Below are 70,753 nucleotides of genomic sequence, written 5' to 3'. Positions count from 1 at the left end.
TTCTCTTCTGGTACAGCTGACCATGGCACACTGCTGTCAATCTTTTCTCATCTATCAGGCTCAACTATTCCAAGCGAGCTTTGATCCATTCATCATCATCAATTCCGGCTTCAGTGACAATTCGGAGGGACGGAATTTCGACCTCCGCTGGTATCACGGCCTCAGTTCCATACACCAACAAATAAGGAGTTGTGCCTATAGAAGTCCGGACGGTAGTGCGGTAACCCAACAAAGCAAAGGGTAATTTCTCGTGCCATTGTCTGGACCCTTCCACCATTTTTCGTAGTATCTTCTTGATATTCTTATTGGCTGCTTCGACTGCTCCATTTGCCTTAGGACGATATGGGGTGGAATTGCGGTGTGTAATCTTGAATTGTTGGCATACCTCTCTCATCAGGCTGCTATTAAGATTCGCACCGTTATCCGTGATGATCACTTTTGGGATCCTAAATCTGAAGATGATATGGGAGTGAACAAAGTCCACCACTACCTTCTTGGTTACTAATTTGAAGGTTTTAGCCTCAACCCATTTGGTGAAGTAATCAATGGTCACTAGAATGAACCTATGACCGTTGGACGCTGCTGGCTCGATGGGCCCAATGACATCCATGCCCCATGCTACAAACGGCCAGGGTGCTGACATCGTATGTAACTCTGTTGGCGGAGAATGAATCAAATCTCCATGTATCTGGCACTGATGGCATTTCCTTACGAAAGTGATACAGTCGTGTTCCATGGTTAGCCAATAACATCCTGTTCGAAGGATCTTTCTTGCCAATACATATCCGTTCATGTGCGGCCCACAAACTCCGGCATGTACTTCCGCCATAACCGTCGTTGCCTGCCCGGCATCTATGCATCTCAACAATCCCAAATCCGGGGTTCTTTTGTACAATACTCCTCCACTGAGGAAGAAACCATTCGACAAACGCCGAAGGGCTCTTTTTTGGTCTCCAGAGGCATGTTCTGGATATATCCCCATCCTGAGGTATTCCTTGATATCATGAAACCAGGGTTCGCCATCCGCTTCTTCTTCTATGGTATTGCAGTAGGCGTGCTGATCACGGACTTGGATATGCAGAGGATCAACATACATTTTGTCAGGGTGGTGCAGCATTGATGCTAAGGTGGCTAAGGCATCCGCAACCTCATTGTGAACTCTCGGGATGTGTTTGAACTTTACTGATCGAAATTGCTTGCTCAGATCATGCAAGCATTGTCGGTATGGTATGAGCTTTAGATCTCGTGTTTCCCATTCACCCTAAATTTGATGTACCAAGAGGTCCGAGTCTCCCAAGACCAAGACGTCTTGGACATCCATGTCAGCAGCCAAGCGCAGACCCAGAATGCAAGCCTCATATTCGGCCATATTGTTGGTGCAATAGAAGCGCAGTTGAGCCGTAACAGGATAATGCCGTCCTGTTTCAGAAATGAGTACTGCTCCTATTCCAACCCCTTTTGCGTTTGCAGCTCCATCGAAGAAAAGCTTCCAACCCGGTTCCTCAGGTAATTCCAACTCATTCGTATGCATCACCTCTTCGTCAGGAAAATACGTTCTTAAGGGCTCGTATTTTTCATCAACAGGATTCTCTGCCAAATGGTCTGCCAGTGCCTGGGCTTTCATGGCCGTCCTTGTTACGTAGATGATATCAAACTCTGTGAGCAGAATTTGCCATTTTGCCAACCTTCCCGTGGGCATAGGTTTCTGAAAGATATACTTCAATGGGTCCAAGCGGGATATGAGATAAGTAGTATATGAAGACAGGTAGTGCTTCAACTTCTGAGCTACCCAAGTTAGGGCGCAGCACATTTTCTCGAGTTGAATGTACTTGACCTCATGCACTGTGAATTTCTTGCTAAGATAGTAGATGGCCTGCTCCTTCCTCCCTGTGTCATCATGTTGCCCCAGTACACAACCAAATGAATTTTCTAAGACCGTCAGGTAAAGGATTAGGGGTTTCCCGGGCTTAGGCGGGACCAATACGGGTGGATTAGACAGATACCCTTTGATTTGGTCGAAGGCCTCCTGACACTCTGCTGTCCAACCTACTGCAGCATCCTTTCTTAGTAGCCGAAATATGGGCTCACAAGTTGCTGTGAGTTGAGCGATGAACCGGCTGATGTAATTGAGTCTACCCAGCAAACTCATTACCTCTGTTTTGTTCCTTGGTGGTGGCAAATCTCGGATGGATTCAATTTTGGATGGGTCTAACTCAATCCCCCGTCGACTGACAATGAATCCCAGCAACTTTCCTGATGGGACCCCGAATGCGCATTTGGCCGGGTTAAGCTTGATATCATACCTCCGGAGTCTTTGGAAAAATATCCTTAGGTCTGCTACATGGTCCTCCTGACGCCAAGATTTGATGATCACGTCATCGACGTACACCTCTATTTCTTTGTGCATCATGTCATGAAACACAGCAGTCATTGCTCGCATGTACGTTGCCCCGGCGTTCTTTAACCCGAACGGCATTACCCGATAGCAGTAGGTTCCCCATGGCGTAATGAACACTGTCTTCTCAGCATCCTCTTCGTCCATTAGGATCTGATGATAACCCGTATAACAATCCACAAAGGATCCGATCTCGCGCCCAGCGCAATTGTCGATCAGGATATGAATGTTAGGTAGCGGAAAATTGTCCTTGGGACTTGATTTGTTGAGGTTGCGGTGGTCGACGCACACCCTGATTTTTCCATCCTTCTTTGGGACAGGTACCACATTGGCCAACCACTCGGGATACCGAGTGACCCGAATGACCTTCGATTGCAACTGCTTGATCACTTCTTCTTTGATCTTTACACTCATTTCTGTTTTGAATTTTCTTAGTTTTTGCTTGACCGGAGGGTATGCCGGGTCAGTGGGTAATTTGTGAACCAATAGATTGGTGCTTAATCCAGGCATATCATCATATGACCATGCAAAAACATCTTTAAATTCCATGAGGGTTTTGATCAATTCTTCTCTGACATTCGGCTCAATGTGGATGATAATTTTGGTCTCTTGGACGTTGTCAGCGTCTCCTAGATTCACAGCCTCAGTGTCATTTAGGTTAGGCTTGGGTTTCTCTTCAAATTGGCACAGTTCCCGGTTTATCTCTTCGAAGGCTTCTCCTTCATCACATTCAGATTCATCATTGCAAACGACCTTTTGCATCATTGAGTCAGATTCAGATTGATTTATTAGACTAGGTCGAAGATCCGCTGTGCATGCCATGTCATTAGAACCAGTAAAAAGAGAACTGTTCAGAAAGAAAAAGAACAAGACAAAAAATTAAAATGGGATAAAAGAAAAGAACTTTATTAAATTTGCGGGATAAAAAGGGTTCACACTTTTACAAAACGAAAGTAAAAATTGGGATTACACCCTTGAATAATCCGATCAAACAAACAAACAAACAAAACATTAATCAAAGCCTACTACCAAGACTCCCCTCGGACAGGAAGAGGAGTAACCGTCCAATTGTTGGTCTTGGCCTCAGGCCCCACAAATCGTATCTCTGCTCTGCTGGAACCTTCTCCAGCTTCCACCATACTGACATCCGTGAATAGCCTCTCAAAACTCTGATTCAGGTCTTCATTTATACCGATCAAAGGTCCTCGAATCTTTGGGATCGCTGACCCCTTGGCACTTGCTTTAACAAAAGACCTTGAGAGGCGTGGCACTGGTTTAGGCAGAGACCAGACTCTCTTCTTCATTTTTCGCGCTTGCTTCCTGTCTGCTGTGGTTGGTTTGAACCCCAACCCGAAAGTTTCCAGATTCTTAGGAAGGGAGACAGGTTGGACTATCCCTTGAAGTTCAACTCCCAGGCCTTTTCCCGGCACAAACCCATTACCCAGCATTTCTGATACCATCATGACTGTTGCGGCAGCCACCCTGGGGTGCGGGATGATTTCTCCTTCAGAAATTTTGTTGGCCGACCCTGTATCGAGAATCTGGTAGACCCAGGGACCCTTGTCATCAGTGGTCTCTATGAAAGGCACAATGGTTCCGCCCATGGTGCATGTTGTATCCTCGCCGTGCAACACGACCTCTTGTCTTTCCCACTCGAACTTCACTGTCTGATGTAGGGTGGAAGGCACCGCTTTAGCTGCATGAATCCAGGGTCGTCCTAACAGCAAGTTGTAAGATACCGTGGCGTCCAATACCTGGAATTCCATGGTAAACAGGACCGGACCAATGGTCAGCTCAAGTACAACATCCCCCACAGTGGCTGTTCCGTTTCCGTCAAACCCCCGGACACAGATGCTATTCTCCCGGATTCTTCCACGGTCAATCTTTAACTGGTCCAGGGTGGATAATGGACAAATATTGGCGCTTGAGCCGTTATCCACCAATACTCGAGTTACCACCGAGTCTTCACATTTGACAGCTAGGTATAGAGCTTTGTTATGCTTCGTACCTTCCACCGGCAGGTCATCATCTGAGAATGTTACCCTGTTCACCTCGAAAATCTTGCTGGCAATGGTTTCCAGGTGGTTTACAGAAATCTCACTGGGTACATGGGCCTCGTTCAATATCTTTAACAGGGCCCGACGATGTTCCTCGGAATGGAGGAGTAATGACAATAGTGAGATCTGGGCAGGTGTTTTCCTCAGCTGCTCAACCACAGAATAGTCTTGTACTTTCATCTTCCTCAGGAATTCTTCAGCCTCTTCTTCTGACACTGGCTTCTTGGTTGCCACTGGGTTGGTTTTTCTTAACTCCACCGGAGCAAAACATCGACCTGATCGAGTCAGCCCTTGCGCTTCACAACTGACTTCTTCCACCTGTTTTCCTTGGTACGTCACCACTGCCTTTTCATATTTCCAAGGCACAGCCCTACTGTCAATCATCGGCAGTTGGACCACAGGCTTTATGGTCACCCGTTCTCTACATACCCCTTTCAACACGACTGCCGGTGTGGGCAGGATCCCTGGTATTACCAACTTACTTGGCTCGGGTTTGCTTGCTATGACGGACGGGCTCTTCCCCAATATCACTACCGGCTTGACGCCTTCTCCCTGCGACTGTACACTCGTTCCTCCACTGGTTAAGACTTCTTTCGGGGCGGCTTGGATCATCATCACTGTTTGTGAGGGTTTTCTTAATTCTCCTCCCTCACACACCAACTCAATCATGTGAGTTTCGTGGTGCGCTGGCAGTGGGTTTTGGTTGATGTTAGGAGCCTCGGGTGTCTGGACCTCGATCTTATTGGTGTCAATAAGATCCTGTATGGTATGCCTTAACTTCCAGCACTTCTCGGTATCGTGCCCGAGCATCCCTGAACAGTATTCACAACTGATTGAACGATCTAAATTCTGAGGCGGGGGATTTGGTTCCCGAGTATGGACAGGACTAACCAAACCCAATTGCCGCAGCTTGTGGAACACAGCGGTGTAGGTTTCTCCCAGTTCGGTGAAGGTTCTTTGCTTCCGCAACCTGTCATTCCTGGCATCTGGATTTCCCCGGAAACCTGCCCCTGAAGGATTTCTATATGCCCTTGGTGGAGGGTAGGTGTTTTGTGGCGGTGCATATATGTTCTGGGGAGCCGGTGCGCGCCATTGTGGGCGAATCGGAGGCTGAGTGTATACCTGGGCTTGGTGTACGGAACAATGTGGTTCTCGAGGTGGATAGAAATTTTGTGGTGGGTTGTATGGGTAGTTTGACCTGTGAGGCCTGGGTTGGTTGTAGTGCGGCCTGCCAGCCCTAGACCAACTGCTTGCCTCGATCGTGGCAACCTCCTCTTTCTTTCTTCTTAGCGCACCTCCTGTGCCGCTTTGAATAGCCTGGGTTGTGGCCTTAAGTGCCGAATAGTTTAAGATCTTGTCCGACCTCAAACCTTCTTCTATCATGACCCCTATTTTGACCACCTCGTTGAAAGATTTTCCAACCGTTGTCACCAAGTGACCAAAGTAGGTTGGATCCAATGTCTGCAAAAAGTAGTCTACCATCTCTCCCTCTCTCATGGGAGGATCGACCCTAGCTGCTTGTTCTCTCCAGCGGAACCCGAACTCGCGAAAACTTTCCCCGGGTTTCTTCCCAGTTCGCAATAACGTGAGACGGTCAGGGACTATCTCCAGATTGTATTGGAAATGACCTGCAAAAGCCTGTGCTAGATCATCCCACGTGTACCACCTGCTGAAATCCTGCCTGGTATACCATTCCAGTGCAGATCCGCTCAGACTTTGGCCGAAATAAGCTATCAAAAGCTCATCCTTGCCTCCTGCCCCTCTCATTTTGCTACAGAATCCCCGCAAATGTGCCATGGGATCACCATGCCCTTCATATAAATCAAACTTGGGCATCTTGAACCCAGCCGGGAGTTGGACATCTGGGAAAGGGCACAGATCTTTGTATGCCACGCTGACTTGATTGCCCAGCCCGTGCAAGTTCCTGAAGGATTGCTCCAGGCTTTTGAACTTTCTCAACACTTCATCCTGTTCAGGGGCCTTAACCGGCTTCTCAACCTCTGCCGGTACTTCCAAATGGGGATTGTAAGCCTGTGGTTCTGGTGCGTGGAATGTAGGCTCGGGGGGATAGTATTGGGTGTCGTGAGCCTGAAACAATGGCTCACTAGTCGTTCGCTGCAAAGGGGCTGATGTAGGTCCCACAAAAATGGGAATGTTGGGTGTTGGGAGAGGTTGATGGGGTGGTGGAGCTTGGGAATCATGAGGGCTTCTTTCTTGATGATAGAGGGGATTTGGGCGGCTTGTGGAAGGGCCAGAGTGAGGGTACTCCGGCATGTGTCCCAGTGTCTCAGGGCTCTTTTGTGTTTTGGCCAGGGCTAGCTGCATTGCATGCATCTCTAGTCCCATCCTTTCAATCTTTTCCATTGCCTCTTTTAGCAACTGGCTCATCGGCCTTTCTTCCTCATTACTATTCTCTGAAGTAGTCATGCTTGTTGCTACCGGTCCTTTGGATCTGGTTTGGTATGAATGTGTTGCCAGAATTCTTTAACAACTAACTGTCTGGTATCAGACAACAACAAACTTTGTTAGTGTTAGAGCTTAACAGATTTGATCATAACACATAGAGGATGCAATGCACCTAGGCAGTTAACCGTTTCTACATGTTTTGCTTCAAACCACATGCGTCATCCCGGTTTGTTCATTCGTCTCTTCTTAAAGTATTTTGTGAAACCCCGCGTTTTATTTTATTTACATTTTCTTTTCTTTATTTATTAAAAGCGGTCGAATCTTATGGGGATTGCCTACGTATCACGTCCCCGCGTGAATCAGACCAGGCGTAGTTCTGCCTCAAAGTAAAGACACATAGAAATTCTTCCGGAGTCACTTAATTTCATTATCAAAATTTGCTATTACACATTGCTTCAAACAAAATAGCAACAGTACAGACTCCACGGTTCTTTGACCCTATTTGATTGAAGGAAAAGTGGAAAATAACATATGGGAAAACATCAAAGCTCAACTAAAACAAGACTCGACCAGAGGTTAATTTTCCAACTTAGGGACCCACGAGGCGTCGTTCGGCCTTTTCGCGGTTCTAGGTGCGAGATCCCTTTCGAGCTGCTCCAACTCGTGCATGGTCTGTTTGACATAACCCATCACTGCTGGGAGAACGGTAACGCAGGTCATGTTTTCACACCGCCGACACCTTCTGATGATGGCATGGGCAATGGCCCTGATCTTGTCTCTGGCTTGTTTCCTCTCTATGAGTAGGTGTCTTATCTGATCACTGCACGTCTTGAATACCTGTGAGTCCTGTATATGCTGATCCCTTAGCTGCCGCACTTCTTCCTTCATTTGGGTCAACAAGTCGTAACAGTATCTACTCTCCGATTGGAAATCCCCGGCCTGCTTAACTGCTTTAAACTCAAGTGTAGCCATCTCCCTCTTTATTTTGGCCACAGTCTTCTCGTGGTCACGTTTCAATTGGTTCAAACATCGGCGGTGCTTATCTACTCTTGTTCCCCACCGTGCCTTGAACTCTGTCATGACCTTTTCGGATTCTTCTAACCTGTCTCGCCATTCCGTGATCTCTCTTTTCAAACCCTTTATCAACCGCTGGTCTGATCGACTTCTGGGATGCTCATCAAGATACAATCTCAATTTTTGGACTTGGGCCTTAAGCTCTTCATTCTCTTGGATCAATCTATTCTTTTCGCTTCGATCCGCCGCGATTTGTACGCTGTTATCGAATTTCAGACTGTCCATTTGTAGCTTCAAATCGCCAATCTCTGCCCGATAACCCTTCTCTTTTGCTAACCAGTTCCATTGTCCTTGGGATGATTCTACGAAATCTTTGAGATGCGGCCTCTTAGCCGGTCTTTCGTAGGACAGGCTACCTCTAAACCAAGCGTGATATCCCGGGGCGACTTCCCCTTTTGCCGTATCAATCACACAAGTGTCTGCTGTTAGATGTTGGCATTCACTCCAGATTTGGCGAACTTCTTCTTCAGGGAAACGACCGTTCGGACTGATTTCAATCACTTGGGTACTCAAATCTTCATCTTTCGGTACCACTTGGTACCTCCCAAGTTGCCTCAAAACCCGATACGGTGCATAGGGTTGGATACTTTTCAGTCCCATCAACAGAAAGTGAGGCCGGGTTGCCGGCATGTATATGATTTCCTCGATAGGTGACCATCCGAGTGTCCATTGGATGTGGCTGTCAGTGAGAGTTCGGAGAAATGAGGTCCATGATGTGACTCCCTCAGGTAAATTGAGCCCTTTGATTCTCGTGTAGAATTCTCCAATACAAGTTTTCTCTGGCGAACCATAACCCAAAAGTGAGGAGCGATGGCATAAATGATCGGTCATCCACATTTGCAACAGTAGGTTACATCCTTCGAAAAAGTCGCCCCTGGCTCGACAAGCGGTGAGAGCCCGGAAAATGTCAGCCATAATCATAGGCGCCAGAGTACTTTTATCTTGGGTAAGCAAAGTATTGACGACCCCGGTTATCCTTAGATCAATGTTTCCATCTTTCCTAGGGAACACTATAAGACCCAGAAAGGCTGTCATAAAAGCCACTAGCCTGTGTTCGTCCCACTTTTGTCGGTTGCCTCTACTGCATAATTTGAAATCCGGCTTATTGAACCCGCCCACTTGGCCGTATCTAGCATATATGAGGTGGAGACTGCAGAATCCTTTGGCAAGATCTGGATGGTGGAACGTCCGAGGTATTTTTAGGAAATCCAGAAACCTGTGTACCGTGATAGCTCTAGGTGCAATCAAGTATTTGAACCTAAAAGGGGCTTCATCAATCCCGATGTACCCTGCTATTTCTTCCAACGTCGGGGTGAGCTCGAAGTCCGAAAAATGGAACACGTTGTGTGCGGAATCCCAACAAGTGACCAATGATCTGATGATATCACCCCGAGGCTGAACGTTTAGTAGGTCCGGGAGACCTTTCAGATATTTCCTTACTTTGTCTTGCCCTTCTTTGCCTAAGTCGTTCCACCATAACCGCAACTCAAACGGGATCTTGGTCATTACTGAAAAAGGTTCGTTTTGTACCGTGCTCATCCTGCACATTTATTAGGGTGATTATGCCAAGTGAAAAAAAAAAACTTTATTTAGACGTATACTTTTTATAAAACCTTATGAAAACCCCTTTTTTTTCTTTTTTTTTTTATATATAAAAAGTATATAAAAGCAGAACGACGACCCCCTTTTTTTTCTCTTCCTTTTCTATTTTCCCTTTGCATTCAATAAAACAAAACTAATAAGACATTTTCTTTTCATTTTCTCAAAATTTCGGCAGAGTTTTGACGGTATTTTGGCATTGGCTTTTTTTTCAAAAATAAACAATTAACTCCTTAACCGCTATTCCTTCCCCTTTTTTTCATAATTTTCCAAATATTCAAACACCGGTCAGCATGCGGGCATGAGACAAATAAATGCACGAAAAACGATAGGATGCATCAGAATGGTCTTTTCATATCAGGTCGCTAGTCCTAGACGGACCCAACCCCTGTGTTGAGTCCCCTAAGTCATATGCAACATGATGCAAATAAGCGTTCCTACTAGGGATCCGGCATGAAGTCACGTTATTCTATGTTCAAAACCTGGGTCAGTGTTCTAGACAGTGTACCCGAGCGGACAACTCGAGCCGAGGAGGGGCAACTTACCGGGAACCAAAAGGCCGTCCAGCTTCGTAACTTATCCGTCCTCTTTCTTATTTCGGGTATTGACACTAACAGAATAGGGAGTCTCGACCAGCGAGCTTCTCCCCGGAGGTAAGAAGAGAAGGGTTTCGGCACAGTTTATATACAGTCCAAATAATATCAAAGCGGTAACAGCAGCATTTAGCACATTAGGCTCAAACATGTAAAAAATCAGATAAAACCAAATATAACAATTTATCTAAGCTCGAATTTCTAACCCTGAACCAGTGGTTCTGGGTCTGATCCCCAGCAGAGTCGCCAGAGCTGTCACACCTCCTTTTTCTGCACCCACAAGGGCGCAAGGGAGTTTTTCCAATTAAAGGACAATCGAAACGGGATTTATTTATTTATTTCAGAGTCGCCACTTGGGAGATTTAGGGTGTCCCAAGTCACCAATTTTAATCCCGAAGCGAGGAAAATAATGACTCCATATTACAGTCTGCGTACCAGAAATCCGGATAAGGAATTCTGTTAACCCGGGAGAAGGTGTTAGGCATTCCCGAGTTCCGTGGTTCTAGCACGGTTGCTCAACTGTTATATTCGGCTTGATTATCTGATTTTATACAAGTGTGAACTTATGTGCAAAATTTAACTTTTAAACCGCTTTTGTCATTTATTGTTATTTTATCAAGAATTGCAACGTCGTGAAAACATATCTCGAACCACGTTACATCAATGCACCCATGGTTGTTGACATATTTCGACTCGGTTGAGATTTAGATTTGGGTCACATAAATGTGCACCCGAATTAAGGAGAATAAATTATTAAGACGTGCCTAAAGCAACTAGCGTATTGTGGTTTTGGGTAAGGCCGAAAAATTCGCTAAATGGCCTTTCCCGAATTCTGAGTGTTTTAATGTATATACAGTTAGAGGGCCCCGCAACTGTGTATATTTTTATTTGACGAGGCTCGTCTCGTTCTTCTTTTAAAAGGAATTCGCGGCGTCATGGATATGCCTCTCGGATCACGTCACAATCAATGTACCCGTGATTAGAAATACATTTCGAATCCGTCGAGATTTGGATTTGGGTCACATAAATGTGCACCCGAGTTTAAGAAGGTAAGGTTTATTAAAGCGTATCCTAAAGAGACTATCGTGTTGTTATTTTAGGAGGGTTGTGAGATTTGCTAAGCAACCCGTCCTGGAAACTAAATGCTTCAATAATATACATTTAACAAGGGCCCCGCATCTGCGCGTTTCTGTTCGTCGAAGCTCATCTCGTCTTTGTTTTAACAGGATATCCTATAGCAACTACGTTTCTTGTCGCGTTTGTCTCTACTAGTTGAGGTTAAAAGTGACCTTATTCAATTACATGCTTGCAGGTTATTATAACGGAATCCCGAGTGCCTTTGCAGAATAAGAAAACATGACCATGCCCATGGGCAGCTAATCGAGCACCGTGGGCCCAAACCCAGCCCACACGGTATTGGCTGGACCTGGGCCAATGCCTTTCTGATGAAAGGCTGCTGGGTTCGTTTGATTCGGGCTCGACCTTCGTGAGGTTGAGAAGTGCAGCCTTGCGCCGTTTATTTTAAAGCAATGGTTTGTCAATTATAAGGAGACAATTTATCAAAAGGACATGAAATTAACTAACATGGATAGTTCTATGTTTTAAGGACATGCCAACCATAAAAACCTAAGATACAACCTACTGCATTTGAGACCCTTTTATCTATCAACCTACATATACAAACTAGCATTCAATCACCACATATTGCCACCTATTGGGCACACAGGCTACCTTCAGTATTTAAACAAGGATGCAAACTATTACATATTACATGAATATTTAATGTAACCATCTATGTATAAAGACATTCTTCAGGACTTTCACTTATATTCATGCTCAAATTTCCCAATTACATTTGACAGTGCATTGGTTGTGTACCTGGTATAGAAGACAAAGAAGAAAGGAATGATCAGCTGGGCAGTATGCAGTAAACACAGCAACAGCAGATACACAGCAACAACACAGCAACAAAATCAACCAACAAAGATGAAGCTCCCGAGTAGTCGAGCAACAAACAACAATCCCAGAAACAGAGTATGAACCAGCAGAGACAGCAGAGTATTCAATGTAAACACCCCAGCAATTCAACAACCACAAACAGCTCAAACAGGCCACTAACAGTAATTGGCCAAGACAGCTAAACCAACATAAACTCTTATGTAATTTTCAGAGAGTGTTTGGTTACAATATTCCGAGACTTTATGTTTCTTGTTTTTCTTTTCTGAAGACTAAGAAATGTCCAGCCCTTTTTCAGTTCTCAAATGGCCTATTTATAAGCCAAATGACTCAGTGCAGCTAGGCTGCCCTCATGCTGCAACGTGCAGCCTGCCCATACTCTTTAAAGCCCATGCCTAAGCATCTTTTGGTGTCAGCCCCCTTTATTCCCCACGCCTGGTTTTGTTTAATCAGGAGTTATGGGTATCATTTTATTATTCAATTTAAGCCTCATACCCTTGTGTCTTGTTCCCCATTGGTATTAGTTTAATCCCAAATTAGTACCCCATTTGTCAGCTCACTTAAACTAATTACTTCTGTTCTTTTTAACACCCCAGAATACCCCTGTCAACCTTGATTATTACTGCCCCTGCCTATTGCAGCATCAGGGCATTTTTTGAACTGATGAAAGTTCGAACTCAAGACTGCCTGGGCTGAACCTTTTCAGTCAGTTTTACAGTGCAAACAAACCATTCCAAACAATGCTGGGGCATACAGTCAGTGACAAAGCTCAATTAGTCATGCGACATTATTAGCTCATTCGATTTATTAGTTATAGAAAGCTAACCGACGATATTTATCGAGTCGACTATACTAATTATAACAGGTAATAATCAATCGCTCACATAAACAATATGTTTAGGGACCTAAAGGGCATCAGACAATTTTTGTTCAATTACTGGGGCCTATATGAGTTAACTTATCTGACGATTAAACTAATCGACGATCATGTTTATCACAGAGTACATTCAGAATACACACATAGAAAATCAACCGACCAAAGAAAGGGTCTTTAAAGAGATGAAAGAAATCCGAATGAAAAATAACAAAAATAACAAACAAACCCAACGAAACATGCTGACCACTTAATTAAAACTAACACAAAAGAAAGGAAAACGTACCGAAAATGTTTAAATCAAACAGACCCAAATCTGATTCATCTTCGAACTTTTGAGGCCGAACAAACTTTAATCAGGGTGTTCTCACATGAGAACACCTTGATTAAGGTCTATTAGACCTCAAACCCTTGTCAAAACTGGCCGGGTTCCCCAGGTGCATGTGTTTCAAGTTCTGGATTTCCAGATCTGGATTTTTAGGAGTTGTGGGTAGATTCGGACCAAACCAAGCTTGGTTTGGTCACGAGGAAGGTCGGGGGAATGTCTGGTATGAAGATGGGGTGGTTTGGCATAGGTCCGGGTTCGACTCAAATATTTAAACGAAGATTCGAGACGAAGGAAGGTGATTCGAGGCAAGAGGGTAACAGATCCATGTTCAGGAGAGTGAGGGGGTCTTAGGGTGTTCAGGAGGTGGTCACCGGCGTTCGTGCCGCCGGCTTTAATGGCGAGGGAGACGAGGGCGGCTAGGGTTTCTAATGGGAGGTCCGGGTTCGACTTGGGGACGAAGGGGTGGGGTGTTGGTATAGGGGGCGTGGGTATAAGGGAAGGTTTATATATGGTGTATGGGATTGGATCTGAGCCGTTAGATCAGATGATCTCAACGGCTTGGATCTGATGCTGAGAAATGAGACGGGGTTGTTTGGTAGTTAAACGGGGTCGTTTGGTTTAAGTGAGGGGTTGGGTCAGGCTGGTTATTTGGGTCGGGTTTGAACATGGGTCGCTGAAAGAGGTCCTGAACCGTTGGATCGGCTGGGACGGACGGCTCAGATTGATTTGCCTGAAACGACGTCGTTTCAGGAGGTGCCTGGGCAGGCCTGGTCTGGACCGGGTCAGATCGTTGGTTTGGGCTTGTTTTTGTCTTATTTTTTTGGCCCAAATTGATTTCAACTTTCTTTTGTTTTCCAATTTAAAGAAAAATAAAAAATAAAAATAACTAATAAAACAAAATGAAATTAAAACAAATAACAATATGGCATTTCAACATAATTATCATACCAAGTAAGTTAAATCACAACCTAAAACGGACGATGCACATATATTTATATTTTTGAATTTTCTTTTAACGCCACATATATTTTTTGTATTTTTGTTTGATAATGACTAGATGTAAAATGGACAGACTCACAAACGACTAACAAAACATGTCATGGAAAGACCGAAAAATTGTACAGCGAAGCCTTTTGCCACTATTTTTATTTTCTTTTGGAGCGATTGTCTGTGAAGTAAAAATCACGTGCTTACAGCGGGTAAAGAGAGTGGACATTCAGCCCGTGTGTGGCGATGTCCCTTGGGATTCCCAGCATATCTAAATGGGAAAAGGAAAACAAATTGGCATTGTTAGTTAAGAACTCATGGAACTTACCTGGTTCTGAGAGGTTCTGTCAGATATAAGCTTTTTTGTGCTGTCGGTGTTGTCCAATTGAACGGGGTCGATGTCTTCTACGGTTGCCTTGCAGGCTTCTACGACATCTAGGTCTTTGATGGCCTCTATTTGTATATCGGGTTTGGTTCCTGATATGGATGATTGCTATGCTTCCGCACTTGCCCCCTTTAGTTGTTGGGTGTGTGTGCAATCTTGGGCGATTCTGTAGCATTCTTGGGCAGTGCGTTGCTCGCCCCGAAGGCTGAATACTCCCTATGGGGTAGGAAATTTGATTACTTGATAGAAACTTGACGGGACGGCTCGCATGGTGTGTATCCATGGATGCCTTATGATAGCGTTGTAGGTTGTTTCCTGGTTCATGACGTGAAACGTAATTTCCAGAGTGACTCCTCTTGCCAGAATGGACAGCACTATCTCTCTAGAGGTTCATTCCACTGCATTATTAAAACCCGTTACTATTATGCAATGTGGTACTATCTTATCCTCAAGTCTCATCTGTATGAAGACTTGTGGGTGAATAGTACACGCGCTGCTTCCGTCATCCACCATTATTCTTTTTACATCAGTATCTACAATATGTAAAGTTATAACCAAAGCATCATAGTGAGGGAAAGACAAACCGTTGGTATCTGATTTATCAAAGATAATACTATCTTCGAGGTCATCATACCATTCATGAGCGACTGTCCGCTTGAGTTTGTGTATGGTGGTGAATTTCACATGGTTGATTACCGTATCATCGTCGCTGCCAATTATCATTTGTATGGTGCGAGCTGGTGAAGGTGGTTTTGGGGGTCCTTGAGGTTGATCGCATCCACGAGCGAAGTTAACCCGTCCTCGATCGCTCAACAGTTCTTTTAGGTGTCCCTGGTTTAGCATGCTTACCACTTCTTGTCGCAGACCTATGCAGTCTTCGGTCTTATGTCCCCTTTCCTGGTGGAATTCACATAGAACGTTCGATCTCCGGGTGTTTGGATCCGACTTCATCTTTTGCGGCCACTGTACCTTTGTGTCGAGCTTTTCTAGTGCATACACTATTTCTGAAGGAGAAACGCAAAAGTTATGAGCAGATAACAGTGGAGGCATACCTCTTTCATTTCGGTATGGCACAGTGTGTCGAGGCGTGACGTCTGCATGTCGTGGAGGAGGTGAGATGGATGTCCGGATGTAGGTCTGATGCCTTTCTCGATTGAAACGGGATAGTTGATCCCTTCGACCATCATTACAGTGATCTCTCCTTGTTTCGGTTTGGACCGATGTTAGCCGTTAGATCAGACCATTTAGGTCGTCCTCGTCTGCCCTTACTTCGGCACAATGTGCATTATGGATTTCGTCCCACATGGTGGGAGGGGGGTACTTCATGAGTCTACTTATCAGTTTCTTAGTTGCTTTCGACCTGTTTCTATTTAACCCATTTTGGAAGGTTGCTACCGCTATCCCTTCTGATACGTTCGGTAGGCTCATTCTTACCCTATTGAATCGGGATAGGAAATCGCGAAGTCCTTCGCCTATTGTCTGCCTAACGGCGAAGATGTCATTTACTCTGGCTTCTGCCTTTTTCGGTCCCACATAATTGGTGACGAATATATATGCCATTTCTTCGAACGATGATATTGACCGTGCCGGTAGTTAGGAATACCACGTCAGTGCTCCCCCTATTAGGGTTTCGCCGAACATTTTCAGCAGCACCGATGACACTTGTTCTTTTGATAGATCGTTGCCTTTCACTGCCGTAATATGTGATCTTCCGGGTCCGTGGTGCCATCACATATTTTCAAGTATGGCGGCATTTTGAAGGTTTTTGGAATAGAGTGGGGAGCTGCCCCTTCACTGTATGGTTGCTCGACGAATCAATCTGCGTCACGTTTTGGTAGCAACTTTGGAGCGCCCGGTATTTTATCGACCCTTTCCTGATGCTCCTTCATCTGATCACGGAGTGTTTTGTTCTCGTTTTTCATTTCTTCCATTTTCTTTAAGATGGCTGCAAGTGCATTGTTACATGCATCAAGGACAGTATGAGTGTTACCTGTGCGTGGAGTTTTTGGCTCATCAGCGACAATTGCGGTTTATGCGTATATTGTGCCCCCGATATCCCTTTGAACGGGTTTGTCGAGTATGCTGCTCAAGGTGTTTGTCAACCACTCTTCTAATAACCTTTTCACAGCCGGTGGTGCTTTTCCTGCTGCGGATGTTGAGGTTTCCCTCTAGCGCGAGACAGTCAAGCTTTCGTGCGGGGGGGGGGAGAGGGGGAGGGAGCACCTCCGTCAGGTGTAGCGTTTGGCATTGCGTTTTCATTGTCTTCCCTACCGGCTTCGTTGGTGGAATCCAGAAGGTTGTTCATGACACCTACTATTGCCTTTAATCTTGCTTCCCCCTTTCCTGCCATTGTTGGTCTTTGCGAGGCTAAGAAGAGGTGATTATCCCTTTCAAGGATCTAGATGAAACTAAATCTCAGCTATAGAAATCCCCACAGACGGCGCCAAATTGTTTGACTCAAAAGATATTGGAACCTTTTTTGAATAAATCAATTAAAGAAAATGAAGGGGTAAATCTTAGCTAAGTATAATAAAGTCTAGAACCAAAGGTATAAAAGATGAACACAATGGATAATATTTCTTGATCTTGCGAAGATGAGTGATCGAACATTAATGATGCTAATCGTTATGCAGAAAAGTATTACAATTATTGTTCTTAGCTAAAAAAGTCAAAAGCCCTCTTTACAAGGTTATTTTTCCGCTATATATAAGGGACGAACCCCTTCTAAACCCTAAAAGACATATCATAGGGAATATTCGAAAGAATATTCCTAATGCCCCCTGTTGGGCCTACACTACTATAAAAGTCATACAGTCTTTGTTCGCTTGTTTGTCGTCATCCATAGGATGTCGAGCTACGAAGATCTCGTCGTTTGTCGTATTCGTCAATGGTCGTGGTCGTCCAAATTTGGACCCATACAAACTCCACTTCTATAGACTACTTGGAAAGAAGATAATGCAATTTATGATCAAAGAATTATGGTAGTATCAATCAATGAACTTATTTTCATAAACACTTTTAGTAATTTGGAGGTGGCAATTTGGGGGAGAAATTTAAAATAGCCAGATTTACAAGTGGTTATTTAAAAATAGCTACAATTTCAAAAGTAATCGAAATTTAGCCACTTTTCATGTGAAGATAAATCTGAACGAATACACTATTCAAAATACGAAAAATACTCCAGCATAATATACTGGAATTCCAGTATAATATACTGGAGTACCAACATAAGTATATTATACTGGAGTTCCAACGTAATATACTTAATATACTGGAGTTCTAGTATAATATACTGGAGTTCCAGTATAATATACCGGTCCAGCATAATATGCTGGAAATTCATACACAAGTGTTCCAATCTCCAGAATATTATGCTAGAACATTCCGCGTGTTGGAGTTCCAGCATAATATGCTGGAAATTCATACACAGGTGCACCAATCTCCAGTATATTGTGCTGGAACTTTCCGTGTTGCAGCGAAATAGTGGCTATTTTTCAATAACTTTGCAAATGCCGGATATTTTTCAATGACCAATCCGAAAACTGGCTAGCCTGTGCTATTTTTATGCAATTTGAGTTCAAATCTATTTGACCCGCCCAAAGTTGGGCTGGTTATTGACCCCCTATTTGTTGAACTCAGATCATCTTGATCCAACACATTTCAACCCATCAAAAGTTGGGCTAATTTTTGGCCCAAATTGATCCATAGTAACTTTACTAAATTATCTTTAAAATATTTTTTTTGTTTGATATGCTATATATGACCATAACAAAAGAAAAAAAAGTCTTATTTGATAATTAAATAATTCATAAAAAAATCATACACATTAATTAAAGTTTGGTAAAAGTTGGGCGTGTTGATCTATGACTCAAATTTTAGCCCAACTTGATCCAACCCATCTCAACACAAGCTACTTTTGACCCACTCATTTATTGACTTAACCCATTTTGACATGTCCAAAATCAACCCAACCCAGCTCATTTGACACATCTACTGAGTTATGTTAACAGAATGAGAATGGAGCCTCGAACTCCAGTTCCAGTTTTAATAGGGACTAGGGGTGAGCCCACTTCCAGAGCGACATCCATTTGTAGGTAAGTAATCCAAAGGATTTAACGCAAATGCTACCAAACTATCTCCAAGATTCTCAACTCTGAAATGCACAACAAGAAACTGTCAGAGAAAACAGTAAATCTTTAGAAACATTATTCATGCCCCGGTAGTCCTGGCTACCAGAGGGGCGGAGCCACAGTATAGTTTATATATATATATATATATAGGTTTGGCTTAACCCAGTATTTTTGGTCCAAACCTTATATTCATTTTAAGAAATCTATTGAATATGTATAAAAGTAAGTGCTCATAGCCAAAGGGAACCAGAAAAACAAATAGCTCTTACATTATCACAGCTTAAGCTTGCATTTAAATGGTTGGACAAGCTAAGGAGTACCTTAAGAGCTCAGACGCAAAAACAGTGTGGTTGAGAAAGTTGATCGACTGAAGCAAAAAATCTACACTTGTTTACCGCTTTACGTGGATTCAGCCATTCAATGATAATGGATGTGTTCTTCATATTCTATTTAGATAAACATTATGCAATAAGCTATATATTTAAAGGTGGTCAATTAGCTGATGTTAGTAATTCTATATGCAATTATTTCATGTATTTAAAAAAGAATAGTGGCTATAGTAAATTAATGAGGACTTACCTGCATTGCTCATTATATTGTCTAATCTTTTTGGTAGCCATATACTCGAGACCGGGTTAAGATTTGAATGCCACTATTGGCGGGGGTTTAAGCTGGAGGGCGAGGGCACATGCAAAATTTTCCGAGGATACAACTACGAGTAATCTAGCATGTGCCCTGCTTCTCCAGCTTAAATAACCCGTCACCTGTAAATCGTTATTTCGACTAATCCGCCAGATACCTGCTGCGTTCTTCAGTTAAACATTAGGCCTTTGACCAAGGAATGTGGATGATCAAGCAAACTTTGATGTCTTTAATTAGCTTTTAGTAAGCTTGAATAAAAAAATTTTACTGGAAAGAGTACATGTTGCTTGTATATATATATATATAACACTAAGCTGTTCGAAAAAATGAATTGCACCAAGAATACTTGGTAGTACTTTTCAGGTTAGATTGGTAGTTGATCTTGTGTTTTTTTCTTTACAAATTATTTGTTCTGTTTTCTAATACAGTAAAAGCCAAGCAATAAAAACCAATTTTGCTTTGGCGACTGTTGAAGTTTGGCAGCCAAAAAGGAAATGCATAAAACCGGACGTCTACTATTTAAGGGAAGAAGGAGATATTCTACCAAATGCAACCTAAATATATAAAGACAGGCCACCCACCCTTATGGCCTATTAATTAAAACTTCAAAACTTAAAAAAACTTAGGTATAGGAAAAACATTCACCAATTCCTAAGGCTTTATTCAGTTAATTACTTTCAGCTCAAATTAATTAGGTCTGCCAATTTGCTTATTAAATTGAAAGAATGAAACTAAATAACTATTAAGACTAAAAGAAACGATTTCCTTGTAACAAAGTGCATGTTAGTTAACTACATCTACATGTTAGACATGACCCAAAAATTAGACATTCATGCCCCTCCATGCCCTCGTAGGGTGCTTTGTCGTGATAGATCATGACATATGTTTTTTTGTCTTTATTTGACCTCAAGAATGGACTGGATTGAAATGATTTTCCTGTTGAAGTCTGAGGCAGTCTTTGCCTTCTTACACGCGATACAAAAATGTGAAGTCAGATTTGAAAATGTCTCTTCCTTCACAAAATTTATCGTGCCATTCTCATAGTTTTGACTTGTCCGTCAAAGTGTAAATGTTCTTTTGAAGTTTCATGTTATGTCAGTGCTAGCGCCTACGGCAGCACCTTTGGAGCCGCTCCATTCACAGAAAACAAAGACATTACTATTATTTGTTGCATAACTTAGTTTTGCTGACCAAATAGAATAACGCAAAAGTTTAATTTATGGTTGAACTTTTGAACATCTATCATTTTTGCTGCATAATTTAGCTTTGCTGACCAAATAGATTAAAACAAAAGATTTATGGTTGAATGGTTGAGCATATATTACTAGTTGTTGCACAACTTAGCTATGCTGACCAAATAGAATAAAACAGCAGTTTTATGGTTGAATTATTGATCATCTATTGAGTTTTATGTCCTCACAGATTTCCATGTGTATGGGTCCAAATTTGACCAACCACGACGAGTACGACGATTGAGGGGGTCTCCTTGAATCGATGTCCTGAGGATGACGACCTTAAGACAAACAAGAGAGTGGACGACCCTTGTAATAATGTAGGCTCATTAGGGGACATTAGGAATATTCCTTGTAATTTGTCTTTTATTATTTAGAAGAGTCTCGCTCTTTATATATATAAAGGACAATAACCTTGTAAGAGGGGGGGGGGGGGGAAGTAGATGATCAAAGTCTTGTGATCCGTCTTCTCTTTATCTGTCATTCTTTCTAGAGATTATTATTCTCAGCTAAGATTTACCCATTCATCTTTGATTGATTTATTTAAAAAAATTTCAATATCTTTTGAGTTAAACACCATGGATACAATAGAATTCTAGATTAGATCCACCAAAGTACCCTAGGTACCAAATGGTCTCTTGAAAAGTACTTTTAATATATCAGAACTAAATGTCTTAAAGATTTTTTAGCTTTTGTACGTAGAGTATGTTTAATTTTGGTAAAATTTATTTAAATTAACTAAAATTTGAAATTGTTAAGCGGATACAATGCATAGACTTTTTTGCTGCTTCATACGTTGGTCCGGTGGAAGCAGGGGCCGACTTAGCTCATAATGTATGAGTACACGCAATAACTTTTACTCATATTCTGTATTTGTATTAAAAAATTATTAAATATATGTATAAATATTTAATTATAAACTCAATTATTTTTGTATATTAACTTGAAATCTCTATAAAAGTTTATAAATTTTAAATCTTAAATCCGCCGCCAATCATTGGCCTTGGAAAATTATTGTTGGAGGGGGTTTGTAGAGAGGAGGAAAATTAGAGGAAGGGAATAGACGAGAAACTTGTGGGAAAATGGAAATGTTTTCGATCACCTAAGAAGAACTTTCTTCTTTTCAGTTCCTTTTCCTTTTCTTTTAATGATTAGTTAGACATGTCTCTTCTTTTTAAGAAAACGTTTATTTTTAGTTGTTCCTAAAACTAATAATCGATAATATATATATATATTTTGTATATATATTTTATATACTTTTTGACTAACAAATACAATTAATATCGGCGGACACCTAATTTTATGTACATGCGACATTGTAACAATAATAATAATAACAACTACCCAGTAAAATCTCACAAAGTGGGGTCTGGGGAGGGTAATGCGTACGCAGACCTTACCCCTACCCCGATAGGACATAGAGGCTGTTTCCGATAGACCCTCACCTCAGAAAGACGGAAAACAGAAAAACAAGAAAAGACAATTCATTAGTAACTCCAGTAGAAACCGTAATAGTAACAAAAGCATAACAACCAAAAGATAAATAACATGCAATAACAGTAACCAGTAACTAAGGCTCGGGGCTAAGATAAACAACAAGGATAGTGTGGATTCAACATAAACTACAAGCCATCTAAGATCAACTCTAATCCAACCTCGCTTCACCCCCGATATGACGTAAGGAAAGCTCTATTATACCCTAACCTACAACCCTAATGCTTGACCTCCAGAACTTCCTATCGAGGGTCATGTCCTCGAAAATCTGCAGTCGTACCATGTCCTGATCATCTTTCTCCGCTACTTCTTAGGCCTCCCTCTACCTCTTCTCATACTTACCACGGTCAACCACTCACACCTCATCACCGGAGTATCAAGGCATTTCTTCAGCACGTCGATAATTTGTTTTTTTTTGTTGGTGTGTGTCCCGGTTAATGCTGTATTTTGTCCCGGGCCCGGGCCTTAGTGGGCCTAACGGGCCGGGCCTCGCGGTCCCGGGCTTCGTGGTCCCGGGCTCTGGCGGTCCCGGTCTTCGTGGGCCTAATGGGTGGAACCGGCCCGTGACGGGCCTAAGCCCACATGGTCCTGTGCTTAACGGGCCGGGCTCGTGGGCTTCGCGGGCCTAGCGGGCTTTTTTTTTTTTTTTTTTAAGACAATTTCTTGTAGTATCATGGCTATATTAATATGTAGTATATATGTATATCTAATTATTAAAGTGCTTGACGAAAAAGAAAATAACAAAACAATAGTAAAACACTAAATTGTCATGCATAAATATCACTTCTTGAAGTATATTATATTGTATCTTATGTATATATATTCTCTTATATATTTTCTTTTAGTATATGTATTGTATCTTATGTATATATATTCGCATAATAATATATTTTCTTGTAGTATATATATTGTATATTATGTATATATTGTAGCATAATATATTTTCTTGTAGTATATTATATTGTATCTTATGTATATATATTCTCTTATATATTTTCTTGTAGTATATATATTGTATCTTATGTATATATATTCGCATAATATATTTTCTTGTAGTATATATATTGTATCTTATGTATATATTGTAGCATAATATATTTTCTTGTAGTATATTATATTGTATCTTATGTATATATATTCTCTTATATATTTTCTTGTAGTATATATATTGTATCTTATGTATATATTGTAGCTTATAAATATATTTTCTTGTAGTATATATATTGTATATTATGTATATATTGTAGCATAATATATTTGCTTGTAGTATATTATATTGTATCTTATGTATATATATTCTCTTATATATTTGCTTGTAGTATATTATATTGTATCTTATGTATATATATTCTCTTATATATTTTCTTGTAGTATATATATTGTATCTTATGTATATATTGTAGCTTATAAATATATTTTCTTGTAGTATATATATTGTATATGATGTATATATTGTAGCATAATATATTTTCTTGTAGTATATTATATTGTATCTTATGTATATATATTCTCTTATATATTTTCTTGTAGTATATATATTGTATATTATGTATATATTGTAGCATAATATATTTTCTTGTAGTATATTATATTGTATCTTATGTATATATATTCTCTTATATATTTTCTTGTAGTATATATATTGTATCTTATGTATATATTGTATCTTATAAATATATTTTCTTGTAGTATATATATTGTATATTATGTATATATTGTAGCATATAAATAATTCTAAGTATAGACAAAGAAATATTGCGAAAAGAAGCTCATGGGTAGAAGCAATAAATTTTATTACCAAAAAATGACATATCTTTCTTAGTCATCCTTCCCCCAATGGAATGAGCACAACAAGGTACTAATACCACCATTAGAAGGAAAAAAACTAAGGAAGATGTGCCAAAATACAAGTTACATATTATTCTATGTATTATCTCTAACAAATCTCATAAATCCTTCAAGGTTCGGAGGAGGTTGCGTTGGTGGTGGTGGAAAAGAAGCTTGTTCATCACCACTTCCGGGCGAAGCCGAATCCTCCGTAAGTTCCGCTATCATTTCTTCATAAGCTTCATCTATCGCCGGTTGTGCTTCTGCAATTCCAAAGTTTCTTCTTTCCGAGCGGATCCAATCTCTAAACAATACTGATTTTTCCAAGCTATCCCTCATAGACGCTCTATGATCACCTATTTGCAGTCTTGCTTGACTGAAAGCGCTCTCTGATGCAACAGTTGAAGCTTGAATTGATAAAATATCCTGAGCCATCCTTGCAAGAACAGGAAAATGTTTTTCCCTTGCCTTCCACCATTCCAAAAGATCAAAAGAGCCGTCTGGATTCTCCTTTTCAAGTCCCTGAGACAAATAAACTTGAAGCTCATTTAGATGTGAAGTTTCATCATAATTTTCACCTTGAGACCCCCTGAACTCCGTCCAAGATTTAAGAGCTTTTAAGCCCGCAACTCTTTTAGAGGATTGTGAGCTAGACGAAGTAGGGGTTGGAATAGTTGGCCTAGCATGCTCTAAGGCAAGTTGATAAGCATTATAAACTGTTTGAGCGTTAATCTTAATTGAAGCTTTTGCATCTGCAAGTGTCGCAATTTCCTCATTTGAAAGATCTAAAGCCTTATAAATATTTGAATACCAAAAATGAGGACCTCCCAATTTCATTGTAGGATTTAGCATTGCAGCAAGACCATAAATAGGAGGGATAGGAAAAAAATATTTTTTAAACTTTTGTTTCATTTCATTTATAGCAAGTTCATAAATATCCCCACCCTCACTAAATTCAACAAACAAATCAGATAGTGCTGCAATATAAACTAAACAGTTTGAAATAGTAGGATAATATTGCCCAGAAAATGCATTTGTTGCAATTTGAAAATGTTCTAAAAAATCTAAAAGAATTTTAACATTAGTCCAATCTTGAGTGGTAAGCATTTCATCATCATCTTCACCACCTACCCGAGAATTAAACGTTGCATTAATTGGGTTTCTATATTCATATGCTACTACTAAACTTTCGTACATACAATTCCATCTAGTCGGGCAAGGTTTAGGAACCTTTCTTTCTCTAAGGCCATATTCATCACATTTTTTAAAATACTCTCTAAGTCTACTTCTACGGTTTGAATAAAAAAGCCAATTAAGAGTCATTCTAACCTTTTCAATTTCTATGTTTAATATTCGCATACCATCACCGACAATTAAATGATAAATATGACAAATACATCTAACATGGAAAATATTAGTAAATGCAGGATTTAGTGTTGTTGTAAGCATGCCTATAGCACTGGTGTTACTAGAAGCATTATCCATTGAAATTGTCATTATTTTATCGCTAAAGCAAAAATATCTACAAATATCTGCAACGGTGTTAGCTATAAATTTACCTGTGTGACGCGAATTAATTATTCTATATGCAATTATGCGTTTTTGCATTATCCATTCTTCATTTATCCAATGACTTGTAACAGTTAGGTAATCACAATCATTACCATTTCTACCAATATCAGTAGTAATAGAAATCCGATTAGGTATATGAGTAAATAAATAACGCAAATATTGTTCATATTCATGTTTGAATTTATAAATATCACTCTTAACTGTTGAGAGATATTGAGAGATATTGATGAATTGGTGAATAAAAATGAAAGAATGAGGGGGTATTTATAGTTGAGAAATGGGGAAAAGTGTAATTATATAAAGTTTGGGGTTAAAATAAAGTTTGGGGGCCAAATGGCCATTTTTTAACTTAAAAAACGGTCATATTTTCAGCCCAAACGGCTAGATTTTAAATATGGCCGTTTGTTTTTTTCTTTTTTTTTTTTTGAAAAATAGCCGTTGGGCCCGCCAGGCCCGCCGCAGGCCCGCCTGCCGGTCCCGGGCTAAACGGTCCCGGGCTCGTGGGCTCAACCATGAAGACCAGCCCGTGACGGGCTCAGGAGGCCCACCAAGACCGGCCCACCCAGGACCGGCCCACCAGGGCCACCAAGCCCGTTAGGCCGGTCCGGTCCGGTTCAGGCCCGGCCCACCGAGCAGCATTAGTCCCGGTTGGTAAATCGTTTATGGACTTAACGAATAACGAATTGGTTATGTCAAATGTGAATACGCCGTCATCCTTACCCCCAGACATAGGGCCCACTACACGTCTGTCTCCCAATCAAAATCGAACAACTCAGCACAGCTTATGTCAAATGTAGAAACGCCGTTTACATTTATCCACCCCCTCCCCCCATCTCTGCGAAATCTTTTCTCCCATCCCACTTATTACAGCTATATTGAACGACAGTACTATATACTGTTCATTTCTCTGAAAAATTCGAGAATTACAGAACTAGCGATTTAAATTCTTAACAAATTTATCAAAACAAGCGGATCGGGAACTGCAATTTAAGGGGTCACGCACGCATATGATCGATCGGTAATCTCGATCTATGCTGTTAATGCAACTTGTTTGCCTGATTTTGTGTTTATTCAATTTAATTTATTTATTTTACATTAGAAATTGAATGTCGTAGGTTTGAAATGTTAGGGTTAGCTCCTCTTAATTTATAGAATTTGACTTCTATTGTTAAGTTGTACGTAGTTGGTGTTTTACTTTATTCGATACTCCTAGAAAGCAAACATTTGCATTGACAAAGTAAATGCATTGTCATCCGTGGGAGTGTGTTTGACATAGATGATCCTATTAGAAATTAAGACGGCAAAAAGTTCAACTCTCACCTTTTGTGTTCGCTTGTAGTTATATGCTTGCGGAAGAAAAATGGTGAAGTTGACTCTGATTGCTCGTGTGACTGATGGCCTTCCGTTAGCGGAGGGCCTGGATGACAGTCGTGATGTTCCAGATGCAGATTTCTACAAACAGCAGGTGAAGGCCTTATTCAAGAACCTGTCAATGCGCCAAAATGACGCTTCAAGGATGTCTATTGAAACTGGACCTTATATCTTCCAGTATCCTTTTATTCATGTACTTTCCGATGTACATTATGATGTGTTTTGATTTCACTCTCGAAGCACAAGAGAATTCGGCAACTTCCTGTCTGAGCTTGACAAGTTATTTCTTGTGATAGGGTTTTGCGAGGGGAGGGGGTGGTATTCGTTAGAGACTTTTAATGAATATTTAACATTTTTAATAATCATTCTGCTCCTTGTCGGTACTGGTTATTGTGGGGATTTCAATTTGAAAACCTTACCAAGTCACAATACCAATTAGAAGGAAAATTCTAGTAGTTGATGGAATGTTCAGCATTCATAGTCCTTAACTTCTTTTTTCGGTTGCAATTTAACAGACAAGGAGTTTTCTGAATTTTTTCCCGAAATGATCAGTGTGGCTGGCTTAGTGCTTTTGATGAATGAGATTTTGCCTTGGATGTGTAGGAGCTGTTAAATACTCTTGGTCCCATTTTGCACATTCATTCTTTTGGTCTGGTTAATAGTTTTTCCACCTGATAAGATTTCACAGCTAAAACATTGTATTTTTAGTTTTTTCCTGGATTTATGAGTAGCATCAATTTCATCATTAACATGACTGACTGAATATGAAATCTAAAGGATGTTTTGGCATCTTAATCATTAACGTAATCCTGAGTATATGTGATCTTTTGGAGTAACTATTGTTGCCTTTACTACTTCTTTAGTCATGTGTACTTTCTGAACTACCTGTAATATTTGATCTACTGTCTCTTATGCTCCCTATTGAATGAGTCCCTTCCATGTATCTAGTATTCTCTTAACCCATGTTCTCAGTTATATCATTGAAGGACATGTTTGTTATCTGACAATGTGTGATCGCTCTTATCCCAAGAAACTTGCCTTTCAATATCTGGAGGACCTTAAGAATGAGTTTGAGCGTATAAATGGGAGTCAAATTGAAACTGCTGCTAGACCATATGCTTTTATTAAATTTGGTAAGAAATTATTTTCTTTTTACGCTTTTGCATTCGAACTATATTTCGTTGACACGGATTTTCTAATACTTGCATTATGTGATTTTTTACCTGTTGTAAAAAGATACATTCATACAGAAGACGAAGAAACTGTACCAGGATACTAGAACTCAACGCAATATTTCTAAGTTGAATGATGAGCTTTACGAAGTTCATCAGATAATGACTCGAAATGTACAAGAAGTTCTTGGTGTTGGTGAAAAGTTGGATCGTAAGTTTCTTATTCTAACATTTTCCTGATCTTCAGTACCTTATATTAACATTAGCTCGTTGTTCTGGATTTCTTCAATTTGATAATCTCAAAAGCATTGTGCTGTTAATTTGTTTTTTTCAGTTTATTATATAAGCAATACCAATCAGTTGATATCAACATTGAGTTTGTGTCATTACACTTGCATTATTTCTGGTGTTTGTAAGGAGTATTTCTAGTCTGGTTAGAGACTTGTATGTCCATGTATGATAAGTGTGAGAATTAGAGAATCTATTCTTTCAACTTAATTTGTCTTAATTTTTTTAAATTGTTATTGGAATGAAATGAACCTGAACAGAGGAGAGCGGATACAAAAGATTCTTATACTAATTCGCGAGTAGGACATAGTTGGTTGATATTGTTATCCTAATTTACCAGTTAATGATGGACTTTTTTGTTTAATTTCACATAGTAACCTCTATAAATTTTAAAATATGGATGCCTCCTAGAATTACCTGCCAGAACTTCAAGTGTCTATTTGGTAGTGTATCATCACAACTCTAAGACACAGTTTATATGTCTTGATGTGACTAATGCAATGTTTGGTTAGCGGTATTAAATAATACATGCATTACGTTTTATAAGAATCTATGTATTAACATATGGGGGATATATGAATACGTGTATTAGCAGTGTAGGGATTAAATTGTTTAAAGACAAAACTGCCCTTTTAAAGTAAATAATCCATGTATAACAGTCTCCTCATTCTTAATCACTGCATAACAATCCTTCTTTATTAATCCCGCATAAATAATCCAGCGTTATAATCCCCGTAAAACTAGTATGTGAACAAAATGACCCCTTAAGTTATAATTGTGTAGGCTGCAGGTTATATGCTTTATTGAAGACAGAAAATAACAATTTTTGGTTATAGTGTTGTGCTAATTTAATATGAAGTAAGAATGGTTCTGAACTTGTTCGATGAGATTTTATTATGGAATCAATAAGTCCATGCTAAAGAAAAGTGGGTTTTGGCTATACTTTTGAGAAAAATTATGATGGTTTTGGTGTAAAAGTAGTGGACCCAAATCCAACTTTGTGCAAATAGAATTAAGAGTTGCATCAGTTCTGACAATATTTGTTTTTTTCTAGATCCGAAAGGCACATGGCATTAGTCAGTTGTAGGATTTGTAGCTTTGACATTGATCAGACACTTATGATGATGTTTGGTTTTTTTTATCTACTTGGTTCTCCCTCTATTTTCACCCTTCCCATGTTCATTGTCCTATTCACTATAAACTTTATGATCGTAGTAGGTGACTAGCTTGTCTATGTATCAATTTTTGCAGAGGTTAGTCAGATGTCTAGTCGCTTGACATCTGAATCCCGGATATATGCTGATAAAGCGAAAGATTTGAATCGTCAGGTTAGTTTCATTGGCTTCACTAGATGATGACCTCATAATTTTGTTTGAAAGTTGAACTTTCACTTTTAGCTAGTAGGAACAGTAAGGCTGTACAATGATCTGAAAGAACATAAAGCTCGGTGTTCATTTTTTGGGTTCCCTTAGAATGCACTAGTCATGCTGCATTTGCAATGTTTCAGAAAGAATTAAATGCAGATAGAAGCTAAACATATGTTCATTAGTATTTTCAGCAATGTCATGTATGAAAACCTTGTTGAAGTTTATGGGGCTTGACTTGTGCAGTTGTTAGTATGAATGAATTTTCTCTTGCTGATCACACAGCTTGGCTTAAGAATGTGAACAATAGTCTTTTGCATGATATATCACCCGTGAAAATCACTCCATTCTAGCTCTACTTGCACTAGGATTAGTTGTTGGCTGGACTAGTTTTGCCTTAGACTGGTTCAATCAGCAAGTACTCTTCAGTTTATCATATATGGTTTCTCTTTCTGGCTCTCCATTAGGTACCTTGTTATCAGATACACGCAAAGATGAGCAACCTATGTAACTGATGGTTATCGGCTCACTTTTTCTCTTTATGCATGTGCATCTGGTTCTTTGACATTGCTCTAATTACTGATTCATTTCTTGACGTCTTTAGGCTTTGATTCGGAAATGGGCACCCGTTGCTATTGTCCTTGGAGTTGTCATTCTCCTCTTCTGGGTTAGAACAAAGATTTGGTGATGTTGCCATAAAGATGCAGATCAGTGATGAAGATACTTTTGATATGCCCCTTCTGTCACCCAGATGACCACCTGAGAGTTCAGTTGTCCAGCACGTGTAGTGCGTGCTTTCCAGCTGTGGTTGCCGGTCGAGCCATGCCAGTTTTTTAGTGTAAAAGAGAGGAAATGAAGCGTGACTATGTTGCTAAATTTTCAGAAATGATATCAATTTTCATTCTATTTGACATATGGTCCTTTTCTTGGGTCTTGTTAGTTAACTTCAGCACTTCCGTTGAGGTTATTTGTAGTTCCAGAGATGAAAGGTCACGACTTCTAGAATTTAAAGCAAAATACAAAGGAATTTTTACACCCTATAGAAAACTTTAGTACCCTATTTATTTTAAATAAATATCATTTTAAAATATTACATCCTATAGATACCTTTTATACTTTATAGTCAAATATCTAATTATAGTTACATCCTACATTTAAGGCACCATATATGCTAAATATTATTTTTCTCTCTCCTTTTTAGTCTTTTCTCTCACATAATCACAGTAAATATGACTAACCACGTTCTCTCTCTTTTTGCATACACTTTACTCTTTCTCCCTCAACCCACGATTCATACCTCTCCTCCCACCCAAATTCTCTAGTTCTCCTCCATTATCACTTCATTACAATCGCCTAGGGTAAGTTTAATTCGTTGATTTTGATAGATGAAGAGCAATTGGTTCAACTGTAGCGGCTCGATTCTGCTTGGCAGTGGTCGTTGAAGTAGGGTTCATAGCTTTTGCGTAATTCATGGCTTCATTTGTGGGATTTGAGGGTTGGGGATTGTTTGTAGTTGTTGTAGGAGGTTGGGCAGATGTGTTAAGGGGCTGACCAGCCGGAATTAATGGCTGGCCGCCGGCCGGCCAAGCCATCAGGCTGCTTCTCTCTCTAGATCGCCCAAATCGCCTATTTGTATTTAGTTGTATTCGAATGTATTTCAGTTGTATTCACATGTATTCAGTAGCATTAATTTTATATATTTTAGATGTATTAAAAAGTTATGTGTATTCTCTTGTATTCAGTTTTAATCAGTTGTATTTAACTATTTTATTCAGCAGAAGTTAGTTGTATTTTGTTACATTCAAGAGTTTTATTCAGCTGTATTCAGTTGTATTTTGTTGTATTCAAGTGTTTTATTCAGATGAATTAAGTTGTATTTTGTTGTATTCAACTGTATACAGTTCTATTTAACTGTATTATTCATATGTATTTCTCTTTATTCAGCTATAATCTTTATTATGTATCTTTCAAATACAGATTAATGAGGGATCGTTTTAGTTCGTTGAGTTAAATTAGGAGAATATCATGTGATTTGATTTCCTTAGTTCGTGGAGTTAAATTAGGAGAATATCATGTGATTTGATTTCCTTAGTTCGTGGAGTTAAATTAGGAGAATATCATGTGATTTGATTTCCTTCCGTTTTTAACCAGTTTAACCTTCTGTATTTAACGTTAATGCCGCTTGAATACAGCTAAATACATGTCAAACTTAGCTGGAATTCCAGTTTTTACGCCTATTTTTTTGGTTGTATTAATGAATACAACAGCTTAAATACATAAAATACATTGTATAAAAACATAAAATGTATCTATAACACGTAATATAGCAAATGGTATAAATGGCTAATTAGACTTAAAAGATGGTGCTTTATGAAAAATTCCCAAAGATATAATTAAATCCCTTAATTGAAGGCACTAATAATGGATTGGGAGACTTTTAAGATGAAATGTATATATTTTGTAAACAAAACTTGTGTAGGTCTGTTAATTTACTAAACATGAACATTTCGGGTAATAAAGTTTCCAATAGTGTATAGGAATGAAAAAATTGGGATTTGGGATTTGAGATTTTGCCAAAATATAAGCTAAATCTATGGCCAAACATGTGTTTGCCAAATAAAACCCAAGTTTATTTTGGCAAAATCTATTGCCAAACGGGTGCTTAGAGTTGTATCTGGACATGAATAGAATTTTGGGTTGTTTTTTGAATATTTGTGAGCAATCTGAGTGAAAATTTTGAAAAACAACTTTTTGGAGTTTTTCAAATTTTCAAAAAATTCAAAAATTCACTTTCACGTGAAAATTAAAAATTTTATGGCCAAACACTGATTTCAAAAATAAAAATCTTTCGAAAAAAAGTAAAAAATTCTTATGTCCAAACGGGCTCTTATAATCTCCAATCCAAAAATGCAAGAAGAGTGAATAAAGGAAGTCGGGCAACATTTGTGAAAATAATCGGGATACTTATAGTAGGCGTTTGGACATAAAATTGTAATGTTTGAAAAAATGTAATATTTGAATTTAAGTTGAAAAATAATATTTGAAATTTGAAATTATGTTTGGATATGCATTTCACTTTTTAACAAAATGTTGCAGTTTTATGAGTGGGGAAACAAAAATTTATAAATTTTTTGAAAAAGTGGTTGGTTTTTGAAAAACTCATTTTCGAATTTTTTAAAAAACTTACAAAATTTCATGGACAAACACGTTTTTGAAAAATATTTTCGAAAAAAGAAAGAAAGAATATCTATAGACAAATTGGTCCTTAATTTCAGGATAAAATATAAAATATAAAGATGGCCTTCACCGAATCTTTCTCCCAAACTCCTATGAGAAAGTCAAGGTTAAAACTACAAATAAAAGATTATCAAATTTGTTTTATTCACATATTCTATACTATTATATATGGTATATATTATTTCTTAATCCTATTAAAGTAAATCAGCTGAATAATCTTGTCGTTATTACCCGTATTATAATCGTCACATTATAATTTAAGTATAATTTGTTTACAAACAAACTTTTTTTAACCTATTATTATGTAACAATTAGGTACAAAAAGTCTTGAGCCACTTGACAGTTCTGAATTTCCCACTCAATTTACCATCAACCAAAATGTTTTTTGAATCTTGAAAATTCTCCCAATGTTCACTACACTCCCCAATTAACAGAGAATTGTTGGGCAAATCAAGGAACATTCAACTGATGTGCAGGTATTATAAGGAAATAATACAAGGATTTAATTATTGGAAAGTATAAAAAATCATATACAAACATTGATAATACCTCTGCACAAAGAAGATTATTACAAAGCAAGATGTGACATTATTGTTGAGTTGGGGCAGTCCATTTATTTAAGGTAGAGAGGATGGAAACTACATCCGACTAAGGAAACTTTCATTTTCTGTCTTAACATGGCTTCTGGTTATGTCATTCACATTGCAGCAGCCAGCAAGAGCCATTGTCTGCTCAAGTTCATTCTTCAGCATTTCAATAACTTGCTTTACACCAGACTCACCCTTACAACAGCTTTTGCACCAAGTGCTAAGGCCTTGAATATGTCTGTTCCTCGCCTAATTCCTCCATCAAAGAACACTGGAACTTTATCTTGAACAGCATGGACCACCTGAAACCATTGGAAATTAAGGAGGAACATATGGAATATACATATACATTGAAAGATTTTGGTTCGATTTTGGTGGAGACATTCGGATTAAAGAGGAACTTTGTGTAGCAAGACATCAATCATGTAAGGAAGGAAATCACCTCTTCAAGAACAGAAATAGTAGCTGGAGTATAATCTAGTTGCCGAGCTCCATGATTTGAGACAATAATTCCTGCAACTCCTGCTTCAATTGCTGCGAAAAAATAGTATAAGAAAAATCTTTAGAAAAAAAAATCAAAGTTTATATATGTTAAAACATATTGAAACTTTTCCTATCATCTAAAAAGAAATGCAAAAGAAGCTTGCTAGAAGATATACTTTGACAAGTATGTATAAGTTAAAACGATATCTCAAATATTCAGTTCCATGGAAACTTATATGGAATTTAGAGAAACAAGTACATTGACATATGGAGGCAATAGAGTTTCTATTGACTTCAGCTAAGGTTTATGATAGATGTTATACCATCTTCACTAGTGAGAATGCCCTTTATCAGAATTGGCAACTTGGTAACTGATTTTAACCATGCTATATCCTGCAAAGTTTTGGAGAGTGTGAGGATTACTGAATAATATGGTGAATCATATATTGTATTAAACTGTGAGAACTCTGATCATTCTCAAAAGTATTTTGTGGCTCAGCTATTTTACATATTTTAACATGCATTGACATCCTCAGCAAAATTTGCATTCAAGGACCAAGACTATGTTTCATTGTATAATCTTCAAATGTGGGTTAAGTAACAATATATTTAACTTTTAAATCTTGTACCTTCCAGCAAAACGAAGGGTCAAGAGTTTCTTCAGCGTATGCTTCAGTTGTGGAGCCTTTGGCCCGCAGAATTTTATTTTTTAATTAGCAAGCATAGTCTATAATGTTTGCAAGTAGATACATCGATGGCGAATTATGGAATTTCCGCGTAGTAAACTAATAAAAGAGAACACTAATGCATATAGTAGGAGGAACCAACTAATTGTGACATTGGAGTCCTGCAAAATAAGCTTGTTCTTCAAGGAGTTTCAAGTTCGAGCCGTAGAAGCAACCACTAATGCTTGCATTAGGTTATTAGGTTGTCTACATCATACCCCTTTGGCTGCGGCCCTTCCCCGGACCCTGCGTGAACGCGGGATGCCTTGTGCACCGGGCTACCCATGTTTCAGCTTACATGTAATTTGTCTAATAATTGGTTTTAGCAAAAAACCAGAAATTAACGGTTTAACTTACAGAAACAACTTCAGTTGATACAAGACCTTCAAAGTTCCCGAACCGAGGTGCAACCATCCTGCAATTCTGACTCTTAGTAAGATTAACACAAAATCATATAATTCTGAATGATGAAACCGATAAACTATGAAAAGGATTTTAGCTAGACTTCAATGACAAACAAAACATTATACACATTACTTATTCTTTATATCAGCCTCCTTTTTTCCAAGCCTTGGAGTATCGGCAGTGAGAATTATAGCCCTGAATCCGTTGCTCTCAGCTTTCCTTACCACAAGTTCTATTATATCTCTCTTGAAAGCCTATTGACAAAAGAATAAATTACCTATCTATTGCAGAACACAAAACCAAGTGAAGATATATGAAGATCATGAGAGATAGGAATAATGAGTTACGGAAGTTTGAAGGAAGCGAACAGCATTGCAGCTTGAAGCAACCTCCTCCACTGTGCATGTAGACGTAAATGCCAATCCCTATACCCAGAGAATTCAGAATCCACACACCAGAATTCGAAGCTGATGTTTTTATCTTAAGGAAAATATTACCATGATTACATTACATGCTGCTGCACCTCTAGCTGTTGCAACTTCTCCTGTCATAGATACAACAGCTTTATGGAACAAGAGCGACATGGTACGTTCAGCTAACAGACTTAAGGTTAAAATGATTTTTATTCAAACCTTCAGAATGTGCCAATTGATGTGAGGAAGTTGGAGCAACTATAATGGGAGCCGACGTCTTGTTACCAAGTATAACAGTTGACATGTCTATTTTGCTCACATCAACAAGCATTCTTGGCCGAATACTGATTTTTATGAAAAGTTAGTCCTAGAAATCTGTCAGTTGCCAACTGAAGAGCAGGAATTACAAACTTACGTGATTCTATGAAATGCTTCTGTATTTTCTTTTAGTGTATATTGATCCTCAGTTCCTCCTGCAAAGAAGTCATAGTACATCTTTGGAAGAGCTTGCCTAGCTAGCTCTTCAAATTCATTGACATTAACTGGTTTAACTGCCATTTAGCCAGCATACACGAGCAATCGTATGTTAAATATTCTCTCATTGTAGAATTTTGGTCTTCTTTTAAGAGCAGAACTCGAGGTGTTGAAGCAACAAAATTTAGTACCTGTAGGATACAGAGAAGAGTACACACTCTCCAGTATCTCTCCTTGCTGTAATTGAACTTAGAGATAGCCTTTTGAATTGCTGTGTGCAGCTTTTAAATGATCAGAGGATTATCTGTTTCCATTTCCATGCAATAGTCAAAACTCAAAAGTGTGGGGGTCCGGAGGTGAAGGAAATAGGCATGTGTCTATACACTAATCATTTGGCTGCAAATGATTCTTGGCAGGTGAAAGGCACCAGGTCAAAGAAATGAAAGAAGGGAACATAACTACTGAGAAAGAAGGGGGAGAACTTGTGGTGTAAATCATCTCCGTATTGGTGCAATGTAATTACGCTTTTATGATTCTAGCTGTAGCTTGATGGTAATGAAGATTTCAATGTGTGAATTGATTGCAATGTTGACTTTTTAAAATGCAATCCAGGTGAAGACTTTATCAAGGAGGTTTTGATGATTTGGCCCTTCTATATTTTTGGAGGTGAAGCCTTATGAGCTTATTTTCAGAAGGTTCTATAAAACATTGCGATACTTTTAGGTCGTTTGGTTGGGAAACAAGTTATCCCACGATTAATTATTCTGGGATTAGTTATCCCGGGATTATTATCCCACCCTTCCATAGGGATAAAAATAACACTACAATCCCCGGATAACTAATCCCGAGATTAGTTATACCCCGATTTTATCCCAACCAGATGTAGGATAAACTCATCTCAAATTTTATTCCGCGATTAATTATCCCTTATTGCTCGTACCAAACGAGCCTATGGATCAACCACGGTCATTTGAGAGACTCATTCATGTTATTTGCTTTGGTTGATCCATCTGCTATTAGAGTCTATGAACCAATCAAGGCCATTTGAGGAACTCAAACCTGTTATTGCCTTGGATGATTCATCTACTCTGAGTCTATTGATCAACGAAGACCGTTTGAGGGACTATTCCTGTTATTTGCTTTAGCATATCCATGTACTCTCATTCCTGTTATTTGCTTTAGTTATTTCTTGTTAACACATTAATAAATCATTAGTTTCTTGTTTACATAATATTAAATCACTGATCTACTGGAAAATCCTTTGTTAAATGATTGATTTCTTCATCCAAAAACGTCTTAGATCCCTCTGAAAACGTGGCCTTGAATTAGCTCATGAAAAAAAGGAACTCTAATTATTTTTGTTTTTGTAGTTATTCTCTTACAGATCATGCCGAGGGTCTATCGGAAGCAGCCTCTCTATGAGGTAGGGATAAGGTCTGCGTACATACTACCTTCCCCAGACTCCATTTATGGGATCAAACTGAGTTTGTTGTTGTTGCTGTTCTCTTACAGATCATAGTCATCATATCTTCTGGGTGTAATCTGTAAAATTTCAGTGGCTTCTAAAATCTTGCTGAATAAAATTTTCAGGTAAAAAAATAACAAGTACAAGTAACTAAAAAACCCAATTCTCATACAGACAATACATAATCTTTTAATTTCCACTTTCAAGTTTTATCCTACAATGGTGACAAGGAAAGCATAGCATCTGAAAGTGGATTAGTTGTACGAGAATGCTAAGCAAAAGGGAGCATCTCATATCGATCAGTTGGCCTATATCTGCTTCGGAAATCGAAGTTAGAGTCCAACAAGCTAAGTAGGTCCGCGGAAATATGACCGCTTATTATAGGACATAGGTTACTAATCAATGCTACTTAAATAGAGTTACCTGATTCTATAAATAGTTTTTTACATCGAAGAACTTAAACTCATTTAAGAAATAGAGGATGGAAACTACATCCTACAAAGGAACCTTTCTTTCTCTGTCTTAACATGGCTTCTGGTTATGTCATTCACATTGCAGCAGCCAGCAAGCGCCATGGTCTGCTCAAGTTCATTCTTCAGCATTTCAATGACTTGCTTTACCCCAGACTCTCCCTTAGTGGCCAGTCCATAGACAATCGGTCGACCAATCTGCACGAATATGAATTAGGTTAAATTTATACTGGTAGTGTAATCTTATTTACACTGTCTGTGTATATAAGTTAAATCCACTTATTCAAATCATTAAGTTTACCAGAACAGCTTTTGCGCCAAGTGCTAACGCCTTGAATATGTCTGTTCCTCGCCTAATTCCTCCATCAAGAAGAACTGGAACTTTGCCTTGAACAGCATTGACCACCTAAAACCATTGAAAATTAAGAAGGAATATATAGAAGCCAATATATATACATTAAAGGATTTTGATTCGCTTTTGATGGAGACATTTGGATTAAAGAGGAGATTTCAAATCCATAAATCTTAAATTTTTTAAGAATTCAAATAACTTATTTCAACTTTCAGTTGAAAAGAATTCAAATGAGCTTTGTGTGGCAAGACATCAATCATGTAAGGAAGGAAATCGCCTCTTCAAGAACAGAAATAGTAGCTGGAGTATAATCTAGTTGCCGAGCTCCATGGTTAGAGACAATAATTCCTGCAACTCCTGCTTCAACTGCTTTTATTGCTGCAAAAGATAGTATAAGAAAAATCTTAGGAAGAAATGCTCACTCAGTGAGACTTGGTAGGAAAATTTGAAGCTTTCTATGCAAACAGCTAAGGTTGGGTGATAAAAATTATACCATCTTCACCAGTGAGAACGCCCTTAATCAGAATTGGCAACTTGGTAACTGATTTTAACCACACTATATCCTGCAAAATTTTTGGAGAATGTGCGTGTTTAAGAACATAGTGGATCATATTTGTGTTGAACTCGGAAAACAATACTTTGTAGCTCAGCAATTTTACAAATTTTAACATATGTTGGCATCAAGAGTTTTCGAGCCGTGGAATCAGCCACTAATGCTAGCATCAGGGTAGGCTGCCTACATAACACCCCTTGGGATGCGGCCCTTCCTGGACCCTGCATGAACGAAGGATGCTTCATGCACCGGGTTGCCCTTTTTTTGGCATCAATACTTTGAGTTCATGGATCAAGACTGTATTTCATCGTATCTTCTAATGTGGTATTAAGGAACAGATATATGTAACTTTTAAATCTTGTACCTTCCAGCAAAGCGAAGGATCAAGAGTTCCTGCAGCGTATGCTTCAAGATTTGAGCCCTTGTCCTGCAGAAATTTGTTAGTGGATTAATAAGCACAGTCTACACTAGTTTCAAAGTTGATATCTAAGTAATTGCTTTTGGTAAAAAGCTATTATATATGGTTTAACTTACAGAAACTACTTCAGTTGTTATAAGACCTTCAAAGTTCCTCAACCGAGGTGAAATCATCCTGCAATTCTGACTCTTAGTTGATCAACACAGGACCCAAAATTTATAAAATTTCTTAAAGTACTAAAATGATGGAACCGACATCTTCTAGATAAGATGAACAATGAAAAGAATTCAGTAAAAAGGATATACAACTTACTTATTCTTTATATCAGCCTCCCTTCTGCCAAGCCTTGGAGTATCAGCAGTGAGAATTATAGCCCTGAATCCATTGCTCTCAGCTTTGTGTACCATAAGTTCGGTTATATCTCTCCTTTTGTAAACCTATCAACAAGGAAAAAATTCGCAATCTGTTAACAAAACACAAAAATCAGTAATGATATATGATCATGAGAGACAGGAATAATAATTTACATATGTTTGGAAGAAGCGAACAGCGTTGCAGCTTGAAGCAACCTCCTCAATGGTGCATGTGGCCGTAAATGACAATCCCTATGAATCAAGAGAACTCAATATTCACACACCGTGAATTCGGAATGGATATGCTATTTTGGAAAACTATTACCATGATAACATTACATGCTGCAGCACCTCTAGCTGTTGCAACTTCCCCTGGCATAAATACAACAGCTTTATGGAATAAGACCTACATACATAGTACATTCAGCTAACAACATACTAGGTAGTTATAATTGATAAGGAAAATGGTTAAAAATACTCCTCGACTGCACGAAATATCTTAATTTTATACATTGGGAACATTCGCACTTGCCATTAGCAGTTTCATATTTGCCCTTGACCCTAATATAGCTCCAATTTGAGCTTCACTAAAGTCAAGGGCAAATAGGAGACTAATTCGCTAATGGTAAGGTATGAATGGAAGTAAAATATATAACAGATGGTAAATTAAAATATTTCACATAGTAGAGGGATAAATCTTTTTCCCTAATTAATTTTATCCAAACCTTCAGGATGTGCCAATTGATGTGAGGAAGTTGGGGCAACCATAATGGGAGCCGACGTCTTGTGACCGAGTATAACAGTTGATATGTCTATTCTGCTCACATCAACAAGTATTCTTGGCCTAATACTGAGTTTCTGAAAAGGTTAGTGCTACAATCTCCGTTGCCAAATCACGAGCAAAAATTATACTAACTTACGTGATTCTACGAAATGCTTCTATATTTTCATTTAGTGTATACTGATCTTCAGCTCCTCCAGCAAAGAAGTCATAGTACATCTTTGGAAGAGCTTGCTTAGCTAGCTCTTGAAATTCATTCACATTAACTGCTTCACCTGCCATTTTAGCCTGCACACACCAGCATTCCTATGTCAAATATCTCTAATTTGAGACACTAAAAACAAGACATATTGATTAAACAGAACTTGAGGTTTTGAAGTAAAAGCATACAGTACCTGTAGGATACAGAGAAGAGTTCACAGCTCAAATTTGCTAATGGCTGTAGTTGAACTTAAAGATAGCCTTCTTGAATTGCGCTGCGTGCACAACAGCACAAGCCACTTGGATAACTTTTTTTAACACTTGTAAATGATTAGCTCTGTGCTTTGGAAGTTTCTGTTTGTCTTTTTAATATTATAGTAGTAAGTATTTTGATCTAGCATCAACAGGGTAACACTTGATATGATATGATGTCCGTGCCACAAGTGGAGCTACTTTTGTCGATTTCATGTGATTGCCTAAGAATTGTAAAAATCAAAAGAAGAAAACGGACAGAAAAGAAAAGACAAAAGAAGTGAAGAAAAAGAAACAGAGAGATAAAGGGGAAAATGAAAGGTGAAAGGGACAGGACAAGGAAAAGATCAAGAAGGGTGAGAACGAAAGGGAGAACTTGAGTAAATCGCGTGATTGATACAGTTTTCTTTTCTTGTGCAGATATCAAATTCTAGCAATAAACTTGACGGTAATGAAGATTTCAGCATATGAATTAATTGGAGTTTGGAATGCTGAGTTTAAATGCATCCCAGGTCATATAGGATATAAGACAAGAACAGGAGATAAAAGTCCTTAGTTAAAAAAACCAAAACCTCGTCGAAACCCATCAATAAACTCAACATCTGAGAAATTACGGGCTCTTTCGAAATTGTTTGTAGTCAAAACATGTAAACCCGTCTATATCTTTTACCTTTTTTCTCTCTTCTTCTCTTTCCTTATTTTTCTGATGCACTATACTAATCGGTTCGCTGGGTCAAAGAAACCATAAAAGAATGGAGAAAAGGAGATAAAGAAATTATGAAAACAAAAGTCTTTCAGGTGCAAATACATTATAACCGAGAAAATTACCACCGTATAAAGAGGAACTCATGCCACAAAATTAGAATTTGTGTACATATAAAATTCAGAGAGCGAAAGACGAGCTAAATTTTATTTGACAAAAAATGAAGAGGACAAATAAACAAAGTGACAAGAGGAAAAACTAAATCCATGTTCTTATTCACAAAAGCAAAGACAAGTCTAACACGACAAGGAAGCAAACATAAGATGAACAGAGAAATAAAAACTCCTAACTGAATTTATAGCCTCATGTGCTTAGTTCTAAGCAAATTCCATGATCATGTCATTGCTAAAGCTCCTAATCACTTCTGGTATTTTCATTACAACCACTTTCTCCCTCCCCCTTTCTCCTCTTTCTTCCTCCTCCTTTCTCGGATCTATCTGCTCTATTGGAGCAACGGACGTCGACGACAAAGTAGCAGCTTCCCGCTGAGCATCCAGTATTCTCCTAAGCCTCTCTTCACCAACACCAAATGCAACTGCAAATTGAGGTCCTCTCATGCTTTCTAGTATTGAATTCTCACCTACCAAGAACTGTGGACAGAAATCCAAAACGTACAGATGAACTTGGGTCCATTTCATATTGGATGAATTTCGAATACCAAATTGTCTAAATTAAAAGAGACCGAAAAAATCCCAAAGCTTATGTCATAGGCTTCTAAAACTTATTTACAACTTTCATACATTATTTATACTCAGTTATATACAACTACAATATCATACAACTTAAACACAATTTTTATACAATATGTCTTTTGTATATTTTATATCTGATTTATACATAGTAAAAACAAGTTTCATACAACTAATTATATATTATACAACTTATTTACAACTTTCACACATTATTTCTACCCAGTTAAATACAACTACAATAACATACAACTTTTTTACAAATTTTATACAAAATATATACAAAATTTATACAATATATCTTTTGTATATTTTGTATCTGATTTATACATACTAAAAAACACATTTCATACAACTAATTATATATTATACTGCAACTTATCTACAACTTATTTATAACTTATCTACAATTTTCATACATTATTTCTAACTAAGAGGTTGTGAGTTCGAGTCTCCCTAAAAGCAAGGTGGGAAGTTCTTGGAGGGAATGATGGCGAGGGTCTATTTGGAAACAGTCTCTCTACCCCAGGTTAGGGGTAAGGTCTGCATACACACTACTCTCCCCAGACCGCACTAAGTGGGATTATACTGGGTTGTTGTTGTTGCATTTCTACTCAGTTATATACAACTACAATATCATACAATATCATACAACTTAAATATAATTTTAATACAATGTTGTTCAACTTTCATACAATAGTTAAATAAATAAAAGAAAAATATATAAACAACATAATACAATTTTTCTACAATTTCGTAAATATAATGTATATCATGTCTTCTTCTTCTTCTTCTTCTTCTTCTTCTTCTTCTTCTTCGACGAGTTTCAATCTGAAATTCAGCCAAAATCAAGTCTAACCTTCACCGAAACACTCTCAAAATTGAGATATAAACTCCAAATTATATTCCCAATTGTTTGCAACAATACCCAATCCAAATAAATAATGATTTTTCAAAACCCAAATTCGAATTCAAAGCTTTAAAGCTTTTTAATGGTTGTCAATGATGAAATTGCTGCTCTTTTTCCTTTGCTTTACATTACTGAAATTAGGGATTGAGAGATAGAGAGAGACGTAAAGAGAATTCCCAATTCTTTGCAACAACATCCAATTCAAACAAATAATTTTTTTGGGGTAAATTCTCTAAGAAAACACTCAAATCAAATGTAAGAATATCGACTCTTTTGCCCCTTCTAGGGCTGTTCTTTGAAGCTATTTTCTTCTTCATTGAAAATCAAGCAAAGTACAAATGTTAATGGAGGTGATTTTTTGAAGAAGAGAGTAAAAATTAAGAATGCTTATGGAAGAAGAGAGGAAATATGCGTTAATTGAGGGATTCTGAATTTTGTGAAGAGAAAATTGTGTGTGAGTGTAAGATACGTGGGGGAGGGGGTGGGATATGAAGAGAGAAACGTGGGGGAGTAGAAGATACGTTAGAATGTACATAAATGGTAATTGTGTATATAAAATGTAATTATAGTAAAACTTGAGTAGGGAGGGTAATATAATTTCATATAGTGTATAAGAATGTAACAATGTCAATCCGAAAACCAGTTCAATAGTTAGTTTTGGGCCAAATCCCTAATAATATAAATTTAGGAAATATGTTTTGAAAACGTATGTCCAAACACATTTTCATCTCCAAATCAAATTTCACCCAAATCAGATTTTTCAAAACAAATTTAAAAATTTATGGTCAAACCCTAACTAATTTTCAAATACCATTTTTACTTGGAAAAAAAATCAACTTTATTTTTGTAACTTTACAATTCTTATGTCCAAACGCCCACTAATACTACTAAATGATTGGATCGCTCCTAGAATATTTCTAAAAGATTAACAATAACAATTTGTGTCTGGAAAAAAATAGTTTCTCTAAACGGAAAAGGGTTCAAAATGCCCCTAAACTATTGAAAAAGGTTTAAAAATACCCTTTATCTACCCTTTATCTACCTATTGGGCTAAAATAATTATTCTTTTTGTAAAACTTAAAAAAAAAATTGCAAAATATTTTCATTTTTTAAACTAATGCACCAATAGTCCACTAATTTAGTAAGGTCTTCTTTTTTTATTTTTTTTAAATTTTTACAAAAACAATTCAGTTTTTACATAATTTTTATTTCATTTTTCAGTTTTTTATAGCATTTTTTTTGTAAAAACTAAAAAAAATTGTAAAAATAGAAAAAAATGTTTTTAATAAAATATATTTTTCATTATTTTAAAGAAAAAACATTTCCTTTTTAAAAAAAAACTAAAAAAATATATTTTTCAAAAACGAAAATATTTTATTAAAAACATTTTTTTTTGTTTTTACAAAATTTGTTTTTTAGTTTTTACAAAAAATGCTTTAAGAAAACTGGAAAAAAATATTTTTTTGTAAAAACTGAATTATTTTTTGTAAAGACTGGAAAAGAAGAAGAAGAAGAAGATTTTACTAAATTAATGTACTACTGGTGCATTAGTTTAAAATATAAAAATATTTTGTAAATAATTTTTTTAAATTTTATAAAAAAAATAATAATTATTTTTAATTCAGCTCCGTGCATTTTGAACCCTTTTCGTCCAAAGTGAAAAGCGTTAAAATTTAAGCTTTTGAAAAGGCTACTTGTGAGTTTAAGTAAGTTTTAACAGCAGGAAGAAGCAGTGGAGAATTGCCTAAATCTTCTCTGTATCGTCCAGGTACTAAAATTGTTTCTTACCATCTTCCATTTTCCTGTTTGAATTAGTTGGAAAGGTCTCTTTTTAAAATTAAAATTAAAAAATGGAGCTTTACTGCAGTATTTTGATATGTCTGATAGTTGAACTCGTCTGATCACATGATGTGATTTCTGAATCTGAATTATTACATGCTTTAGTTCCTAAGCTCTAATATGTATTTAAGGCCTAAAACCACTGTTACAAAGGATTCGTTCTTTACCTAAACACACTTGAGTGATTAAATCGTATACATACAAACATTTCAATTTTAAATAGGAATCTATTACGCCCTCAGTTCCATATTATACAACCCTTTTTTTCTTTTTAATCTGTTTCCATAAACGGCATATTTCTATATTTGGGAAGTCCTTAACTTTAAACTTTCGCATAACATATTTAAGATCACAAGTTGTAAAATTACTTTTGAGATGTGCCACAAGTCTTTCTTTTTCTCTTAAACTCATGTCAAATACCGCCATATAAAATGAAATAAGGGAATACATCCTAAGACAGCAAATGCTCTGGCCCAGGCGAAGCCAGGATTTTCCTCTAAGGGTGTTCAAACTTGAAAAAGTAAAAACAATTCTCAACAAAGGGTGTTCAATATATGTTTTGTACCTCTAAAACCTGATATTTTATCTATATACACAGTATAATTTTCCGACATAGGGTGGTCAATAAGTGTGGCTTCGCCCCTGCTCTGGCCTCACTATGTAATAGTTCAATGGGTAGAGATTTTACCACCCACCTAGTCCTGGTTATTTGGAGAACAAATAGTTGACAATTTCTCGAGTCTCTTTTAATATGAAGTAGACAGAAGATCAAAGTTCTAGAATGAAGGAATGTAAGATATGAACGCTTGTGTAAGCAGGCTAAAATGGCAGAACCAGTTAATGTGAACGAATTCCAAGTGCTTGCTAGGCAGGCCCTTCCGAAGATGTACTATAACTACTATACTGGAGGAGCTGAGGACCAGCACACCCTAAGAGAAAATGTAGAAGCATTTCGTAGAATCACGTAAGTTTGTAATTTCTTGCTCTATAGTTGTTAACAGACAGAGATATCTATCACTAACTTTTCAGAAACTCAGTATTCGACCTAGAATACTTGTTGATGTGAGCAGGATAGACATGTCAACGGCTATACTCGGTTACAAGACATCCGCTCCTATTATGATTGCCCCAACTGCCATGCATAAATTGGCACATCCTGAAGGTTTGTATTAAGATCAATTATCATCCTAGTCGCTTAGCTGAACACAATATGTAGCTCTGATTACAGAAAGCCGTTAAACTAATGCCAGGAGAAGTTGCTACAGCTAGAGCCGCTGCAGCATCTGATGTTATTATGGTAATATTGTTCTAAACCAGATCAATTTCCAATTCTTGTATGCGGATAGTGCTGAACTCTCTTGGTTATAGGGACTGTCATATATGTCAACCTGCACAGTGGAGGAGGTTACATCGAGCTGCAATGCTGTTCGCTTCTTCCAAATATATGTGATTTTATTCTTCCTAACCATCGAGATCTCCGTGTATCTTTACTGCTTTTTTTTGGGGGGGTGTTTTGAAGCAGAAGGTTCTTCTGTCAATAGGTTTACAAAAGGAGGGATATAACAGCATTTATGGTACAAAGAGCTGAGAGGAATGGGTTTAAGGCTATTATTCTTACTGCTGATACCCCGAGGCTTGGTAGAAGGGAGGCAGATATAAAGAATAAGTAACCTATTTATCTTTTTGCTGTCATTCAAGTCTAGCTAAACTCCGTTTCGCCGTTCTTCTTCAATCTTATCTGGATAGAAATAAGTTTTATCATTTAGTATTTAAGAAATTTTAAGAATTCCTACAGTATTGGTAATCCTGTGTTAATCTAGAAAGAGAGGAGTTACAATTGCAGGATGGTCGCACCTCAGTTGAAGAACTTTGAAGGTCTTATATCAACTGAATATGTTTCTGTAAGTAAAACCATTATGGCTTTACAGACAAAACACTTGTTAAACTGAAAGAGGCGAATTGTGAAACTCTTTTAAGAAACAGAATTTATTTTCTAGGACTAAAATGTCTCTTGTTGGCTGATTATTCCTACTAAATCTGCTGTTCTTTCTGAATGACTCATTCCTTTCTCCTTCTATTTGTTGGGAGTTGGGGAGGTTGACGCTAGGGATTAGCTTCAACATTCGCTATGCCTGAATTACATACTATTACTCTTAAAAAGGAAGTTCCTTGAGTACCAAACACAAGGTCATGTTTTGTGCATGTAATGCCAAACTGAAATGGTCAATTTTGGCTATAAAGTAAAAACTATAAAGTATTAATTCTGTTCCCAAGTAGTGTAGAGCCTATGTTTCCATTAAAGGGGCTCCTGCTTTGACTTACCAATTAGCTGATCACAACTAGTTGTTAGACGCACTGTCTGCTGCTTCAGTTTGTTGAATATAGTGTACAATAGCAATGCTTCTGTACTCATCTGTGTGCTACTGGTTTATATGGGTTCATGTTCTCGTTCATTAGTTTGATATGCAGAAATTCCATTAGTCATCATAATCTTGAAAATGGTGTAGATTTTGCTTACGTCTACTAATAAAACTCTGCAGGACGACGGCTCAAATATTGAAGCCTTTGCTGCTGTAACTTTTGATGCTTCCTTGTGTTGGAAGGTACAGAATTTTAGGTTTATTCTTTTGTTCCTTATTACCACATGATATACCTCAAGGATGATTTAAACTCTTGAGCCTAGAAGGAACATTTTGGTTGAGGATGTCAATGTATGTTAAAGGAAGTAAAATTGCTGGAGCTACAAAAGTACATTATAGAAGGATGGGAGTGTCATTTGTTACTAACTACAAATACGATCAACTGTTCTCCCTTTTGATCCCTTTATGCTACAAAATATTTTCAGGATATCGCGTGGTTGAAATCAATTACCAACTTGCCAATTCTGATTAAGGGCGTTCTGACTTCTGAAGATGGTATTTATCACTGAATCCTAGATAGCTGCATAGTTTAGGTTTCTTCACTGATTATGTCTATAAGGATATGGGCAAAGTAAATGATCATGAAAGGAAAAGGTTGGTGTTTGTCAATCATACATGAGAACTTTAGAAGGGAACTGGTTAAGATAAGATGCAAAAATCTGTTAGGAAGTGCAGTCAAGTAAACAGGGAAGAAAACAATAGATGTACAGACATCATGAAGAACGTAGGAAATATAGTTACAAATCTTTCAAGGAGAAATTTTCAGAATGAAATGATAGTGAAATCCAAATAGCTGACTCCGACTTACTTTGGGATCGAACTGTTGTTGTAAGGTCTCACTATTTGACTCTTTCGGCTAAAGACTTGGCATGTACTACTACTTTTTGCAGCAATAAAAGCAGTTGAAGTAGGAGTTGCAGGAATTATTGTCTCTAACCATGGAGCTCGGCAACTAGATTATGCTCCAGCTACTATTTCTGTTCTTGAAGAGGTTATTCCCTATCTTCCTGGTATATTTGACGTTATCTTTTACTGAATGTTGGTAAGTTCACTGGTTTAGATTTTTAGACTTTTAACGTGGCACATGGAATAAAATATATTAGTCCATTGTAAACAATTTTAGCACAAATTTTTTCAGTATGGAACATTCAAAGTAAAATGGAATATCATGCAGAGGCGGAGCTAGAATTTGAAACTTATGGGTTCAAGATTCTAGTTCTTTTGAGTTACTGGGTTCTAAATTAATAATTTGTATATATTCAATAAATTTTTTAAGATAAATACAGGATTCGAACCAAAGTATCTTAGTTCGGCTGAACGCGTAATCAACACACTGGCTCCGCCCCTGTTATCACGGGCTTTTCAGTTTTCTCAATACAAATACGAATAGAAAACAAAAAGAAAGGAAGCTTTGGAGGCATGCTTAGTGAAAATTAAACCAGAGATATAACATGCTTTGGAGGAATTATAAAAGTTGTATGCCTGTCAAATGTATAGCAAGGACTCTTGGACATGGTTGAATGGGGCTGCCTGTCATGTTTGAGCTCCACAGCATGATATTGGGTCCTTATATCAAGCTAGTCGTGCATGATAAAGTTGTTGCCATGTGACCAGGAGGTCACGGGTTCGGGCCGTGGAAATAGCCTCTTGTAGAAATGTAGGTAAGGTTGCGTATAGACCCTTGTGGTCCGGCCCTTCCCCGGACCCTACGCATAGCGAGAGCTTAGTGCACCGCGCTTCCCTTTTATATCAAGCTAGCCGTGCGAGAGTCATCTATGTCATCTGAATTGATAAAATGGCCTATTTTGGATTGAGGGATTTGGTCCTATTTGTTTCAAATTTACAAGTCTAATCATTTGCATTTGTTTCGATATCTAAGTAAATTTAGATTTGAAACACAATGCGAATCACATAATTGTTCTAAAATCTCCAATGGTTTCAGGTGGTCCATGCTATTCAAGATAAAGTTCCAGTTTTCTTTGATGGAGGAGTGAGGCGAGGAACAGACATATTCAAGGTCTTAGCACTTGGCGCAAAAGCTGTTCTGGTAAACTTATTTGAAAGTTCTTACCTCAATTTTTCCAGTTTGTTAAGCTTTAGATTTTCCCTTCCCTGTAATCTAAAACAATATACCTGCAGATTGGTCGAGCAGTTGTGTATGGCCTGGCTGCAAAGGGGGAGCATGGGGTAAAGCAAGTTATTGAAATGCTCAAGAATGAACTTGAGTTGACAATGACCCTTTCTGGCTGCTGTACTATCAACGACATTACCAGAAGCCACGTGAAAACAGATAAAGAAATATGCTGTAGGATGTAGTTTCGTCGTGGAAGCAGCCAAGTATATCCCTGTATTTAAGGGCAGCCACTCAGCTTCAGTTCTTTAGAGTTCCTTTTACATCTATTCCAGTATATTCCTTTTATTTTCCTATCATCTTTCCGTGTTATTTCCCTTAGGTTCTTTTATCAAAAACCAACAATTAGTATTAGAGCCATCTTCTTAAGGGACCTGAGTAAAAAAAAATCTTGAGTGAGCGAATTTTTCTCAATTGGCTCCTCCAGTCTTTGATGGTAAAAATTATCAACTGCGGGCAGTGAGAATAGAGATTTACTTGGAGACTTTAGATCTTTGGGAGGCCGTGGAAGAGAATTATGATGTTCTTCTACTACCTAACAATCCCACGGTGGCCCAGATCAAGAGTCATAAGGAAAAAAACCCAGGAAATCAAAGGCGAAAGCAACTTTGTTTGCTGGTGTGTCTGCAACAATTTTTACGAGAATTATGGCTCTCAAATCAGCAAAGGAAATTTGGGATTATCTGAAGGAAGAATATGCAGGAAATGAAAGAACACGAGGCATGAGGGTGTTGAATTTAGTAAGGGAATTCGAGTTACAGAAAATGAAGGAATATGAGACCGTCAAAGAATACTCAGATCGGTTGCTTGGCATTGTTAACAAGGTAAGATTGCTTGGTACTAAATTTAAAGATTCAAGAATTGTTGAAAATATTCTTGTTACGGTGCCTTAAAAATATGAAGTATCTATAATTACCTTGGAAAACACAAAGGATCTATCCAAGATTACCTTGGCAGAATTGTTAAATACATTGCAGGCACAAGAGCAAATGAGGCTTATGAGGCAAGATGGTATGGTTGAAGGAGTCTCGGCAGTCAACCACAAAACTCAAAGCAAGGGTAATAATGCAAAAAAAAAATAAAAAAAAATTACCCACCTTGTCAGCACTGTGGTAAAAAAGGTCATCCACCATTCAAATGTTGGAAGAGGCCAAATGCAAAGTGCAAAATTTGCAACCAACTTGGTCATGAAGCTGTAATTTGCAAAGGCAAATCTCAAAAGCATGAAGCAGATGCCCAAGTCGCCAATGAAGAAGAAGAAGATCATTTGTTTGTGGAAACTCTTCTTCGACCAAGAAATCTGATTTTTGGATAATTGATAGTGGTTGTACAAACCACATGACATATGACAGAAATCTTTTCAAAGAATTCACGTTTATGGGAAATAAGAAAGTCAGAATTGGGAATGGTGATTATATTCTTGCTAAAGGAAAAGGAATTGTTGCAATCGCAACAAATTCAGGTACTAAGAAATTTTCAAATGTTATTTATGTTCCTGCTATTGATCAAAATTTATTGAGTGTTGGACAACTAATGAAAAAGGGATTTAGTATCCTTTGAAGATAAACATTGTTTCATTTATGATGTAACTGGACTTGAGATTTTAAGGGTTAAAATAAGAGGTAAAAACTTCTCATTTGATCCAACAGAAGATGAAAAATAGAGCCAAAAGAATCTACAAACTGCAGATAATCCTCCAACTAAGGACATATGTGAAAATGAGGCAAAGAAGAAGTTGTCAATATCTCAAAAAAATAAAATCTGGAAGAAAGTTGACAAGCCTTAAGGAAAAATGCAAATCTGGAAGAAAGTTGACAAGCCTCGAGACAAGATGCAAATGAAGATAGAAAAAAAAGCCAATTTATTTCACTGACAATCATGAGATGTAGCAAAATAGAAAAGTGAACTCAATTTACTGCAAGTCCAAAAATAAGTTGGTAGATTTACGTACAAAGTCGCTTCCAATTAAAGGTTTACAAGGCATAAATTCAGTATTTGCAGCTTCAAAAGCAAGGAGGAGTGTTAGAAATATGATGCTCTCAGTAAAATTATTTTACTGTTTCAGCGTAAGAGTTATTTACTACAGTAATTTAGTTTGAATCTGAAATAATTTTGAACTAGTCTTTAGGAGTTTGTTTTTTTCAATAGATTTTGTGCTAATTTTTTAAGTTAGTATTTCTCTTATAAATTGTAATCCAAATTCAGTGAAATAATATAGAATTTTCAGCTTCAGTTCTTTAGAGTTCCTTTTATATCTATTCCAGTATATTCTTTTTATTTTTCTGTCATCTTCCCGTATTATTTCCCTTAGTTTCTTTTATCAAAAACCAACAAATATATCATTATTCTATACAAGCGACTCAACTAGTTTTCTGAATACAATAAATGTGTACCCAGACTTTATGCTTTGCTGCTAGTGCTGGACATAAAGACAACTTCAGAAAGAATGAAGGTGATGCAGTTCATAAGTTACCTTACTACGGCCTCATAGCTTCAAAGCTTTCAGACTCAATAGGAGAAGAGAGTTAAAGAACGATAGCGCACGTGTTTGGCTACCACGCAGATCTACATCTTCAACATTGAAAAGTATGAGTGCTCAGTTGGCGGTTCGATACTCAGTATATGATGAGCCCACCATTCTAGCCTTCTCACCTAAATATTAGGTTTTAGTTCAACGCCGCGGGGTTTCCAAGTCCAATCCGAGTACTCACGCCTACAAACTTTGATAAAGCTCCGATCACGTAGAAAGAAAATTGTATACTAGACCTTCCCTCATGGAGAACTGAGCAAGGTTCTCAACCTTAGGAGAGGGTCTTTAATATGAATTGCAAAAAACACACAAGAATTGGTATCGATTGAAGGCGTAATGGCTTCTTGGCCACTTAGACTTGTAGGGCTTTTGAAAGCCGATACATGAACTTTGTATTTTCCCATTTGAATACTCGAACTCATGATTCCCTTAACTAATAAACACATTTGACCGTTGACCATGCTATGTGACAGTGACAACTGACAAATGTGATGTGGACAATGCGTGTCAGTCACACAGAAAATGTGCGTGAATGCAATATTCTAATTAAAGAAAATATTTTATCAATAGGGAAAAAATTAAAAAATGAAAAAGAAAAGAAAATTACATCCAGGTGCTGAAATTACATCCACGACTGTAACAAAAATGGCGGGGCAATGGTGAAGTTAGAACAGAATGTATCAATGAGGGGTTTAAAGGAGAAATAACCGACGGTACGTTTTAGAAGTCCTGGTGAGGTGTCTATTTTTCCGAGCCGCCTGAACTTTTAAAGCATGGTGCTGCAAGTTATTAGATATTATCACCGAATTTCCTCTGGGAGTTGCACCGGAAGTGGTGGAGTTTGATTTTTGTAGCTCTCGCATCCAAGGTCCTATCATATTACCAAATATGAGGTTTTCGAAGCTCTCTAAAACCATGGATTCCTATTGAACGGAGAGGTGGTATGAACGGAGTAATAGCTTCAGGTCTTTTTCTCTCTTTCTTTTTTCTTTTTTTAATTTGTAATTTCTTTTTTGCTTATTTAGCATTTAAAAATAGGACCCACAAATAACACATGTCAAGTAACAAAATAGTCTAGTATATGATGTGTTGTACATGTCAGCGCAATTGATATACACACACTACTGGATGTATTTATTAGTACTCATTCTGTCAAGTTGAGTGTTCAAATGGGAAAATTTAAGGTTCATGTATCGGCTTTCAAAAGCCCTGCAAGTCTAATTGGTCAGGAAGTCATTCCGCCTTGTGCACATTATGCACATTAGCACAAGTCTAGAATTGTGGTATGAAAAATCAGCCTTCCCACTTAAATGTTACTCTCTCCGTCCCAATTTATGTGGCACTATTTGACTTGGCATGGAGTTTTAGAAAGACACGCCGATTTCTAAAATTATGAATCAAAAAGTTGTTTATTAGAAACCCTAAAAAGAAATGAGCACCATATAAACTGGAACGGATAGAGTAAGTTTTAGGCCACGACAAGGTTTGAACTCATAATGTGCATCCACACATTATGCATTGCATTTCTACTGCGAACTTAAGTCCTGCAGCAAAATAGCGATCTTGGATATGCAAGGATAAGAAAAAGCCTCAATTTCCCAATTCCAAGCAATGATGCTGCATTCCTTCCTAGGATGGATCAGCCACAGGCGAAAGTTCTTGGCCGAATCCACAAGAGACCTTTTGGCCTCTCTCTCCACAGCTTCTCAAATCATGTATAATCAAAGATCATTTTTGCAACTACTTATTATGCAGTATGCCAATAATGCTATCACGGCTATAACTAAGAGTCATCTCTTACGAGTACTGAAAGTTCAGAGAGATAGGACGCGTGACCAATCTGTTAAGGGGTAACCACTAAATGGAAAACAACGAGTTAGCAGGCAGATCTCTAACAGAATTGTGACTAAAAGAGATTGCTCCAATAGTTGCATCAAAGTTCCAAAAACATGCCATAACACAACTAGAATAATGGTGCAAACGCTGCAGTATACACTCACCCTACTAAATCAAATACACAAAATGCGCAGTTTATGGGTATTCATACACGTGAGAACCACATTACCAACCCGTAAAATTAAAAACAAAGCATAAGAGAACCTAGACGTCGTAAGAATTCATCTAGTCCAAAGAAAGGCAATGGTATGCCAAAAGCCAAATTTCTACACATCACTGATAATACATGAGCTGCTGGGCAGCAACATTCTGGAAACCACCATCATAAATAGCCTGGCTTGCTCCAGAGGCACCCATTCCCATTGATGCTTGCTTCAGAGGATGTTGACCCTGGGGTTGCATGAGGGAATGGACACCAGCCATCCTGCTAATAGCTAGCTGCCGTTCATAAGCCAAAAGGTCAGTCGCAGAGAGGCCTAATGGTGCAGCGGCTGGCGGTGGGAGAGGATTCGAGGCTGTTCCAGGTGGAGTTGGTTTGTTACCCCAAGAACACTGGAAATACACACATCATTAAGTCAAGCTCAAAAATTTTGCTCAAATAAAATTGGTTAGTAAGAATAGTAGCATCCTATATTCAGAAGAATATATCAGAATCCAATACAGTGACTTGCAAAACAACTGTAAGACTAGAAAAGGCCACCTTCAGGTAGAATGATGTACCTTAATCTGTCTACCACACAGAATTGATTGAGCATTTCCAATTTGAATCGCCAAAGCTGCCTCATCATGGGTGCTGTATCTCACAAAACCAAATCCTTTATCACGTTGAACCCGAACTTCCTCTATCACTCCTGCACCAAGGGCATAAAAATGGCGATGGAGATCGAGTTGTGTCACCTGAAACAAATGAAAGTAAAGGGGCTAAGTCCTTCCAAAAGCACAAAGGCACTTCAAGACCTGAGCAGGGACAAAGGGCAAAGACACCCTGTGGTTTACTCCAAAAAAGTTACACTATTATCATTTTCCATACGGGCAGAAAAGTGAGTAAGAATATCTTACCAGAGGAGCAAGATTACCCACATAAACAGTTGTATATTGTGGGTTGTTTTCAGGAGCATCGCCGTTTTCTGGCTCTTTACCCTCTTCTGCAACAGGAAAAGGCATTCATTAAGAAGGCCAGAATCAATTTCAAGAACTAAACCCTCTGAATCCAGCCACCTTCCAAACAAAACCGGAAACAAGCTATTGGATAATTCTCTTTATCAAAATTAAGGACTTGTCTTTAAGGTTCAGAAAATTGTACACACCTGATGATCCATGAGTTAATTCCACGATACTTTTGGCATCTGATCCCTGCTTGTCGTCATTAGCATTGGCACCTTTTGTGGCCCAGTTACAACGTATCTGTCTACTACCAAGCCATTTCCCTTATAGCAACATAAAGACAAAGGGCAAAATAAGACCTTCTAGCTCTCAATTGCTCTGAAATAATCCAACTTGTGCATCAATCAGTAAAAAGTTAACTGAATACAGAGAACTTCTGTGTTAGCTTACCAGTTAAATCATTGATTGCACTTTGAGCATCCTGAATAAAAACAATAAGATTAAATGGGAACAAAGCGGTGCATCAACCGAGAGAGAATTTTGAAAATAAATGCACATAAAAGGATACCTGTTGATTGCGGAAAGAAACAAATCCAAAACCCCTAGAACGCCCAGTAGTTTGATCCCACATTACCTTAGCATCACTATCAATAGGAAGGGACAATTAGCCACTATATATACACATTTGAGTACACAATAATTATTTTCTGTTAAGTGTATTTGACACTTTCTAAGTAAATACACCCTCCGTTTCAATTTAGATGACATAGTGTGACTCGGCACGGAGTTTAAGAAGAAAAAAAAGACTTTTGAAACTTGTTGTCTTAAAAGCTTAAGCGGTAAAAACTTTGTGGGGCCATGATATTTGTGTGGTAATAAAAGCTTCTCATTAAGGGTAAAATAGGTAAAATGAAGAGTTTAAAGTTGAATTATTTCCAATTGTAGAAATGTGTCATTCTTTTTGGATGGACTAATAAGAAAAGTGTGTCATCTTAATTGAAAGAGGGGGAGTATATATTAACCATGACAGAGCACCTTCTTAGGGAGGCATTCAGGAGGAGGAGATACTTACGAGCAACTAGGGTAAACAGAGAAGCAAGCAAACAACATGGCATCAGTAACTTCTGGGCTCAAATCGCCAACAAATATATTGAAGTGACCTGCAAAAAAAAGAAGAATATCATACTACACAAATTCACAAACTTCATAATGGGCCAAATGCGAAGTCAAGAATTGCACTTGTACAAAAACAGAAACTGAACGCACCTGAAGTATCCTCCCTCTGTCCACTGGCATAGGCCCAGTTAACTTTGATAGGCTGCCCAAACCTAAAAGTAAAAAGGTATGAGCCACAGTGAAAAGGAAAAAGGCCTACAGTAAAGCACATAGCTAGCGAGCCTACTCACAGGTGCCTTCCATTGTGAGTGGCTATAGCAAGTTCAGCTGATCCTCGATCATAGTAATGAACAAAACCATAAGATGACTGCACGAGACAAATCCATGTCAATTACAGAATCATATGAATAGAAAAATGCCTAGAAAACACAAGGAGAAGAAAGGGAAGCACCTATAGAACATAGTAAACATAGCCACAGAAAATGTTGGCAAAGTTGCATGAAGAGAAAAGATGTACCTTGTCCTTCCTTACAAGTTTGCACCCTTCAACCGGACCAGTACATGAAAAAAGTTCCTGAAGAAGAGTTTCACCCACCTGTGGATGAATATTCCCGACATACCTGCATTTAATCAGAAAAGAGGAAACTAAGAAATCTTAAAAAAGAAAAAAGAACAAAAAAAGAAATAATTTAAACTATAAGGACCCCCTCCAGTAATTAAATCCCAACAGTATGAATATTAACTTGTCACCAAAATTCTATGTTGCTTGGATACGAGTGTGGGCACCCAACACAGTTGTGGATCTAGAAGTTGGATTCTTCATCACCTAAATCTTATGATTCCGGGACACAGATAGGAGTAAGGCTATGGGTGTTAAGATGCAACTAATAAATGTATATTGCCACATATATAAGTAGGTATTACTATTAATTGAAGTTATTAAATTAAAACTAGTATAATTAAATTCTTTGTGAACACTTAATATATTATTCATAAGTTATCTTGTATAAAAGCAAAGTGTACTAGTACTTTATGCAAACACATACGACATCAACACAAAATCCAACCAATTACCCGATCGACCTATTCTTCTTTGCTACTGGTGTAGTCAAAGCACCCAAGTTAGGTTGAAAAAATCTAGTGTGGATCCCACACCCACACGCAAATCACCAGGAACTTTGAAAGAACCCGAGCAACATAGCCAAATCATGACTGTAATTATTCAAAAATCAAGACAGGCAAATGTAAACGTGAAAGCGATAGCAGAATATAGTGGCTAACTGAAGCACATAAAAAACATCAGTTAATTAGAAACGCTTCGCAAGTTCCATGTAGTCTAGCAGAGGAGAACGCAAACAAGAGATGATACAAAAAATAGCACTCACACACTGCGGCATGTACTTGGATCAAACCCAGGAGGTAGATTTCCACTTGGTATCTGCACCAAAATATGTACAAATAAAATTAGAGTTAAATAAACAAAATACAGAACCACGTCAGAAATCCCAGGGACAACATCCCAGGAAAGTACCAAGTAAAAGCAAAGAGAGTAGATAAACGTTCCAAGTAAAAGCTGTTGTATCCTTTCAATCTTTGCTGACAGTTACCCTCAAATACCCAGACTACCCCATCCACTAACCCCCCACCCCTACCCCACCCCCCCTTTTCTTTTTCCCTTTTTTGGCTTCATTCTCTGAAGCTGCATAATTCCCCTACTATCATAAGAGCTGTTTAAAAGCTTCATACTTCACTAACAAGCCGCTTTGCTAAAGAAGGATAGCTCCCCAACTAAAAATATCTATTTGAACATACCCTAGATGCAACTCGAAAAAGAAAACAACAACAACAACAACCACCCAGTATAATCCCATTTAGTGGGGTCTGGGGAGGGTAGTGTGTACGCAGACCTTACCCCTACCCTGGGGTAAAGAGGTTGTTTCCAAATAGACCCCCGGCGTCCTTCCCTCCAAGAACTTCCCACCTTGCTCTTGGGGAGACTCGAACTCACAACCTCTTGGTTGGAAGTGGAGGTTGCTTACCATCAGAGCAACCCCTCTTGATAATGAAATGCATAAACTCTTATGCCCCAAGAAGCCAGGTTTAAATTCAAGACAACCTTATTTTATATTTTCTCTGTGTAAAGTTGTTAAAATAAGGAAAGTAAACTCATGGGTCATAAATGACTGCGTGTGATAAATTAAGTCAGATTAACCAACTCAGTTAATCACTAAACTGTAATAAAACTATAAGGATAAACCTTTAGAACTGCAAGTGATTAAATAAGAAAAGAAATTCTTTAATACTTTTGATATAGTTATTAGGTAGGAGTAGAACAAAATGTCAAAGAGCTAGAATATAGAACATAAACACCTGTTGCCAAAGATGATAGATTTCTTGCACTCTTGCAGATGGTTTTCTCATAAAACAAAATTTTGAGCACCCAAGGGTGTGGTATAGTGGTCAATGAAGTGGGAGGAGAACCATAAGAGTTCAAATACCAACGGAGGCAAAATATAATAATATGTGATTTCATTCCATGCCTAAGCCTTGTTGAGCTGAGTTACGGTACCTGTGCTAGTTTAGGGCCCACTAGCAGGTAGCCGGTGAAATAGTGGAGGTGCTCACACAGGCCCGACACCACTGTCATTAAAAAAACGAAATTGGAAGGAAAAAAATCTATAAAGCCGCTAATAGCACAATATACATCCGAACCCTAAGTTTCTATCATGTCAAAACAACAACATAATATTAAGGAAACAAAAAGGTCCGCTTCAAGTTTGTTCAACAAAATATAATACACAATGACCTTGACCCCTAAAATACCTAAAATCACTAGACCTCAAATCCCATTAATTCGACGGTAATAAAACCTAGACGGCTAGAACGATCAACGTAGTGATAAACGAAATATGAACAGAATAACGAAAAAACACTCAAATAAACGAAAACGTGGAAAATTTTAAAACCAGAAAGGAACCTGAGGAGCAGCTAAGAGGCCAGGGTGATAAAGGGATTGTTGTTGAAGCAGAGCTTGTTGCATCAAGGCTGCTTGCTGTTCTTGCTTTAACCTCTGATTCAGCATTTTCTTAACCACTTGATCGAGATCGGACGATGATAGAGTTTCCGGTAACCGGACGGTGAAAGTGTCTCAAAGAAGAAGAAGAAAAAAAGAAAAAAAGAAAAGGAAAAAAAGAGAAATAAATGATCTAGAAAAGACGCTAGTAGAGTGTTATTTATAGAAGAACAAGGCTTATTTGAACGACCCGCTGACTTTTTGGGCTGAAATAAGATTGTCTAGATGTGGGCTGCACCATTTTTTGGGTTGAAATTCAAAAATAACCAGATTTATATGTGGTAGTTGAAAAATAGCCATAATTTCAAAATTAATCAAAATTTAGCCAATTTTTATGTAAAGATAAATCTAAAAGAAAATACTTTTCAAAATTCAAAAAATATTCCAGCATAATATATTGGTCCAGCATAATATGCTGGAAGTTCATACATAGGTGCACCAATCTCCAGTATATTATGCTGGAATTTTTTGTGTTGCATCAAAATAGTGGCTGTTTTTCAATAACTTTGCAAACGCTGGTTATTTTTTAATTATCACTCCAAAAACTTGCTAGACCGTGCTATTTTCACCATTTTTTTGTTGGAAAAATCTCACTTTATACTCATTAAGTCCAAACTATTTACCCTTTAATGCCCAAGCCTAAACTATTTACTTTTCCTACCTATGCAGCCCAAACTATTTACCCGACCCACCCATCTTCTCATTTGAAGTACAGAATGTTAAAAACATTCGACTTCATTTTTACAAGATTACCTAGTAGTGGACTTGAATGAATTTAGTTCTTCTCTGTTAGATTGACCTTCATTAAGATGGTCAAACCAAGCTATTGCTCTACCTCATTTCCTTATGATTTTTGTGTGTATGAAAACCCATCATTGTTGAGTTTGAAGCTTCTAAATTTGAAATTTTATTTTGAAGATTTATTGTTTGATTCGATGTAGGTGCTATAAAATATTGGTTATAGTACCTTCGAGTAAGCTTCCCAAATCTGAATTTTTATGTGTGTTTGATTATCCACCATTGTTGGCTTGAATCTCAATCATTGTTTTTGAAGATTTCTTATTTGATTCAAAGTGGGTGTTATTAAATATTGCTTATAGTACCTTCTGAAAGTTCATACTGAAATTTGATCACATTTGAAGTTGATTTGAGATGATTGAGATCGAATCTTTTCACTGAAAATCGAAGAAGAGCACAATTACTTAATAGTATATTGCTACGACATACAATAAGTTGTAGGATTATATAGCTATATTGTAACAACATATTATTATAGTATACTATATACTGCAACGGTATACTATAATAATCGAAGAAGAATACAGCTACCTAACAGTATACAATATACTGTAAGAGTATAAAGCTATAATGCAACTGTATACTATTATAGTATATAATATACTGTAACAGTATATTGCAACAGTATGCTGTAATAGTATACAATATGCCATTATAGTATACTATTTTAATGTAATAGTATAATGTTGAATGAAAAACATAAAATATCATTTTCATATATTGTATGCTATTTTGGTATATAATATATAATTCAATAGTATATAGTTTATTACAATAATATATTATTATAATATACAATATGATGTTATAATTTATTACATGGCAATCACGTGTTGATTTTTAGAATCTGATTATGTAATTTATGGTGCCCAGCAGCAGTTAGTGTGATATTAAGTGAATTAGATCAAGTGACAACTAATATTATTTAATTTAACAATTGAATTTAAAAAATAAGAAAAAAGACAAAAGGTATATTATACTAGTTATATTTAAAAAAGGGTGAACAAAAATTAGATTATGAAGAGAAAAGAATATATATAAAAAGAAGTTAAATGAAATTAGAAAAGAAAAAAACAAAAAAATAAGAAGAAAATGAGAGAAAAAAAGGAGAAAAGAAAGAAAAAAGGAAAAGAAACATAGAAATAAAAAAGAATTGGAGAAAAAAGAGAAAATTCCCCATAAAACCTACTATGGATAGGAAATGTAATTAGTTTGTGGGTAGAAAAATAAATGGATAGACAAGGGTAAATAGTTCTGTTTTTTGGGTAACTGTGTCATTCTCCCTTTTTTGTTGTTATTGAACTCTACTGTTTCGACCCAGCATCATCCAATTTCTTGTTAGGCCCAACATTAGCTGAATCTAGGGATCTTTTGGGAGTAATTCAAAAATAACCAAATTTACAACTGGTCGTTAAAAAATAGCCTAATTTCAAAAGTAATCGAAATTTAGCCACTTTTCATGTAAAGACAAATCCGAGCAAAAACACTGTTCAAAACCTGAAAAATACGTCAGTATATTATACTGGAGTTCCAGTATAAGTATGCTTGAACTCCAGCATATTATACTGGAGTTCCAGGATAAGTATGCTGGACCTCCAGCATAATATGATGGAGTTCCATCATAAGTACACTAGAACTCCAGCATAATAAACTGGAATTTCAGCAAGTATAATTGTCCAGTATAATATACTGAAGTTTGGAGCATCGGTGCTCCAGTCTCCAGTATATTATACTGGAGTCAGCAAAGTATACCGGTCCAGCATAATATGCTGGAGTTCATATACAGGTGCACCGAACTCCAGTATATTATGTTGGACCGGTCTCTGTTGCAGCAAAATAGTGGCTATTTTTCATTGACTTCGTAAACGCTGGCTATTTTTGAACGATCAATCCAAAAACTGACTATACCGTGCTATTTTCACGAATTTTTCGTACATAGACAAAAACGGAATAATATTTACTCGATTTAGCAAAGTTTTTCTATTTAGTAAAAGTAACTAATATTTTATTATAGAATATATATAAATCCAGTAAAAAGCTACTATAATTTTTTGTTGTACATAATCTGGTCAAAATCTACAATTACATATAACTTATATATAATTTTTTTGTATAGAATTCAGTGGAAAAACTACAATTTACATACAATTATATATAACTTGTATGCACTAGAAAAAATATGTAACTTGTTAGTTGTATATATGTTTGTTTAGCTCGAAAGATGGGGTAATAATTAAAGATAATTTGTGGTTTTAAAGATATGTGATTTATTCTAATACTAGTGAATATACAAGTAATAGTAAATTTAAATAAGAGGAATTGATGAACCAAATCAATGTTGCTATAACAACGAGGACCTCGAGCTCGACTTTCTTGGGGGCCTCGAGGTCAGCTAAGAGCAATGAAGTATGAATAATAAAGTAAAAATAATAAAGCTGAAGAACACTTGTTGAGCACGGTAAACAGGAAAAGCAGAGTAGAATATTCTATTCCGGTGAATAATGTGATATACAAGATGATTGGGGTTCCCTTTATATAAGAAGGGAAAACCCTAATATGGTATATTTCCAATTGTGGCAAAGAATTCTATAGGTACAACTGTATAACAACCCAGTACTGACTTTTACTATTTCGCACAGATCTTATCCTATAATTTATGCCCTGACCCACGTGTCCTTGAGAAATTCCCGCTCTTTTTCGAGTGTCTTCGTGATTGTACTGCCTTCGATATCGGTTGTGTCAGTCCTTCGATCTGCTTCCTCGAGGTATGTGTCCCTCAATCAAGTCCGACCCCTACTTCGAATCGCCCGAACTCGAACTCATAGCCCAATTTAAGACTTTAAAATCGGGCTTCTTAATTTTGACCATATACAGATAGTCCCCGCGTTTCTTAGAATGAAATGATATGAAACGATTTGAATTCCCGAAGCCCTTGATGATGTCATCCTCGTGATGCCAGCGTTCAAAGTGAACGAAACGTCCCATCAGCCCACTTCCCCAAAAATATTGAATGCACGCCAGCGTTGGTCAGCCACTAATGCCATCGAACCGTCGCGGCCCCTCTATAAATATGAGGCGTTTTCTTTAAGTAAAGAACTTTACCCTTTCTTCAATCCTTTCCCATCTTTATCCCTTTCTTCAATCACTCGCTTCATACGCCTCTTTAAGTGCCAGAAAACACCAAGCTTTTGCCGGAAACACTACATCCCTGTGCACCCGTATTCTTTAGCTTACAACCATGGCCAAAACTTCCAAGACAGTCCCAAAAAAGGATAAAGCATCATCTTCCTCTGCCTCCCGGCCGGCCAAACCGGTGGTGCCGCCAACACTTGAGGTAATCGCCCCTGGTGATTGCATTATCAAGAAGGACCTTGGTATCGAGAATCCTTTCGATGTCAAAGGCCGATGTGAGCACGTATCCCGATACATTAGCCTGATAACGAAGCAGATCACCAAGGAAGTAAAGAAGTCGGTGGGGAGATGAGGTCGAGGTTTAGATCCCGAGGCCTGATAAAAGAATAACTACATACAAGGAGGGGTTTTTGAGTGTTTACACTTACCCCTTCACATTGGGTCCCCTCGATTCAGTGGTGATTGACTTCTGCAAAATGTACGAAGTCACCCTCGGTCAAATCCACCCTTCCTTTTGGTGTACCGTGATCATGTTGCGGTACTTTTCTGAAAAGGTCGAGGGTTTGGAATTCACCCTCAGCCACCTAGTTCGGCTGTATCGGCCTTAGTTATTTTGAGGGCTCATCAAACTGCAACGCCGAACAACGAAATCCTTTTTCGCCAGCACCGATGAACCCAAACACTGGGGGTGGATGATCCGGTTCGTTAGAGTAAGAACTTCGGACATCATCCCCGAGGAAAAAATACCGTTCCTAGAGAAGTGGAACTTTAACCGTAAGTGGAGTTCATTTCTTATATATATTCATATTCTTTCATGTTCCATAATGCCCTTATCTTTCTTTTGGTAGCCAATGCTTGGGTGCCCCTAGCAGTGTCCGACCTCGAGGATTGGCGCAAATTAACGAAGGGCCAGTGGGAGGCCAAGAACTACGGTAAGTGCCTTTCTATAGTTCCAACACTTTCCATACATTTGGCAGTATTTTTACTTACTCACGCTTGCCTATCAAGGTCTTGGAGATGCGTCCGAGATGAGATCGGCCCCGCCCGGAGAAACAACCAAACCTTCAAATCTAAATCTCGAGAAGTACAATAAAAGAAAAAGGGTTTCGAAACCCAAAGACCCCTAAGATAAGAAAACTTCCACTCGAAGGCAGTAAAAAAGGTTCGCTCAAACGGGCACAGACTCGGTCCATGGCTCCCCATATGGGGAGGAAAACGATGATGAAGATTTGGCGCATGTGAATCGGACCAGGAAGCCAGTCGAGGCCGCCGAGCCTTCCGAACTAGAAAACCCATCCCGTAGTGGGGATGCCCGAAGGGAAGAAACGGGCGAGCCCCCTATGTCCCCGGAGGTTGAGATTGTCCCTCCGTCTTTAACAACTATACTGAAGGGGGTAATTGTTGAATCCCCCAATGCTAATGAGAATGCCCCGAGTGAAGAGCTCGGGGCCACGACAATAGGTCATTCCCTTTCTTCGCCGACCTATTCCGAAGGCGCAATTAAAGAAGCCAATGCTCTGCCTAAACCCGATCCAAGCAAAGTCATTAAGGACGATCCTTTCCCGGGTTGCTACATTGTGATTGAGGACGCCGATGACCTGAATGATACGTCTACCGCCTTTGAAGAGGCTCAACATCTCCTTTCCCAGGTAAGTACTTACCTTTAGCTTTTGTAATTTTTTCTTTCTTTTTTTCCTACTGATATGTCTCCATTTCATGTATAGGCCATTGCAAAGTTTAGAGCTGAGCTGAGCCAATGTGAGGCCGAGATCAAGAAATTTTCGGGCGAAGAGAAGGCCCTGAGGCTCCTCTGTAGCTAGAAGGAAGAGGAGCTTAAGGATCTCAGAACCACGTTAGCCAAAGCTAAAAAAGCGAGTCTGATCTAGACTAGCAGGTAACTGTGATTTTAATAGAGTTCGGCTTTCTTGGCCCTACTTTGAAGGCTAATACTTCGGTATCTCAGCTGCAGCGAATGCTAAATATGATTGGGCAGCTCCAGGGCGAGGTGGACCAAGTTCGGGCTGATTGTCCTCAGTGGAAGAAGAACATGGATCAACTCGTTGCCGACAAGGAAGCTATTGCGGCCCAATTGGCCTCGGCTAAAGCTTAGTTTCGAGGTGTTAAAGCGAATGGTCTGGCTCAGGTCAGGGAAATTGAGGGGTTGGAGGCCGAGATGGCTAAAGCCCGAGCTGAAGCTATATAGGCTAAGGCCGAAGCTGAGAAGACTAAGGCTACGACTGATAAATCAATTGCTATATAGACGAAGGAAGCCGCGTCCGTTCAAGCTGAGTTGAGGGAGGCCTCCGACCGGGAGAGACGGAGCAATGAATTGGCTAAGTTCCAAGTACGGAGGGCGACTCTCGAAGAAATCCATGCCCGAGGGTTCAACCTCGCCGGGGAGATAGCAGAAGCAAAGGCGCGGGAAACCGATCTAGGTTTCTTATCTCCTCCGATGACGAGGATGTGGTGAGTGGATCCGGGGATGAGGGAGGTGAAGAAGATGTTCCCAAATGGGAAGAGACTCTTGAAGATAAAGCTGTTGAAGATGAAGACGACACTCCGGGGATGTGGCCCCGAAAATAGATTAGGTTCCTTTTTTGTGCAAGGGCCCCTTGTGGGCATTGTAATATGTTTTGTAAATTTCCTTAATGAACATAAAGTATATTTTTGATCTCTTCTTGATTTGTGTTGACTTTTATTTTCTCCCTATTTATGAAAAATTCCGATGATTCAAATACTAAGCTCGAGTATCGATTTAGATTTTTAGTGAGCCCTTAGGCTTTTATTTCTCGAGATCATACCCCTTAGAGTTTTAGATGATCCTCGAGCCGAACTTAAAATCAATTTAATGCGAGCTTGGGGTAATAGGGCCTTTGGGTCCGAGTTGAATGAGAACGGAGTCTCGGATTCCCATAAGGTTTTGGTCCTATATCTCTTTTAAGCTGGCCCTTAGGCTCTTGTATATCGGCCCTTAGGCTCTTTTTAGAATTGGCCCCTAGGCTCTTTAACTTGGACCGTTTCGGCCTCTAAAATGGCTATATAATATTTTTCCTCGTTTCGGCTAAAAAACTTAGTGAAATTTTAGTTTTGCCTTAACATGTATTTTTGCACCCGTTGCGTATTCCAAAGGCTCGACGTATCGGAACCTTATTATTCATTTTGTTTGTATACACATAATCGAATACCTCTTAAGGTTTTTCCGAAGGCTGGTGTTATCGAAGCCTTTGGATTATTCGATGGCTAACTTATCGAAGCTCTTAGATTTTTTGTGGGCCAAATTTATCGAGGCCCCTTAGATTTTGCTTTTGCCGAGGGTAGCCTAACTTAACCGATTTTCAATGTTTGAAGGCCTTTAATTTTATAACGGAAGTCAAACGTCTCCGAATTGAATTATTTTGGTCGTAGCCTTTATGTGACCGTAGTCTTTAGTATGGCCGTAGCCTTCGAGTTTGTCACTTGCACTTGTTTCCCGATAACTTTCCAAAATTGTTCGAAAAGTTAGTCCCCGAGTATATTGGCCTTGGCCTTTGTTTCGAGGGGGTGCCTCTTTGAGGTCTTATGAATCCGAATTTTTAGTGACTCAGATGCATTGACTGTCAGTGACAGTCCCTGAGTATTTCGAGGTGCTTTAGCCCTTGAGCCGCTTCCCGTAGGATTGTAAGTGTAGAGCTCGTATGAGATACAAAGTGTTTTTGATATAACCAGAATGCTTCTTTAAATAATTGATACATGCATACATGTTTTGCCGTTAGGGATCGACTATTCTATATGGACACGGTTCATTTGACCGTTTGGCCCATTACAAAGTTCTCCTATCGAGGCCCTCTTAGGCGTGAAGTATCTTTCTCAAAATGTAACTTCCTAGGGTGGTGCCCCCAGTATTCGAGGTTGATTGAAAAGAAGCCTTGAGTACTTGTTGAATGTTCCTTAGGTAGCATATATGTGTTGCCTCGTTAAAAACCTTGCCGATAAAACCCATTTGGGATAAAATCTGATCTAAGGGGAAAAAAGTGCAACGCATGCTTTCAAACCCAAGGTCTTCGAACTGAAAGATGCCTCGATATCTCCTATCGAATATCTGCAAGGAGTTAGTTTTAAATACAAATGGGAAAGGGGAGAAGGTCATACCTCAGTAGTAGTATCGCCTGAGCATCAATACATTCCAGTTTTTTGGTAGTTGCTCGCCTTCCATTATGCTAAGTTTGTAGGATCCTTTCCCTACGACTCTGAGGACACGGTACGGTCCTTCCCAATTGAGGCCTAGTTTCCCTTCGTTTGGGTCTCGAGTGTGGAGAGTGACTTTCCTTAGGACTAAGTCCCCAACTCCAAAATGTCGAAGGTTCGTCCTTCTATTGTAATACCTTTCAATCCTTTGTTTTTGTGCGGCCATTCGGATTGACGCGGCCTCACATTTTTTATCAAGTAGTTCGAGAGAAGTGTTCATAGCTTCATGATTTGAGTGACGCTAGGTTTCCTGACTTCGACTGGATCAATGCTTCAGATCCGTACACCAAAGAAAATGGGGTCTCCCCCGTGCTCGACTTCGAAGTTGTTCGATATGCCCATAGCACCTCGGGCAACACTTCTCTCTATTTTCCCTTAGCATCATCTAACCTTTTCTTTAAGTTTCGAATGATGGTTTTGTTTGTGGACTTAGCCTGACCATTTCGCACTCGGGTGGTATGGTGCTGATGGAATCCTTTTGATTTTATGAACCTCGAGGAATTTTGTTACCTTGCTGCCGATGAACTGCTTTCCATTGTCACATCCTATTTCAGCGGGTATCCCGAACCGACATATGCTATGCTCCCATATGAAGTCAATGACTTCTTTTTCTCTTACCTTCTCGAAGGCCTACGCTTCTACCCATTTTGAGAAGTAGTCAGTCATAAATAAAATAAATCTAGCTTTACCTGGCGTCGTTGGTAGGGGACCGAAAATGTCCATCCCCCATTTCATAAATGGCCACGCGCATAAGACTGAATAGAGTTGTTCATCGGGTTGATAGATTATCGGTGCAATTTTTTGGCATTTATCACACTTTCGAACAAACTCCTTGGTATCCTTTTCCATAGTATCCCAATAGTACCCCGCTTTGATCACCTTGCGAACCAGAGAGTCTGCACAGAATGGTTCCCACAAGTACCCTCGTGGATTTCTCATAGTACATAATCGGTATCCCCGGGTCCCACGCACACTGTCAGTGGTCTATCAAAGGTTCTTCTATACAATGTTCCATTTTCATCGAGTGAGAATCGAGCTACTTTGGTTCAAAGTGTTCTTGACCCTTTTGGGTCCGCGGGGAACTTCCCATGCTTCAAGTAGTCGATGTACTTATTCCTCCAATCCCATGTCAAACTTGTTGAATTAATATCTGCATGGCCTTCTTCGACCACCGAACTCGATAGTTGAACGACAGTCCCCGGGACGATATCCTCTTCTTCGATCGATGATGCCAAGTTTGCAAGTGCATCATCCTCGTTATTCTGTTGTTGAGGTACATGGTCCAGTGTCCATTCCTTGAAGCGGTGCAATGTCATTTGAAGTTTGTCTAAGTACCTTTTGCATTCAATCGTCTCGAACCTCGAAGCTTCCGTTTACATGATTTACTACCAAAAGAGAATCACACTTTGCCTCGATGACCTTTGCTCCGAGGCCCTTGGCTAGTTCAAGACCTGCAATTATAGCCTCATACTCGGCCTCATTGTTAGTCAATTTAGAAGTTTTGATAGATTTCCTAATAACACTGCCCGTGGCGGTTTCAAAACGATGCCGAGCCCGGACCCTTTCACATTCGAGGCAGCATCTTTGAAGGGGGTCCATACCCCTAATGACGTGCTCATTTTTAGCAAGAGCTCCCTTTCTACTTTGGGTACAAGGGCAGGCGCGAAATCGGCCACGAAGTCTGCCAAAATTTGAGACTTGATAGCCATTCGAGGCTGATATTCGATATCATACCCTCCAAGTTCGATGGCCTATTTGGCCAATCTGCCCGATAATTCGGGCTTATGCAAGACATTTCTAAGCGGGTATGTAGTCAGTACATATATATGATGGAATTGAAAATATGGTTTTAACTTCCTAGATGCACTTATTAATGCAAGAGCTAACTTTTCTAAATATGGGTACCTGGTTTCAGCATCTCCTAGGGTTCAACTCACATAATAGATAGGAAATTGTGTACCTTGCTCTTCTCGAACCGACACGCCACTTACCGCTATCTCAAACACGGATAGATACAAGTAAAGTGTTTTATCCTCCTTTGGAGTATGGAGTAGGCTGGGCTCGAGAGATACCGCTTTAATTCTTCCAAGGCTTGTTGGACTCCGGAGTCCATGCGAAGTTGTTCTTTTTTTTGTGTAGGGAAAAGAAGTGATAGCACTAATCTGATGACCTCAAGATAAACCGACCTAGGGAAGCTATTCGTCTGGTCAGCCATTGTACGACTTTCACATTATTCACCATGGTGATTTCCTCAATGGCTTTGATTTTATCGGGGTAGATCTCGATACCTATGTTCGATACCATGAAGCCCAAGAACTTGCCCGAGCCGACTCCAAAAGCGCATTTCTCGGGGTTGAGCTTCATGTTGTACTTTCTTAGGATGTCGAATGTTTCCTGCAAATTGGTCAAATGGTCCTTTGCGCACAGGGACATAACTAGCATGTCATTAATATAAACTTCAATGAACTTGCCTATTTGATGTTCGGACATCTTATTAACCAGACGTTGATATATGGCTCCTGCATTTTTAGCCCAAAAGGCATTACATTATAACAATACGTACCATACTTCGTGATGAATGAAGTTTTTTCCCGGTCCTCCAGGTTTATTTGAATTTGGTTGTACCCGGAGTAGGCATCGAGAAAGGTAAAGATCTCGTGGCCGGCTTTAGCATCAATCAAACGATCGATATTGGACAATGGAAAAGAATCTTTAGGGCAAGCTTTGTTTAAATCTTTGCAGTCTATACACATTCTAAATTTATTCCCCCTTTTAGGGACTACCACTACGTTAGCTAGCCATTCGGGATACTTTACTTCCCTAATGGATCCTATTTTGAGAAGTTTTGATACATCTTCTTTGATGAATGCATGCTTTACCTCGGACTGAGGTCTCCTCTTTTGCTTCACCGGCTTAAATCTGGGATCGACACTTAGTTGATGGGTAGTTATCTTCAGTGGGATACCTATCATGTCTAAGTGGGACCAGGCAAAGCAACCAATGTTATCAATAAGAAATTGAATGAATTTTTTCTTGAGTTTGAGGGTTAACCCCGTCCTCAGGTATACCTTTCATTCTGGAAGATGATTGATCAATATGGCCTGCTCGAGTTCTTCGACTGTTGACTTCGTCATATTCGATTCCTCGGGGGAAACAAAGGTTCGGGGGGTGAGGAAATCTTCTTCTTCATCCTCAACCACTTGTTCATCGAAC

At 38.5% G+C, this 70,753-nt stretch overlaps 5 protein-coding genes and 1 pseudogene across 7 annotated transcripts; 2 read left to right on the top strand and 4 right to left on the bottom strand.

Annotated features, from left to right (window-relative positions):
- Positions 1-15,044: 15,044 nt before the first annotated feature.
- On the bottom strand, positions 15,045-17,004 carry LOC142182231 (uncharacterized). Its single transcript, XM_075256346.1, has 2 exons — positions 16,878-17,004; positions 15,045-15,658 (listed from the first exon to the last, which is right to left on the bottom strand). Exons 1-2 carry the CDS (start codon positions 17,002-17,004, stop codon positions 15,045-15,047), a joined length of 741 nt encoding a protein of 246 aa, XP_075112447.1.
- Positions 17,005-26,390: 9,386 nt separating this feature from the next.
- On the top strand, positions 26,391-30,659 carry LOC107805259 (25.3 kDa vesicle transport protein SEC22-1). The gene is made up of 6 exons (XM_016629257.2): positions 26,391-26,569; positions 26,891-27,099; positions 27,895-28,055; positions 28,159-28,305; positions 29,634-29,710; positions 30,351-30,659. Exons 2-6 carry the CDS (start codon positions 26,912-26,914, stop codon positions 30,432-30,434), a joined length of 657 nt encoding a protein of 218 aa, XP_016484743.1. The 5' UTR covers positions 26,391-26,569; positions 26,891-26,911; the 3' UTR covers positions 30,435-30,659.
- Positions 30,660-33,439: 2,780 nt separating this feature from the next.
- On the bottom strand, positions 33,440-37,539 carry LOC107805250 (peroxisomal (S)-2-hydroxyacid oxidase GLO4-like; annotated as a pseudogene).
- Positions 37,540-37,682: 143 nt separating this feature from the next.
- LOC107805240 (peroxisomal (S)-2-hydroxyacid oxidase GLO4) lies at positions 37,683-42,389 on the bottom strand. The gene is made up of 12 exons (XM_016629240.2): positions 40,858-42,389; positions 40,602-40,750; positions 40,407-40,531; positions 40,007-40,053; positions 39,856-39,933; positions 39,641-39,765; positions 39,445-39,502; positions 39,275-39,337; positions 38,851-38,920; positions 38,635-38,735; positions 38,307-38,411; positions 37,683-38,203 (listed from the first exon to the last, which is right to left on the bottom strand). Exons 2-12 carry the CDS (start codon positions 40,742-40,744, stop codon positions 38,024-38,026), a joined length of 1,095 nt encoding a protein of 364 aa, XP_016484726.1. The 5' UTR covers positions 40,745-40,750; positions 40,858-42,389; the 3' UTR covers positions 37,683-38,023.
- Positions 42,390-44,920: 2,531 nt separating this feature from the next.
- On the top strand, positions 44,921-51,133 carry LOC107805215 (peroxisomal (S)-2-hydroxyacid oxidase GLO4-like). 3 transcript variants are annotated; one of them, XM_016629233.2, is made up of 13 exons: positions 44,921-45,045; positions 45,935-46,080; positions 46,187-46,278; positions 46,367-46,413; positions 46,485-46,562; positions 46,658-46,782; positions 46,960-47,017; positions 47,657-47,719; positions 47,962-48,031; positions 48,427-48,527; positions 49,479-49,583; positions 49,676-50,491; positions 50,645-51,133. In XM_016629233.2, exons 2-12 carry the CDS (start codon positions 45,941-45,943, stop codon positions 49,850-49,852), a joined length of 1,056 nt encoding a protein of 351 aa, XP_016484719.1. In that variant the 5' UTR covers positions 44,921-45,045; positions 45,935-45,940; the 3' UTR covers positions 49,853-50,491; positions 50,645-51,133. The 3 variants fall into 3 exon arrangements, with proteins under 3 accessions (XP_016484719.1, XP_016484698.1, XP_016484712.1); XM_016629212.2 differs by having other exon boundaries at positions 46,154-46,278; XM_016629226.2 differs by having other exon boundaries at positions 46,154-46,278; positions 49,676-51,133.
- A 2,992-nt stretch (positions 51,134-54,125) lies between these two features.
- LOC107805206 (oligouridylate-binding protein 1B-like) lies at positions 54,126-59,517 on the bottom strand. Its single transcript, XM_016629204.2, has 12 exons — positions 59,291-59,517; positions 57,699-57,751; positions 56,831-56,933; positions 56,604-56,680; positions 56,464-56,525; positions 56,270-56,357; positions 55,766-55,841; positions 55,648-55,678; positions 55,401-55,520; positions 55,153-55,238; positions 54,814-54,990; positions 54,126-54,645 (listed from the first exon to the last, which is right to left on the bottom strand). Exons 1-12 carry the CDS (start codon positions 59,393-59,395, stop codon positions 54,367-54,369), a joined length of 1,257 nt encoding a protein of 418 aa, XP_016484690.1. The 5' UTR covers positions 59,396-59,517; the 3' UTR covers positions 54,126-54,366.
- Between the last annotated feature and the right edge of the window lie 11,236 nt (positions 59,518-70,753).

Source organism: Nicotiana tabacum, chromosome 6 (assembly GCF_000715075.1).
Source record: "Nicotiana tabacum cultivar K326 chromosome 6, ASM71507v2, whole genome shotgun sequence".
Taxonomy (NCBI): Eukaryota; Viridiplantae; Streptophyta; class Magnoliopsida; order Solanales; family Solanaceae; genus Nicotiana; species Nicotiana tabacum.
The sequence above is the reverse complement of the archived record's forward strand: the minus strand, read 5'-3'. Positions and strand labels throughout refer to the sequence as shown.

What these genes read in the sequence shown, in the direction of transcription:
- LOC142182231 (XM_075256346.1), bottom strand. Translation starts at nt 17,004, where the DNA reads ATGGCAGGAAAGGGGGAAGCAAGATTAAAGGCAATAGTAGGTGTCATG. An exon ending in AAACGCTACACCTGACGGAG is followed by an intron (nt 15,659 to 16,877) that starts GTGCTCCCTCCC and finishes TTTCTCCTTCAG; the next exon opens with AAATAGTGTATGCACTAGAA.
- LOC107805259 (XM_016629257.2), top strand. Translation starts at nt 26,912, where the DNA reads ATGGTGAAGTTGACTCTGATTGCTCGTGTGACTGATGGCCTTCCGTTA. An exon ending in ACTGGACCTTATATCTTCCA is followed by an intron (nt 27,100 to 27,894) that starts GTATCCTTTTAT and finishes CCATGTTCTCAG; the next exon opens with TTATATCATTGAAGGACATG. An exon ending in TGTTGGTGAAAAGTTGGATC is followed by an intron (nt 28,306 to 29,633) that starts GTAAGTTTCTTA and finishes CAATTTTTGCAG; the next exon opens with AGGTTAGTCAGATGTCTAGT.
- LOC107805240 (XM_016629240.2), bottom strand. Translation starts at nt 40,744, where the DNA reads ATGGCAGGTGAAGCAGTTAATGTGAATGAATTTCAAGAGCTAGCTAAG. An exon ending in TCAATTGGCACATCCTGAAG is followed by an intron (nt 40,054 to 40,406) that starts GTTTGGATAAAA and finishes TATTTATGCCAG; the next exon opens with GGGAAGTTGCAACAGCTAGA. An exon ending in CGTTCTCACTGGTGAAGATG is followed by an intron (nt 38,736 to 38,850) that starts GTATAATTTTTA and finishes TATCTTTTGCAG; the next exon opens with CAATAAAAGCAGTTGAAGCA.
- LOC107805215 (XM_016629212.2), top strand. Translation starts at nt 45,941, where the DNA reads ATGGCAGAACCAGTTAATGTGAACGAATTCCAAGTGCTTGCTAGGCAG. An exon ending in TATCAACTGAATATGTTTCT is followed by an intron (nt 47,018 to 47,656) that starts GTAAGTAAAACC and finishes AAAACTCTGCAG; the next exon opens with GACGACGGCTCAAATATTGA. An exon ending in TTGGCGCAAAAGCTGTTCTG is followed by an intron (nt 49,584 to 49,675) that starts GTAAACTTATTT and finishes ATATACCTGCAG; the next exon opens with ATTGGTCGAGCAGTTGTGTA.
- LOC107805206 (XM_016629204.2), bottom strand. Translation starts at nt 59,395, where the DNA reads ATGCTGAATCAGAGGTTAAAGCAAGAACAGCAAGCAGCCTTGATGCAA. An exon ending in TTTCTTTCCGCAATCAACAG is followed by an intron (nt 55,679 to 55,765) that starts GTATCCTTTTAT and finishes GTTTTTATTCAG; the next exon opens with GATGCTCAAAGTGCAATCAA. An exon ending in TGCAATCAATGATTTAACTG is followed by an intron (nt 55,521 to 55,647) that starts GTAAGCTAACAC and finishes TGTTGCTATAAG; the next exon opens with GGAAATGGCTTGGTAGTAGA.